Genomic DNA, 72,089 nt, shown 5'->3' on the forward strand with positions numbered 1-72,089 from the left:
AAGCTTCTTTTATTCTATTTTTCATATCATCAAGCGTTGTTGGATGCTTCTCGTATACAAGGTTTTTTATATAGCCCCACTTGAAAAAAATCAATTTTGGAAGAACTGGAGCACCGTCGTATAAAAACCTCAACCGTCAAAAAATGTGGACCAATCATATAATCTGTAACAATATCACCATAAACATTTATAGATCACCTAGTTTGAGTGTTAACAAAGTAGGGATTTCTTGATGCATACTAATGAAATTTAATATGAAAATTATATTATTAATAACTGCGGGTCACAATCTGCAATTAGGAATGTGTTACTAAAAACTTCTTGGCTTAAAATGCTGTTGATATAATAATCTAAAAACTATTAAATTAGTTTCTATATTGTTTTGATTTATGTTTTATGTGAGTTGTTTATTAAATAAAAATAATCTTGTAATTTTATTATACACAAGATACCTATATTTTTTTTGTAGGAATTGTATGATTCTTGTATATTATGGAAATATGATAATTCCTTAATATCACATTTATTGATACATTCATTGCATATTGCTATGGTTTATATTTTGTGTTAGTTATTTATTGAATAAAAATAATTTTGTTTAATTATCATTCAATACCAACTTATTTCTACTAGAAAAATTGAATGTATTCCCGAAAGTTGAAGAAAACTAAAAATATCTCCGAAAGTAATAAGTTTAGATATAGGGAATGCTATATAAAAATGAAAGAGTATAATAAATACAATATTTTTGAAAAATAAAATATAGGGTGATCCATTTAAAAAAATAGAGAAAATCGTAATTTGGTTTTGTAGTTCACCCTGTATACAAACATTCGTCAATGATTTCAATTGGACTTAATTTAAAAACTACAGTATATTACTTATCTTACTACATAAAACAAATTATTGTCTATGAATTACTTCTTTATATACAGGGTGTTAATCTCATAGGGATTTCGAAATAAAAATGATCATAACTTGTTAAATACTCTGTATAGTAATGCAAAACCCTATATTTTATGAACAAGAATTATGAGGGGAATATAAATATGAAAAAATATATAGGGTGTCCCATTTAAAAAATTATATGTTTGATATACCACGCTGTTATTGATCACCCTGTAGAAATAGACATATTTTCCAAGCGTGGAGAATATCATTGCCTACATTTTTTCTAAATAACTTTTTTCGATATTCTATACCGTAATGGAATTATCGACCGATCCCGCACTAAAAACTCACCCTGTATGTTTAGATATTTTAGTTTTCCATCGTTAGCTTCTAATAGGCTCACCGAATGCCAGAACTCTTCAATAACACCTGAAATACTGCTTGCACTGTTACTTGAAATCTGCAAGTTTGTTACACAAGAATCCAGTTTCCAGTTTCATTTCTCTGTAATATTCATCATCTACGTCCTGAATCTTATTTTCGGTAATGACCTCTATTTATTCTGAATCTTATTTTAGGTCTTATTTTCGGATTGGGAAATTGTAACCAAATGTGTGAAAATTAATTTAGAAATGGGGTAAATACTATTAAAAAGCAAATTTTATTTTAGTCATAACAAAATGTTGAAATATACCAAAAATCTACTAAAAAATATTATCTACTAGAATATTTTAAAAAATATCAAAAATCTACCAAAAAAGTAGAAATCTCCTAAATGTGGCAACGCTGTTAAGGAAAATGCTACACTTTTGACACTGGTCACATGACCTCTCTGTCACCCAATAAGAGGGTGCGTTCTAAAATGGTTGGGATAGTCAGCGCGGCCGGGTTTAGTTGGCGATTGGATTTCGAAGTTGTCTTATCGGTCTAGGGTTGGTAATAAGGTATTTTTTTTAGTAATATTGGTAATATTGTTTAATGCACCATTTTGGTTTTACTTGAGATTTTTGGGATGTAAAGAAAATGAAAACACAGAATATAAAAAATGCAGGCATTTTCTGATACCTTTAAAAGCACCATCAATACATTAAATTTATACAGAACATCTTTAACATAAATTTTGACTTTTATATCAAAATTTGATTTTTTTAAATTTGCATATTTTTTGTCAAAAATGTAAAAAAGTAGCGCGTGTGTTTTTTAAAGGTGAAATATCCATATTTGACGGTAATCTGAGCTGCGTTTATAAATTTCAGATCAGGTAATTTTGTTTAAGTCCTTTATGTATTTATATAAATTTAAATACTTAATACGATGTCAAAATAGTCACCTTTTTGGTTTTCGCATTCACCATACAGGTGTTAAAAATATAGGTAAAAAAACATAACTAGTCTGACTCCTTGAGCAACCATTGCACGCGCAGGTTCTTTTTATAGTCGCTTCAGTTGTCTTATGCAACGCTTACGAAACGAGGTTGTTTCATAGGAGGTTGCCTAGGCAACGTCAAGACAACTCAAAAATCGTCCACCAAATTAGTGCAGAATAGGGTCGTCTTCTAGGCAATAACAACGTTGTAACAAAACGTTGCCACGCGGTAGACAACGTTGTTGCGTCGACAAATGGCTACTTGGGTACTTATTTAAAATTTTCTTATCCCCAATAAAAATTGAAAATGAAATGAAAAGGCTGAAAGGGAGTTGTGACTTTGTTGTCAAGTAGGGCACCTATTACTACTGTTCGGGCATATCAGGCAGAAAAAATAGAAAAGAAAGAATGTAGGCTAGACCTCGTTTTTTTTTCCATGAAATGAAAGCCCTAATAATAACTAAACTGTGTACAAGAAGACATTGGGAAAAATACATCTTTAAGTGAAAGCATCAATAGTGCGAACAGGTATATGATTGAATTAACAGTATTTATATTTAAACAATATTGTTCTTTACAGACTAATTGTTGCTTTACGCTATATAGGCATAAGGTTCGCATTAAAAAGGGTAAGCTTTTTCACGAGAATTGCTTATAATTTTTCTAAATTAGCAATGAGTTTAATAGCAAATGGCAGTTTCCACATTGTCCAGAACCTATGGATGGAACACATGTGAACTTTCAACGTCTCAGAAGGGATACTACAGAAATTATAAAGAAACTGACAGTCATTACCTACTTTTTGCTGTATTATATGCAGATGGTCAATTTCTTATTGTAGATATAAGAAGAAATGATCCAAAGATATCAGATTTGAATTTAAGATTTTTTTAATAGCAATGGTGCAGTTAGCAGCATTCGGCTGTGAGTAAGTTTAGAATGTAAATTATTTGACTGCGTTTTTGTTTAAGCCTTTACTTATTCTTATTGTATATTTGAAGGTTTACAATTATTATTACACTGATAATTAATATAATTAGTTTTGTTAATATTATTAGTGACCAAAATAAATAAAAATAAAACAAGTGTTATTTCGACTAACAAACCAGAAACAATCCTATTATCCTATGCCATATCAACAAAGTTATTTCCTAGTGCTAATGGCACAGCTCAAGATGGACTACCAAGATCAAAATCAACAGATGCCAGGTTTATCCACACAAATGAAACCAATTATCCCACAATATTTATCACAACCAAATCCTTAGCTTTCCAACCCAAACCTAGTACATAGTCGGTATATATATATCAAAACCCACAAGTATTTTAACACTTGGACGAATAATAAGCCCCAAACTGTCTCTGAATTGTAGAAGAGAGACAGTAACAAACCAAAAAAAAATCAGAAGTCCTGATGAGAAAAAATCTAGAAAACAAACAAGAGTAACTATTGGCTACAAAAGCTGCTGTACATAAATAACGTGTTTATTATGCACGCTGAAGAAAGCAAAGAAGGAAATGATCAACAAAATAATTTTAATATGTAGAGAAGCCACCACTGATAAACATATACAGTGTCTCACAGCTTAAATGATGCAGTCACTACTCAAGAGGGCTTTTCATCGATTGTCATTTGTTTCAAGCTTCTGTCATATGTTGTACTCGTATAATCTGTGTATAATATTAATATACACGGATTATTCAGCATATGACAGGAGCTCGAAACAAATGACTGAATGAAAAGCAGTATAAAACTAGCTTGTGTCAGTTGCTCAATATGTTTTAGAAAAAAATTACATACTGAAAGTAAGTTAGTATAAGTCTTTTTAAACAGCATAAGCTGTTTTGGGTTTCAAATATACCATACTTAAATAACAATAAACCTTTGAAAAAAAAAAGAATGTGTGTGTACTTTGTACGCACGTAAGAAGTTATACTTCTATTATATGATTTAAACGAAATTAATATCCTTTTTATTTATATTTTATTTAAATATTAAACTACTTTTAATGCTTACCACTTTCCAAAAATAAAAAAAGGATAGGAATGGTCCAGATTTGAACCCAAGACCTCTCGATCTCTCCGAATGCTATACCAATAACACTACGAGGTCTCTGTTTTTGTAGTCTCGGACATAAGACGAAGTGAAGTATAATAAATATAAATGTTTTAATAATACTTATCTTACTCCTGAGGAAGACTAATCCAAAGACACAAAAATTATAATAAATATATTTACTAAAAACACTAATATATTCTTTTCACACCTTTTTGCACTGATATAATTATACATAACTTGATTTAGCAACTAACGCCATACTGTCTGTGTGCGCATGCGCGCAGAACAATGAAAATTCACCCCCAATCGCGCCTAGAGACGTATAACTTCAATAAATTTAATTATTTGGTACTCCCCATAGTAATGGATATACCCAAAGATAAATTTATCCAAAATGGTAAATAAATGTTCATCAACAGTAGAGCACATTATTCAGCATTACCCAGAGGCGTGCGGTCCATGGAAGCGGGGGAAGCGGCGCTTCCCTATACTTTGATATAAGAAAATATATTATTAATTAATATTTAATTATCAACAAATTTTCCCTAATCTAAATAATCTATTATGTAGACAATAGGATCGAAAATATTAAAAATTTATCGCATAAGCGAACTCAAATAATAATATACATACAATTTAACGCATCCTATACCAAGATCCGTGCCTGTATGGAAGCTCTTTTCAAAATCAGCGCAGTTGATCCATTGAAAATGTTGGCCGGCGTAGTCAGGGTTTAATGACCGCACTGACAAGTCATCTTGAGTTCGCGCGAATTTTCTTACAGTGGAAGCGATTTGCTGTTCGCCTTACGCCAGCATTTACTTAGTCAGTCGAAATTCGTAGGTATACGAGGCGACGTTTTTTTAAATTGTAAATTTTGTGCTGTCGTTTATCTTTTTCTGCAATGGAAGGAGCGAGTGGACCGTCCTGTGGATTTATGAATAATATAGAAAACTGTGTTTGTATTTGTATTGTGTGTAGTTTATTAAAAAAAGGATTTTCAAGTCGAAGTTATCAAGAGAAAGTGGACATTATTAAGTCTGGTAGGTCAAAGGAGCCCATTAATTTGGAGACAAAAGTGGAAAAATCGGCAAAGAAATTTACCAGACATTTCCATGTGGGTTTTTATGAAAAATATGAATGGTTAACTGGCTGCAAAATTGTATCAAAATTATTTTGTTGGCCCTGTATTCTTTTTAATACAAGCGAAAAAACACATTGGAACTCGGTCGGCGTTACAGATTTAAATAATTTTCATAAAAGTGTAAAGCAACATGTAAATAGTATAAGTGCCTTTAAGTGCTACAATTAAAGAAAAAACATTCGGGGCATATCGCATTGAACATAGTTTGGACAATCATTTAAAAATAAGCCATAGACTTTACAATGAAAGCGTTAAGAAAAATAGGGATGTGTTAAAACGGTTGATTGATGTAACTTGTTTCTTGGGAGAACATAAATTAAGTTTCAGAGGTCATAATGAAACAAGTGAATCAGCCAATCAAGGAAATTATATAGATCTTGTAAATTTTTTGGCAAAATATGATGAAACCCTAAAAATCATTTTATCAATTCCACAGTTTTCCGAGGTACCTCAAACAGAATCCAAAACGACTTAATTAAATATACCGCTGATGTTGTAGTGGATCATATAAAAAATGAGATAAAAAAGCTTTATTTGTTTCAGATGTAACTAATTTTTGTCAGTTATCCATTGTTGTGCGATATGTGGTTGATGGTATTCCTTGTGGTGCTGCAGTAATGGCTGGTCAGTTAGCAGGTCTTCAAGCTAAAGTAAAGGAACAGTTTAAACATGCAATTTTTGTTCACTGTAACTATGCGCTTAGAACCTGAAAGTAAAAGAATAAAGATTGCTAATGTCGGCGATAGAGAGACCTCCTATCTACGATTATACATCGAAATTTTTGACAATATCATACAACAAATGAATTCTCGATTTCAAAATTTTAACGAATTAAAATTTGTAGAATTATGTAATTTTAATATATCCAATTATAACTCATCAAAATTTCCCACAGAGGCATTTAATTCCCTACGATTAAATTATGGAAATTTTTTTGATGTCCCAGCTTTGTTAAGTGTCGTTTATGAAACAAGTGACATTAGTGAAAAAGAAATTCCCAGGAATCTGTTAAATTTTTTAAACACTACTGGTTTAAATAAGTCCCTGTGTGAAGTGGTCAACTTGTGTGAATTAGTACTAAGTATACCAGCCACAAGTACATCAGTTGAACGCAGTTTTTCAGTGTTAAAACGCATTAAAAGTTTTACACGAAATTCAACCAGCGAAGACAGACTTTCCAAGTTAGCCCTATTATCTATTGAAAAAGAATGCATTAAACAATTGTCAGAAAATCCAAAATTTTACGACGATGTTATAGACAAATTTGCACTGGTTGATAGGAGAATAGACCTCAAATATAAATAAGTGTTAATAGGTGCGTGTTGTGGAAATGCCTCGGAATATAATAACAATTTTAAATGGAACTCTTCTTTTTGAGTTTAAAGAAACCAAGCGCGGAGTCGAGGTCCGAGCAAGCAATACAGATCGATAAGTCTCTAGAAACAGCGGGAATAGAGCGCCTCACGCTGGCCTGCATTGATCGGGGTATGATTTCGTGTGTGAGTCCTTGTACCCAGGACTCCCACGTGATAAGCACTTTGCTGATAGAGAGCTCCTATAGCGCATCAGAGTGCTATCGAGGGGGAAGTGGATAGTCTGGAGCATTGGGGCGGGATGGAGTGACGGCCGCTTCTAGGAGTAAACAGTGGTGTCATGGCAAAATTAGCAGTGCGGGAACGCAGTGTCGGAACGCATTGCTAATTTTTGTTTACAAAACCTAAATTCTCTATTATTTTTAACTTTTGTTAACCAGTGCGGGAACGGCGTTCCCACGCGTTCCCACACCATGACACCACTGGGAGTAAATCCTCCTCTCCCCAATGAATTGTATCACCCGAATGTCTTTCTCAAGGGGCGTGCAAGTCTCTCAGTCTGGGTTAAACACTATTGCTTGCTTGCTTGCTTCGTTTTACAGGTAATTTTTTTATAGTTTTTGTTTTTAATCCATATAAGTTAACAAGTAGTATAATATTAGGTATATACCTACTATTTACCTATTAAGTAGGTACATATTTATCACATAGTATATATTTTGATCTCGACCCCCGTAAGAAAATAATTTTATACTCTTACTGAATCGCTTCCCCTCTCGAAAATGTCACCGCACGCCACTGGCATTACCGAAATGAAAATTAAAATGAAGAACTAAAATTAAAAAAATGAAAGCACGTAGGAGGTGGAGTGATGATGTGGGGCTGTATGTTGTCTGCAGGAGTACGTAACACGCATTTTATTGACGGTAATATGAGCCAATACATGTATTTGGATATGCCAAGACAGCATCTCACTGCTAGTGCTCAAAAATTATATATCAATGATAATTACCAACTTCATCAGGACATCAATTCAAAAGATATGTTATATCGTTTTCGTACTTTAAAATTAGGTATCGATGATAATTAGGGGAAAGGCGGGCAAAAAGGGGTAGCTGCCTAAAACGGGGTACCCCTTTTTTTTCAATATCACTCGGTCCATCTATACGACGTTAATGAAATTATATTATAGACGCCTGTTTACGGCTTCTGTCATAAAGCGGATATAATTAGCTGTTAGTCGATTGTTGTAAACAGTACATGTGCGTTTTTAGTTAACCAAGTTATAATATCGACCGAAAAATAATCCATCGTTAGTATTACTAAACCAATCTATTATTGAAGTTATACTTCTTTAGGCGCGATTGAGATTGAGGGTGAATTTATATTGATCTGCGCGCATGCGCACACCGATAGTATGGTATTAGTCGTTATACGGGCTCTGATTGGGTGTTGAAATGATCTGTCAATAATAAATAATTGTTCAATATGAAGGTAAACAAATGTATAATATATTAGTTTTATTGTTGTGAGGACAGAAACAAAAAAGTTTATAATTGTAGTGACATTTAAATAGTTTTTAAAAGCAACAGGTACGTAATAATTGTAAATGTATCATAGGTACCTACCTATTTGAACCTACCAAAATGCATAGTATGTAATACTTTTATTTACATAATTTGATTACCATCAAAATTTCTATCAATGTTCACCTAATATATTGTTTTCTTACTCTATGTTTTGTTGTATTTTTTCAATTCTAAATCATTTAAATTCAAAATCAAAATAATTTAATTTAATTCAAAAATGTCAAAAGCTTAATCGGTTTAGTTAGTCGATCTTCGCACATATTGACATATTGCCTCCGTGGCGAAGCGTTTAAGGCAAATGAACCCCAATATACCAACCGCGCTGATAGCTGGTTCGAATCCCAATAAAAACTTTTATTTTTTTATTTTTTTTTATACATTTTATGATTGTAAGTATATTTATTATATAATTTTATTTTCAGAAAATACGTATTTAGTTAAAAAAATTTCCGACAATTAATATTCAGAAATCATTTGTGGCATTTTTAATGTATTTGTGTGTTTTATTCTTTTATTATTTTAATTTTTGGCACTGTTTTAATAAAAATGTTTGAGAAGTAGTAAGTATAAATTAGTTTAATATTTAAATAAAATATAAATAAAAAGGATATTAATTTCGTTTAAATCATATAATAGAAGTATAACTTCTTACGTGCGTACAAAGTACACACACATTCTTTTTTAATATCATTACTTCCAACTAACAGTGAAAGTGTTCTAGAGTATTTATTTGCCATTATGTTGAAAAATAAAAACTTGCGATAATTTAAACAGGTCATAATCTCAAAATCTGCTCTTTGGGCAAAATGGGGTAGCAATAGGTAGGGTAAAATAAGGTACCCTTTTAACCATACCTATTGGTAGTCGTTACTCTTTTTACCATACCAAGTAAGATAGCCGACGATCAAACCAAATCACAGAAGAGTAAAAAATCGCAATTGAAAAAAACTAAAAAAGTAGAGTCAGATTCAGAAGGCGAAGGTAATGACACCGACTGGTTCTTCGGAAACTTTTATTCAAGTTCCACAGAAGGATGAATAAGCTGATCCAGTTGCCATAAATGGGCTGAAAATTCATGTGCAAGTGTTGAAGATGAGGATGATGAAGCAGTACTTATATGCGAATTTTGTCAATAGGTTTTCCTTGGTTTCAATTTGGTACCCAATTTTACCCTATACGACGGACATAATGGGGTAATTTACATTAGTGTTTTTCACATAATAAAAAAATCTTTTACTTTTTTTAACTTTAAATTATATTAATAAATAGTTACTACTATGACAATGATATTTGTCTTATTATTAGACCTTAAAAGTTACATATTCTTTTTAAATCCCAAATTAAACCTAAGTACCCCATTTTGCCCGCCTTTCCCCTACCAGTTTTATCAGGACATTGATCCAAAACATCTGTTATATCGTGTTCATACTTGGTTGCTTTATAAGTGCTGAAATGTCATTAAAACACCAGCCCAGTCACCAGATTTGAATGTTATTGAAAATTTCTGACATTAAAAAATAAAGTAAATAGTACCTACCCCAACCGTAACTGATAATGAAGAAGGGCCTATAAAATATTAGCAATCATAGTTCACTGCCTTTTGTTTTATATTCTTATTTAAAATTATTATTAACCTTTCCGGAACCGTGCTATAAAAACTTACGCTGCAGGCCGTGCGGGGCAACTATGTTACCCCACTAAAATACTTCAATAATTCATTTAAATTTTAAATTATTGTTTGGAAAGTTATATAATAAGGCACTAGTAACTGAAATAATTTGTTTTTATTATTAAAAAGATTTACATTTTTTTTTATTTTTACCTGTAATTACAATTTGATTTTATTCCTGATTTTTACAGTCAGGGCATAAAAATGTTTTACTTTCTTCTCGATGTATGGTACAAATTGGTTTTCTGCATGTACTACATGATATTTGAGTCTTTCTATCACGTGCCCTGACACAAAAGCTGCATCTTCGACTTGTAATTGTTGAATGTCTCTGGCAGGGGTTTCTGGCACTGTGTGCCCCGAGGAGTTAATTTCAATTTTAGTATAAAATTTAAATTATATTTGATAATTTTTATAAAAAAACGATTTAGTAATATATTTTCTAAGATTACCTGGAGGGATAAAAAAATAAAAATATTTTGAAAAGTTATAAAGACAAAACCGCATCTGGGGTAACCAAGTAGCCCCGCACGGCCACAGAAAGGTTAATATTCTTATTTAAAAGTTTGCTTTATCATTTTAGCTGACATCAAAATCATATATAAAATAATTCAAGGTTTACTGTTATTTAAGTATGGTATATTTAAAACCCAAAACATAGCTTAAGCTATTTTAAAAGAGGTAACTTACTAAAGTTACTAAAAGTAACTTACTTTCAACTCTCAGTATGTAATTATTTTTTATACCCCAGGCTGTGGGTGAAAAAACGTGATATAATTCAGGAATTTTTGAAACCTGTCAGATGTTGTAAAGGACGATGCCAGTAATAACTTCTACTAAAATGTAACCAAAAATATTGTGCGCTTTTTTTTTTAATTGCGATTTTCATTTGTTAAATTTGCAATTTTTATTGATTTTTAATTTTGTAGCTTAGGAAATTGATTTTAGAGAAAAACTTTTTAATAGAAAGTTGTAGTAAATTAAAAAACCTACAATTTGAACTATGGTAAGTTTAATTTTGTTAATTGGTTATTGCAAAACAGCCTGCGAAAGGTCCAAAATGGCCGTTTTTTACAATTGCATTATTTATTGTACAAATAATTTTTTTTATTTTTTAAAGCTTTAAAATGAAGATCTTTCAATTCCAAACATAAAAAATAATTGTAAGGCCAGATTAACGAATTTGTTGCTTAGATATTATCAATTGTTTATCCCAAGAGGTCAAATGTCGAAGGCTATAACTTTTTGAAAAAAAATCGTAGAAAGTTGGTGAAACATCCAATCTCCTTCTAAAGAGTTATATTTTCATATTCTCATGTAAATAAATGCGTAAAACATTTTTAAACCTCTAATTTTTGGATTTGAAAATAAGGGGGTCAAATTTTGTTATAAACATTTAGAGCTGAAGCGGCCCTGTACATCCTATAAGTTTTTAACTTACATATTATTGTTGCTGAAGATGAAACGAAGATTTATAAAAAAATAAAAAATTTCTACGACCAACTGAAGCCGAGATAATTTTTGGGTTTGAAAATAAGGGGGCAAATTTCGTTATAAACGTTTAGAGCTAAAGCGGCCCTGTATATCCTATGAGTTTTTAACTTACAGATTATTGTTGCTAATGACGAAACGAAGATTTATAAAAAAATTTAAATTTTCTAGAACCAACTGAAGCCGAGATAATTGTTTTTTTTTTCTTAAATCATAGTGCCCTCATTTATAACAATTAAGAAATTATTTTACAGTCATTGACTAAAGAAAGACCTATATTATCTTAAAATAAAAATTATTATAAAATATAATTACATTTAATTATTAAAAATTATTATTTAAATCGGTGCTTTTACAAGCGGCCGAATTTTGCAAATCGCCCGGCTCGCTTCAAATCCGCGCGCTCGGAAAATTTTTACGTAACTTGTATTAAATTTTGACAGAAAACAATTTAATAATATTACCATTATAATATACAGTCTATTTACCACTGTATTTGTTTTTCTTGATAAACTTTTATATGTGAAATCCAAAAAGAATAGTCACTACAAGAAGAAAATGTTTTATATTGTATATTATAGTAAGAAGTAACATTATTATTATTATATTTATATAACAATGAAAAAATTAAAAATATAGTTATATATTTCATATATATGTATCATTTTTGTAATATTATTTCTTCAGAAATGAAATTGCACATATAAAAGTTTATCAAGAAAAACAAATACAGTGGTAAATAGACTGTATATTATAATGGTAATATTATTAAATTGTTTTCTGTCAAAATTTAATACAAGTTACGTAAAAATTTTCCGACCGCGCGGATTTGAAGCAAGCCGGGCGATTTGCAAAATTCGGCCGCTCGCAAAAGCACCGATTTTAAAAATAATTTTTAATAATTAAATGTAATTATATTTTATAATAATTTTTATTTTAAGATAATATAAGTCATTCTTTAGTCAATGACTGTAAAATAATTTCTTAATTGTTATAAATAAAGGCACTACGACTTAAGAAAAAAAAAACAATTATCTCGGCTTCAGTTGGTTGTAGAAAAATTTTTTTTTTATAAATCTTCGTTTTGTCTTCAGCAACAATAATCTGTAAGTTAGAAATAGGCTATTGATTATGTACTATAGAAAGGAACTACAACGTTAACGGGGTTTTATTATTTCATATGGTCAATGAATCTCTATATATGAAAAAACCGCGGAGTGCTACCATTTAAAGGGGTGCGTTTTTGAGAAATGGGTGAATTAGTCCCTGGGCACAGGTTACATAAGGGTGAGTTCTATGCACTTTTGGTACAAACACGTCTACATAAAAATTGTTCCCGGTTAAATTTCCTATCTAAATATAACTTTTTAAAGTCAAACGTACTTTTTTTACAAAAATATATTCAAAAGAAAAAGCACAAAGAAACCCAAAAGAAAAAAATTTTGTTTTATGTCCCATAACTTTTGTCCGCGGGGATATAGGTATAGACATTGCTTCACAGAAAAAAAACTTACATATTTTCTCTTTAAAATGATGTTCGGTAGAGGTCATTAGGATTTACAGTTTTCGAAATATGATTTTTCAAAATTCGCCACTCACAGCAATTTTGGGCAATTTTCCTTGTTATTTCGCAAATATTGTTCTGTAACTTTTTCCTACGTGACTTTAGACATATGCAATGGTACATGTAAGAGGAATAGAAATCAATTACCTTTAAAATGTTCTATTGTATAATGTTATACCACTTCTTTTAAAGAGGTTATCTTTTTCAAGACTTTATACTTTTAACGAGTTTTTATATTTTTTACGATTATTTTTTAAATTTCCCATTATAACTTTTTTTTCTACATTTAGGTATATATTATATAATAAACAAAGAAAGCTCTTTCTGTTTACTTTAAAATGGTGTATTATAAAAAATTATAGGATTATTTTTGAATAAGATAATATGCTTTTTCAAAATGTAATAAGTACTTGCAACGATTTTTGATTATAGGATTATTTTTTTAAATTCCTCATTATAACTTTTTTATGTGATTGTGTGTTATGATTGAATCTTATTTTTTATAGGTAATACTTTGGATCCACTTGACTCGGCCGGGCAAACTTCAAAATATGGATTAATTCCAATATTTATTGTCAAAGCACTTGCACCACAAGCTTTGCTGCTTGAAAAAAAATAGCTTGTAAATGTACCAAAGAGTGTACAAAAACTGCGGTTGTAGGAAGATAGGAATTAGTTGTTCAATATTCTGCAAAGGGTGCATGTGCATGGGTACTAATTGTGGGAACTCTAAGATAACTGAGGTGTCAGAGGAAGATATTGAAGCTAATGCTAACGAAGAGATGGACTTTGATTTTGAAAATTTTTTAAATGTCAACGTTTAAATAATTTTAACTGAAGTGATGTTTTCTAAGACTAATGTTTATGTAATTTTTGTAAAAGAAATAATTTTAAATAATACAGGTACAAAAATATCAAAGATGAATCACTCGGTTTCCATTACATATTATTTAAATATAGATGATACACCATTTTAAAGAACAGAAAGTAAGCCCTCTTTATTGAGCAATATATTATAGTATATTCATGAACAAGAAAAAAAAGTTATAATGAGAAATTTCAAAAATAATCTTAAAAAAATGTAGAGAATAATATTTTTTTATATTGGGTATTATATAATATATACAATATAATATATATAATATATATATAATTATATAATATATAATATATAATATATTATACATATATAATAATATTTTATTTTTATATTATATTATAAAAAATCATTAAAAGTATAAAACTTTGAAAAACCATAATCTCTTTACAAAAAAGTCGTACAACGTTATACAGTAGACCATTTTAAAGGTAATTGATTTCTATTCCTATTACGTGTACCATTGCATATACCTAAAGTTACGTAAAAAAAAATTACAGAACAATATTTGCGAAATAACAAGAAAATTGCCCAAAATTGCTGTGAGTGGCGAACTGTGAAAAATCATATTTCGAAAACTATAAATCCTAATTACTTCTACTAAACAACATTTTAAAGAAGAAATATGTAGGCTTTTTTTCTGTAAAGCAATGTCTATACCTATATCTTCGTGGACAAAAGTTATGTGACAACAAACAAAATTTCTTTCTTTTGGGTTTCTTTGTGCTTTTTCTTTTGAATATATTTTTGTAAAAAAAAGTATCATTGACTTTAAAAAGTGATATTTATATAGAAAATTTAACCAGGAACAATTTTTATGTAGCTATGTTTGTACCAAAAGTGCATAGAACTCACCCTAATATAACCTGTGCCCAGGGACTAATTCACCCATTTCTCAAAAACGCACCCCTATAAATGGTAGCACTCCGCGGTTTTTTTATATATAGATGTCCATTGACCATATGAAATAATAAAACCCCGTTAACGTTGTAGTTCCTTTTAGCTATCTTATTTTGAATATAATCAATAGCCTAAAACTCATAGGATGTACAGCGCCGCTTCAGCTCTAAATGTTTATAACGAAATTTGCCCCCTTATTTTCAAACCCAAAAATTAGAGGTTTAAAAATGTTTTACGCATTTATTTACATCAGAATATGAAAGTATAACTCTTTAGAAGGAAACTAGATGTTTCACCAGCTCTATACGATATTTTTTCAAAAAGTTATAGCCTTCGACATTTGACCTCTTGGGATAAACAATTTATAATATCTAAGCAACAAATTCGTTAATCTGGCTTTACAATTTTTTTTACGTTTGGAATTGAAAGATTTAAAGTGATTAAATAAATTAATTAATGAAATTAATAAATAATAAATTAATTAAATGGAAGATTAAAAATAAATTTAAATTAATAATTAATTAAAAATTAATCATTTTAAAGCTTTAAAAAATAAAAAAAAATTATTTGTACAATAAATAATGCAATTGTAAAAAACGGCCATTTTGGACATTTCGCAGGCTGTTTTGCAATAACCAATTAACAAAATTAAACATACCATAGCTCAAATTGTAGGTTTTTTAATTTACTACAACTTTCTATTAAAAAGTTTTTTTCTAAAATCAATATCCTAAGCTACAAAATTAAAAATCAATAAAAATTGCAAATTTAACAAATGAAAATCGCAATTAAGAAAAAAGCGCACAATATTTTTGGTTACATTTTAGTAGAAGTTATTCCTGGCATCGTCCTTTACAACACCTGATAGGTTTCAAAAATTCCTGAATTATATCCTGAAATCGACCTATTTTTCACCCACAGCCTGGGGTATTAATAAATATTGAGCTACTGACACAAGACACAAGTAGCCACTGCATCATTTCAGAATTTAAGCTGTGAGTCACTCTAGGTGTTGTAGTAATCAGAATCAGTTATTGTTCATAAAATAGGACTTTTCAACGCTTCTCATTTGTATTGTTGATAAAATAGGACTTTTCAACGCTTCTCATTTGTTTGAATATTAATTTATTTACATAAAAATTAAAATTCCATCATGTTTTGTCTAACAGCTGATTGTGATTTGTCACTACATATTTTTCGACCAATCAAAATTTCAGTTTGAGCAAACTGACCTTGAATTAGAGAATTTGAACAAACTCAGGATGTGACGTCACTGTCACTTTTAGTTTGCTCAAACCAGTTTGATCAAATTATTTGATGGTGAGACGCGGCCTTTAGTATAATAAATTCAATCAATATTTTTTTTCTTGTAAAACCTGCATTATCGACAGGAGCGTACTATTCCAGTCCGTCAGGTGCTTAGTTAGATTGTACAAATTTGTATATAGGGGTTATAGGTTTTTTAATTAAATTGGGTTATACATACTTATATGTTTTATTATCCTACCTTTCTAGTAACTATATAAGGTATTAGTTAAGTGCAGCAGTATAAGTCACTCGGCGAAATATTTATTCAATATTTCCTTGGGCCCTCCAATCGTTCTTATTAGGTTTGTTCGTAGAACGATCAGCAACCGTTGCCAACCGTCAGACGCAAGCGTGTTCGTAGTCTACGAACTCGAACTGTTAACTGCGCAGCGCTAACTGTTAACTGCGCATGCGTCTGATGGTTGGCAACGGTTGCTGATCGATTGGATCGTACTACGAACAAACCTATTAATATCTTCTCTGCCAGTTAGTAGTTCTCTTTCTTTGTATTCTTCTATTTTAATTCATTTTCTTTAATATATAATTTCTTTCGGTAGATACTGTCCTAGGGCGTGCAAATTTGGCCTAACCCTATCCTGAATCCCACTTATCAAGTCTCTTAAATTTCCAGCTAGCCTAGCTTCATCATATTTCAGTATCTGGTCAAACTGTCCATTAATCCCACCGTAATTTGTAACATTGGCTATGTTATATTCGTAACAGTAGGTATCTAAAAAGTTTAAGGGATTAATTTTCATTAAAGTTCAATTTTGTAATCTTCTTCTTCTTTGGGTGCCGTCTTCTTAGTGAAGGTTGGCGATGACTTCTGCAAAGTCTTCTCTATTTTGGGCTTTTCTTATTAGACTTTGAAAGTCTAATCCTGTTCATTCTTTGATGTTGCGCAGCCAGGTCATTTGTCGTCTACCCGGACCGCGTCTTCCTTCTATTTTCCCTTCCATAATAAGTTGAAGGAAGTTATACCTGTCGTGTCTAAATATGTGTCCAAGATAAGATGTTTTACGTCTCTTGAGAATTTCTGTGAGTTCACGTTCTCTACTCATACTCCTTAAAACTTCTTCATTTATAACGCGGTCGGTCCATGGAATTTTCAGCATACGACGAAATACCCACTTCTCAAAGCTCTCTAAACGTCGTAACGAGCTGACTGTTAACGTCCAAGCTTCCACGCCGTGCAACAGTACACTATATACATAACACTTTATCATGCGGTATCGTAGGGACAGATCAAGATTGCGGGCAGTGAGTAACTGTCGCATCTTTAAGAAGGTGTTTCTTGCCTGTTCTATTCTACATTTAATCTCTTGTTCTTGGTCTAAGGTTTCATGTATCCAACATCCTAGGTACGTAAACTTTTTCACTTCTTCAACGAGATTGTTGTTGACTAGGATGTTTATAACTGGTGTGTGCTTTTTTTGAAATTACCATTGTTTTAGTTTTTTTTACATTCACCTTGAGACCATATAGTTCTCCTTCTCGCACTACTTTGGTTAACAGAATTTGTAGTTCTTCTTCACTGCCAGCAATCAGTACTGTATCATCGGCGTACCTGATGTTGTTCACAATTTTTCCATTGACTTTTATGCCTTCTTGTGCTTCATCTAGAGCTCGTGCAAAAATTTCCTGTGAGTACAAGTTGAATAATAATGGTGATAATATACAACCTTGTTTAACTCCTCTTTGGATGCTTTTGGTTTCAGTATCACCCATTTCGGTTCTAACAGAGGCGTTTTGATTCCAGTAGAGTTCACGTATTGTATTAATGTCGTTTGGATCCAGGTTCTTTTTTTGCAAGAATCCCATTAGCTGATCATGTTTGACTTTGTCAAAAGCCTTTTCATAGTCTATAAAGCACAAGTACATCTTTTTGTTGATCCCGACACTTTTGCATGAGAACAATGAAACTGAACAAAGCCTCTCGAGTCTCGAGTGCCCATACCGTTTCGAAAGCCAAATTGTTCCGGACCCATATCTTCTTCGCATTTTTTGTAAATTCTGTTATGGATAATTTTTAGAAATAGTTTCAGAATATGGGGCATGAGACTTATTAATCGAAAGTCGTTACATTTTTTTGATTTAGGTATAGGTACAAACGTAGACGTTAACCATTCTTGTGGAATTGTACCAGTCTTGTATATACTATTGAAGAGTCTTGACAATAGTTCTAAATTGTCTTCTTCCAAAAGTTGTATAATTTTACTATGGACGTAGTCAGGTCCAGAGGCTTTTCCGATTTTCATATTTTTTAAGGCGTATTTTATTTCTGATGTTAAGATGGGCAAGTCGTTATTTTCGATGTTTGTTTGTCTATCAATGTTTATTGTTCTATTGTCTGAGAATAGGTTTTGTATCTATGTTCGCCATTCAACGCTTATTTCTTCTATTGTGTCAGGACTATATCATCCGTGCTTGTTATTGTGCCAGTCTGCCGAGCGTTTCTGATCTCACACATTTCTTTAATTTTCTTATGGAGAAGTCTATCATCATGTTTATTCCCACATAACAATGATGTTCGCATCATGTTCTAAGCATATACTACCAACATTCGTCGGAGTATATTCTTTTTAGTATATGTGTAGTACAAGCATAGCATCTACCTTAAAAAACATTATAAATTTAATGTTCTTTGCATATACTTCAAAGTATATTCTCGTACCGAATATACTAAGTATATTCGTGTACGTAGGATCTCGGAATATTCGTAAAAGTTTATTCTTAGAATATACCTTTATCGAATATTCTTAACACATACTTATAAGTACATTCTTAACACATACTTATAAGTAGATACTTTTAAAATATCTTAAAAATAATTTGTATGTATAGGAAGTATAATATTAGCCTTATAGATTATCAACTTCGTTATTTTTTAGAATACATAATTAATAAAATTTATGTATGTAGGTAGTATTGGACGAATTTCATTTCAAAATTGTTGTAGGGTAAAAAAGTTTAAACATTAATTGTATTAACGTTTACATATATACTATTAAAAATTCGTTTTCATAATTGAAATGACTTTACCATTTCGAGTTTATCATGAATCATTAGTATTTTTACATCCTTGGAATTTGAATTTAGGTACATTCAATTCAATAGGCCATTTCGCAGAACCAAAACGTGCCAAACTGCACAACCAAAGCAACCAAAGGCTTTGGCGTTGCCAACCGTCGAGTAAGCTTTTTCCGTCAACTTACCTTAAAAATTCCCACTTTTATAAAAAAAAAACTTCCCTCCTGTTTACAAAATCTGAGAAGATATGTTGAATTATTTTCAAATATTTTGATTTTTTCTTAATATTTTACAATTTGGACTGGAACAATAATTCCCTTTTGAGTTAACTTTTTCCCTTTATCACCTTTTATGTTGAAAATTCCCGCAAAAAGGGAAATTTCTCTCCGTTTGGCAACACTGACCACCGATTTTGTTATTCCACAATACATTCATAACCCCCCCCCTCCACCCTAAACATATTCTGACCATTTCTATTCTTACCTGAATGGATCAGGGATAGGAAAAACCGTAAAATATGAAAAATAATTATACAGGCATTATTTCATTATTTGTATCATCTATGGATCTATGCAGTATGCAGTGTTAAGGATGAAGGCGAATGATGTAGTACTAGGACTAAAGAACATACATAATATGTTTATTTTGTTTGCGGTGCTTCAAAATACATATAATCTATTTTGATAACTCAATATTACTTAAATAGGTAAGTACATATAAGTATTATATAAATTTTAGTTACTTATTATGCATAGTTTAGTTTAGCTAAATATTATATAATGATTTATATAAATAACTAAAATTTATAAATATGTACTTACTTTTTAAGTAATATTGTAGAATGTAGGTACTAACTACATTCTCATTTGCAATTAAAATATGTAAATAGATATTTGGTAGAACCAGTAGAACCTAAGATGAGATTAGGTGATGCTGAAAACATACTTCTAAGCAATATAGCACTTGATAGCACTTTCTTAGAATATTCTTAAAAATATAATATTCTTCCCATACAAAGATGTGCGGTAGTACGTTCTTAGTATATAAATAGAAGGTTTATAGCACTTCGCCTTGGAATATTCTAAAAAGTACCTTCTTGGTATAAACTAAAAAGATGTGCGGTAGTATGTTCTAAGTATACACATAGAAGGTTTATAGCACGTCCTTGGAATGTTCTAAAAAGAACATTCTTGGTATATACTGAAAAGAAGTGCGGTAGTACATTCTAAGTATATACATAGAACGTTTAAGTACTGTAATGTAGTATATACTCAGTATCTGCTCTGCACATTCGCAATGGTAATTACGCACATTCTCAGTATATACTTTTTCTGAAAAGTATGTTCTATGAATCTACTAAGAACATGAAATTGTTATGTGGGTTCTGTAGGTCTTCTATCTCTTCGCAAGTTTCTGCAAGCCACTTTTCTTTTGCTTCCACTATCATTTTTCTTATTAATCTTTGTATTTCTTTATATTTATTCCAGTCTTTGTTCTTGTGTATATTCATAATACTGTTTAGAAGATTAACTCCATACGCAGAGGAAATAATAGGCGACTACCAAAGCGGATTCAGACCGGGAAGGTCGACTATAGACCAGATCTTCGTCCTACGCCAGGTGTTGGAAAAAAAACTGGGAATTCAACCGCGATGTACACCAAATCTTCGTGGATTTCAAGCAAGCTTACGATTCTGTTAGCAGAGAAGCATTGTGGGAGACTATGGTAGAAATGGGAGTACCTGGAAAACTGGTACGATTAGCAAAGGTGAGCACGGAGAACGCTTCCGCACGAATCAGAGTTGGCAGCAACACGTCGGAGGAATTCCTCATTGACACCGGACTTAGACAAGGAGATCCTCTCGCCCTCCTGCTGTTTAACTTCGCACTGGAACATGCAGTAAGGAAAGCTCAGCCACAACTGACAAACGGATTTGCCGCCCAAGGATCAAAAATACTATTAGCCTTTGCGGATGACGTGGACACAATTGCACAATCCACCAGAGATGCAAAAGAAGTTTTCACCCTATTCGAGAACGGAGCCAAGGAAGTTGGTCTTAAGGTCAACGAGGACAAGACCAAGTACATGGTGGTTACGAAGAACCCAAGACCAAGGGTTAGACAAAACGTAACAATTAATGAATACAATTTTGAAGTCGTCAAAGAATTGAAGTACTTGCGAGCGATCATAACATCTGAAAATAACTATGAAAAGGACGTGGCAGCCAGGATTATTGCAGGAAACAGGGCATATTACTCGTTAAGGACCATACTTAAATCAAAAATACTCTCAAGACCAGCAAAAATAAGAGTATATAAGACAATAATTCGTCCCACAATAACGTATGGAAGCGAAACCTGGACTCTGAATCAGCGGGAAACAACAAAATTACTGGTACTTGAAAGAAAGATACTGCGGACTATCTATGGGCCTTGCAGAGAAGAGACAACAGGAGAATGGAGAAGAAGACACAATGATGAACTCCAGACAATATACGGAGATGAAAACATAGTACGCTACATTAAATCAAACAGAATACGATGGGCGGGTCACGTACTAAGATCAAGTGACGAAAGACTTCTAAACGCCACATTCTGGGAAAGGCCCGATGGAAAAAGGTCAGTTGGTCGCCCAAGAAAGAGATGGAAGGACGCAGTAGCCAGCGATCTACGCAAAATGGGAGTACAGCAATGGGAAATAGCTGCTCAGGACCGACAACAATGGAGGGAAATAGTAAACGCGGCCAAGACTCACATAGAGTTGTAGAGCCAAATGATGATGATGATTTGTTCTTGTGTTGTCGTCTCACATTCCCCATTTCTAATATTTCATTAGTTATCCATGGTTTCTTGCCTCTTTGATTTGTGGGTTTAAGGTGGTCTTCAGCTTTTAGAAATACAGTCTTAAGTTCTCTCCATATTTGGTTTAAGTCGTCGGATTCTTCTGATAAATCAGTTTTCTTTTGTCTGTTTTTAAGTTCTCGACATTCGTGGCTAAGTTCTTGTGATATCTTCTGTTTTGTTTCTACGTTCTTGAGTAAGCTCATGTCTGATGTCTGTTCTCTCTTCTTTCTTTTGATGCTTTTTAATGCATTTTTAAATTCAGCGACAAGCAAGGTATGGTCGGAAGGAACATCTGCACCGGGGTTTTGCGCTTTGTATGCTATTTCGGTATCTCTGGTTGATCATGATGTAATCTATTTGGTTTCTGACGCAATTTTTATCATTGTCTTGTGGCGATTTCCATGTGTATAGTTTGCGCGCAGGTAATTTGAACCATGTAGGTATTCATAATAGTAATATTCTGTTCTTGACAAAATTGAAACAGCCTATCGCCTCTTTCATTTCGCTGACCTAATCCATGTTCTCCAATGATATTCTCAGATCTACCTTTTCCCACTTTCGCATTGAGGTCTCCCATTATGTATTATAGTTATTTCGTGCTTTTTTGTAAGCTGCATCAATCCTTGTAGGTCTCCGTAGAACTCTTCTATTTCAGTGTCGGGTTTATCAGTTGTTGGAGCATATACCTGTATGATATTGATGTCGATTGGAATTCCATGTAATTGTAGAAGTAACATACGATCCGAGTGGTAGATCACATTTTTATTGCATTTTTCTATACCTTTGCTTACTATGATACCAACGCCATTCCAGTGCTGTCTTTGATTGTTACCTGAGTAGTATATTGTCTTGTTGTCAAGTTTCATTGTTCCTGAATTAGGCCACCTCATCTCACTGATGCCAAGAATACTAATGTCAAGTCTATTCATTTCTTGGATGGTGTTGTGGATTTTGCCGGCTTCAAACATACTGTTGACATTCCAGGTTCCAATTTGTATTGTTAGTCTATTTTTAATCCACTTTCGGGTGGGTCCTAGCTTTCTTCGCGGGGATTCTTAGCACCCCCTGACCATCTAAGGTCTGCCACGGACTGGGGGCCAATTGTACGATTGTGCTTTACATGGTCATTATTCTAGGGAAATCTGACGATCTTTAATGTAGTGGTTTCCCGTTGCCTTCTACATCCTTATGCCGTTGACCATAATATAGGTTCATCCGCCTTTGGGGCCGATTTCTCAACCCCAGGACAAAAAAGTGCCCTACCACTTACTAACTCATCCGCCCGAAGCCGTTGGTCAGTTAGTGGGGGATTGCTTGTACCGGCAATCATTCGGTAAGTGAGAATGTAGTAGAGAGGAATATAGTGACCCGTCTGCCCTCGGAAACCTAATAGCCATTCGGGGTCGGAAGAACAAGAGTTAGTCAAGAGAGGCTGATAGGAAAGATTAAAGACATTTCACTCAAGGCAAGTTGAAAAAAGAGTGAAATGTGAAGGTCCTTATGACGCGCCAGGTGCGCTTCATAAGCGTATGAGTATTAATACACTTTGTGTTCCCGCTCATACCTCGGGGTGTTGACTACAGACTGTATGGCTCGTCCAGCATGCCATAGCATGAAGGGTAGAGTGCATGTCATTTTTTTTACAATGTAAACACCTCAACTCCATGGACTGACCCCCATGAATTTTGTAATCAATATTTTAAAATTTTGATGGATACAGGATCAGAGATTTTATTAAATAATCAAGATGTCATAAAAAGGTTAAATTTAGAAGATTCATGTTTTGAGATTCCTAAGTTAAGTAGGTGCAAATAATAAAACGATTACTCATGTTAATAAAAGTATTGTTGGTCATATTAAGTTAATCAAGGAAGATTATGTTATTCAACTGATTGTCAATGATAAGATGAAATATGATATTATGATTGGATCGGATATGTTAGACAAGATGGGTATGGTGATAAATTATGAGAAAGGATTGGTACAAGTATAAGATGAGTATGTGAAATTTGAGGAAGAAGTGGACATATAAAAGGATATAATGTGTTATATGAAGATGTTGAAGGTGATGTATGTAAAGGTAGTATGAATATAATTGAGGAAGAAATAATATCTAGGAAAGAGTGGATAGGAGAAGGGAAAAATATTGTTAAAGTTAAAATTGTTAAATATGTTGTAACAAAAATAAGAAAACTTCTGTTGGAGTGAAAGTAAAAAGAAAGATATACTCCAACAGAAGTAAGGAAAAAAAAAGAAGAAAAGAAAAGACTAAGGTAACTAGTTGGGGCCTCTTATGAAAATAAAAATGAAGGGGCTTCAGCGGTTGAGCCGAAGTAGGAAAAATAAAAAATACTACTTTGCAGTTGTCAAGTCCTTTGTACTTAAAGGACGTAAGTATTTGTAATGAAATAATACTCGATGTAAAATACTTTATTTTAAAGAATTATGCACATGGTTTCCATTTTCTATCGCAGTATTAAGTATGTGACCGCTGTCGTTCAGATGACAGTAGTACCAACCTACATTCATGGTTAAGGGAGTTTTACACGAACATAACACCTCCTCCCTTGACCATGAATTACAAAAGTTAACTAGAAGTAAAAGTACTTACAAATTCAGTCTGGTAACAGGTTTCCTTACTCTAGTGGAACGCCTTAAAATGGGTTCCTCAGTTTCAGTTTGAGCCCCAGGTACACTATTCGAACTTTCCATATTGTTTGAAATTTCGGATTCATCAGTAATCACTTCGGTAGGTGGTGGTGAGACACTGTGCTCTGGAATTGATGCCTCCCTCGGAATCAAATTGTGAGTAATGGTATCCGGAATGTAACATGTTGGATTATTTTGAGATGGAGTATATTCCCCAATTTGCCGTATTTGGTCTACATGACGTTTCCATGTTCTACCATCATCTAACTGAATTAAATAATGCAATAACCCTAATCTGAGTACAATAATGCCAAATTGCCATTTAGAATGAAAATAATCCCTCACGGAAACCCTAGTTCCTATATCAAAGTTTCTTAGACTCATATCAGTATAGGTAACTCTATCACTACATGAAGGTTTAAGTAAATCTAATCTATTCCTTATTTGTCTTCCTAACATAAGTTCTGAGGGACTTTTACCTGTAACTGTATGTGGGCTTCTGCGGTATTGCATAAGTAGCTTACATAATTCAAACTCCCTGTCATTTCCCTCACTTCGCATAGCCCTTAAACATTTTTTTTTAGTATTTGGACATATCTCTCTCCCTGTCCATTAGTTGCAGGATGGTAGGGTGCAGTAAATTTTTGTGTAATTCCATTATCTTTCATAAAAGTTCTAAACTCATGAGAGTCAAATTGTCTACCATTGTCTGTAACAAAAACTTTAGGAATACCAAAAGTTGTAAAAATTTTTCGGCAAATTTCAATAGTAGTTTTTGTAGTAGTATTTTTTGTAAAATGAATTTCAGGCCATTTACTGAAGGAATCTACCAATATAAAATAATAACCTCCATTGAAAGGTCCAGCGTAATCAGCATGCACTCGTTCAAAACAAAATTTTGGTGGCTCCCATATATGAGAATTATCTTTAATTGGGTTGTTCTTGTGCTTATTGCACTCTAAACAATTTTTACAAAGTGACTCAATATCCTGGTCTATGTGAGGCCACCAGCAATAACTACGAGCTAAAGATTTCATTCTAACTATTCCAAAATGTGCAGTATGTAATTCTGTCAAAATTTTATTTCTCAATTTAGTAGGTATAACTACTCTTTGTCCTCTCATAATAACATCAGATTGTAATGAAAATTCAGCTTGATTTATATTGAAGCTAAATCGTTTATCAACAGGTTTTCCTGTTTTTAACCCAACAAGTAATTTTTTTAAGGTATGATCATTTTTTGTATGAAAAGCTAGATCTCTAATATTTGTAGGCAAAGTTTCAATTTGATTTATTTCAAAAATATCTGGCTCATCATGTGTGAAATTTTGTTCTGATTTTATAGGTAGACGTGAAAGTGCGTCAGCATTGAGATGAGAATCTGTATTTTTGTAACGAATGTCATAATTCAAACCTTGTAAGAAAATTGCATAATGTTGCATTCTTGTTGCACTTAAAACTGGTAGGCTTTTATCAGGTGCAAAAATTTGAACTAACGGTTTATGATCAGTGAGCAAAGTAAATTTCCTAGCACATAAATAATTGTAAAATTTTTTTTACTCCAAAAATTATGCTGTAAGCTTCTTTGTCTATTTGTGAGTACCTTTGCTGTGTAGTAGTAAGAGTTTGAGAAGCAAACTGTAAGGGTCTCTCTGTACCATCTGAAAAGATATGTGAAAGTACTGCACCTACCCCATAGGGTGATGCATCAGTTGCTAGGACTAATGGTAAATTTGGGTCATAGTGACATAAAACATTTCTAGAACAAATGAGTTTTTTTGCTTTGTCAAACGCAGTTTGACAAGTATTCGACCATTTAAAATTGACATTCTTTTTAAGTAAATTATTTAATGGTTGTAAAATTGTAGAAGTATCTTTTAAAAAACGTCTGTAATAATTAATTAGGCCACAGAAACTCCGAACTTGAGTTCTGTTTGTAGGTATTGGAGCATTTGCAATTGCAGTTACCTTATCTGCACTAGTAGACACACCCGTTTTACTCATCTTATATCCACAGTAGTCAATCTCGTCTTTGAAAAATTCGCTTTTATCCAAATTTATATGTAAATTATGTTCAGATAATTTCTTTAAAACATGTTCAAGTCTTTGTAAATGTAAGGTATTATTTGGAGCTGTAATTCTTATATCATCCTGAAATATTGAAATACCATCTATTCCTTGTAGCATTTGCTCCATTAAACGTTGCCATTTGGCAGGAGCACTAGCAATTCCAAACATTAATCGATTTGGTTGAAATAAACCTTTATGGGTGTTTAATGTAAGTAAATGTTTCATTTCATCTTTTATTGGCAAGTGTAAGTAAGCTTTCGTAATATCTATTTTTGTATATTTGTCCCCACCTGCTAATTGGGAAAGTAGGTCATCTGGTGTAGGTAAAGGGTATTCATCCACTTCAATGCAAGGGTTTAATGTGATTTTAAAATCACCACAAATGCGTATGTCCCCATTTTGTTTAACTACAGGAACAATAGGAGTTGCCCAGTCCGAAAATGCTACTTTCTTTAAGACTCCCTGATTTACTAAGGACTCTAATTCTGCCTCAACTTTAGGGCGTAATGCAAAAGCTACAGGACGGGCCTTACAAAATTTTGCTTTAGTACCAGGTTTTAGATAAATTTCAGCCTCTAACCCTTTTATTTCACCAACTGACTTTTCAAATAAATGTTTATATTTATCTAACAAAGTTGCAATTTCAAAATTTTCATGTAGAATTGTATTTACCTGATGTAAATTGATTTCCAGAGCATGTATCCACTCTCGACCAACCAGTGAGTAGCCATCACCATCCACCACATACAACTTTAGAGTGTGCTTTAATTCCTGGTGCTCAACCTCCACTGAAACTAAACCTAAAACATTCAAATTATTTTTGCAGTATGTAGTTAATTTAACATCCGATTTTTGTAATTGTAATGCAGGAAAATATTTTTCAAATATATTTTTATTTATGATTGTAACAGCAGCGCCAGAATCAATTTCAAAATTTAAAATATTACCATTCACTTTTAAATTTATAAAAAATTTATCTTTGCAATTTCCAGCATTTACTTCTAAGACCTCTTGAGCAGAGTTTACTGAATTTACTTGCCTGTGTGAATTTTGTTGTGCCTTTAAACAAACTTTTTGAATGTGTCCGACGTTTTTACAAAAGTTACAGATTAAATGCTTTTTATTACATTTATCGGCTAAATGCGAGGTGTCTCCGCATCTATAACAAGCCCTATTACGGTTATTTGACATTGTAAAAGTATTATTAGGAGAGCTACTATGATTATTTACTGTATTATTATCATTAAATTTACTAGTGTTTGTATTTTTATGAAAACTTTTTGCTTTCGCATTTAAAACATTTATACTAGCCTGATTGTAATTATTGTTGTGAGAAAATTGATTACTATCCTTTTCTGAAGTTTCCATGCTTGCTGCAATTTCTACGGCTCGGTCCAAGTCCAATCCCTTTGTTTCTAATAGTCTGGCTTGAATCCTCTTTGACTGTAAACCAAAAACAAACTGATTTCGTATAGCACTTTTTAAATATGTGGAAAAGTTGCAGTTTATGGCAAGTTTCTGTAGAGAATGTAGGTATTCTTGTATACTTTCGCCTTCTGCTTGTCTTTTTGATTGAAACCTAAATATTTCAGCAATTTCAAGTGGTGCAGGGTTGTAAAAATTATCCATTAACTTAACTGTATCCTCATATGACTTGTCTTCAGGGACCTCTGGAGCTAGTTTATCGCACAGTGTATCGTATGCTTCCGACCCCATGTAATGTAGTAAATAGGGCAATTTCATTTCCTCTGGAATTTTAAAAACTTTGTATGCTCCTTCCAGCCGTTTTACCCACCTGGACCATTTTGTAGCTGTCTGGTTAAAAGGTTCAACGGAAAACTGGAATGTAGAAACTTGTGTAGACATTACTGGAGCTGTAGCAGGTGCAACTATCGCAGTTGTAGTCGAGGAACTCGTGTTTGTACCGGCTGTAGTTGGAACGTTGTAGTTGATGTAGTGTCTGTAATATTTGTATCCCATCCTCGTCGCCAAATGTCAAGTCCTTTGTACTTAAAGGACGTAAGTATTTGTAATGAAATAATACTCGATGTAAAATACTTTATTTTAAAGAATTATGCACATGGTTTCCATTTTCTATCGCAGTATTAAGTATGTGACCGCTGTCGTTCAGATGACAGTAGTACCAACCTACATTCATGGTTAAGGGAGTTTTACACGAACATAACAGCAGTAGTACTGAAGAAAGGGGAATTAGAAGGGATAATAAGTAGACGTGGGAAGAGACAGAGGCAAACTGAATAGAGTTGGCTAGCTATAGATGCAAGAGAGCAACTTGACACTCAAGGATGGATACGGCTCGTTTGCATGCCTGTCGAAGAACAGTAGCTCTATGTAGATAGTAATAATGACTAAAATATGAAATAATAAAATAAGAATAATGTACTGAAGAGGAATGAAGATGAATAATTTCTAAAGACGAACAAGATAAATAAATCTAACAAATCATGGGCGCCATGAAAATGATCTTCGATCATTCTCCCAGGTATCTTATACTGCTGTCAGATATTAAATATATCAAACCTGTAATAATGAACATAAAGGAATAATAAAAATAAATGATATACAAAATAAATAAACATATTTATTAAAAATAACTACCAGATTTTTAACAATCTCTGAGTTAAGCAAGTTCATATTATGCTGTGACTCTAAAATGACATAAGTTATACAAGAAGATATATATATTTTAAAGATAACAACAATAATGTTATCTGTTACAAACTTAAATATAAGTACCTCTTACTAACATATAGGGTACAAAATTACATAAGTCTTCTACCAAATGGTTATAGTACGCCTGCTACGTACAACTAAAGGAAACCGACGAAGATGAAAATAATACAAATAAATAGGCCCAAGCCTCACTAAGAGAAAATACAATACTGAATAAAGCAAAATTAAATATACAAATGAATAAACGTTATAGAAGTGAAGTTAAGAAAAATACCGACAAAATGACCTAAATTAACCGAGCAAATGCAATGAAATAAAGTAACGACGAAGTAACCGAACAAACGAAATAAAGCGAATAAATACAATATTTGGGAAACAAGCAAGTAATGTTACAAAATAAATTTACCCGAATTACATAAACCAATATCAAAGCAATAATAAAGTATTAAAAACCTAATTTTCTCTAGGCTTATTCCTGTGCACAAGAAGTTACCGTAGATACAAAGTTTGGGAACCAAATAATCTAATATACAAATACATATGTCAAAAAAAAACAGAGGTAACCTAAATCTGGAAAAAAAAACATAGTGTATTTAACAGATAGTCTGAAATATAAAAAAAACCAATAGTTACTAAAACTCCTCACTAAATGTTCCCAAACGAGGTTGCGGTTGCATCCTAGAAAATGAGCATCACTATGATGCACCTCCATGCCCCCCCGTAGGCCCAGGTGGCAGGACGAAAAGGAGCTGGAATGTCCCCCAAAAAGCTTGTTCCCAAAACATACTCCCAGTTTGACTTGGCGGTAGCTGCAATAAGGTCAAGGTGGCTTCCCTAGGTAGTCAAGGTGGGTACGACATCACATGAGGGTTAGTTATCTTCCAAATGGCTAAAAACATATACTTCGTTTGATTTCTCATATAAACCGGTAAACAAAAGTAAAGAGAAGAAGAAATAATCGAGGAAAACTTTTTAGAAGCAATAACATAAAAAAAACAACCATTAAAAATGGAACAAAAACTAATCTCAGGTAACCTTGAACTATTTTGAGTTTGAAAACATGAACAAATAATGGCATTGCATTTGAAATAGGAATATAAAATATGACTTATCTGAAATAACATGAGATTAAGATAGTAATAGCCATCTACATACATTTTATATACCTTAATGAAATGGTATTGAACCAGACAAAGATAGTTACATGACAATTTATAGATATATTGGACATGAAAATTTATAGATATATTGGATGTTCAATCGGTTTAAAACGTACAGAGAAATGGTAATTATTTCCAATATTAATTTGAGGACTTCAAAAATGTTTGGTTATGTAAAACCAAAAACCCCATTAATATAAAGATCGATATAAAGATAATATAAAGATCGAAATAATCTACATCCTTCACCTAAGGGACTGGCTAAGAACATTTAACAATGAACCAACTATTTCATATATTCAAGGTTAACTAAAAAACATTAGTAGAAAAAACGATTTACCGGTTAATTTTTTATTCCTCTTCCACTGATGGTACTCCCATCCTTACTCCAGGAAACCCGTACTCCAGGAAACAAGTGGTGGTAACTTTTTACTATACTTCCAAACTTAGTTGAAATAAAAATTAATTTCGAAGAAATTAACCGCCATTTACGGTACTAACCACCAACACCAACCTGTCAACCTCGCAGCCACCGGCCAAGTGCCTCTCATTCCTCCCACAGTCAGCGAGGAAAACGTCAAACTCTCACGGAACACGAATTAAACGACAAGGAACGGTTCAACAACTATGTTCCGTACAGTGTGACGTCACATGAGAAGTCCTTTACGATAAATTAAAGAATTTAAATGGGAGGTCAAGAGAAAATAATTATTTTTTTAAAAATAATTACAGCGCTAAAAATGATAATATAACGGGTGGACCGTTACAATCCCCTCCTACTCGGGAAAAAAATTTTTTAACCAAAAAAAATTTTTTTTTTTTTTAAACTTCAAAATATTAACAACTAAATTTACAATAGTCTAACAATCCACGTTGATTCGCAAGATTACTTCTAAATATAAACTAATGGTCAAGGAAAAATAAATCAATACATGACTCAAACTCATACTAAAATGTTACTATGTTACTCTCTGCTACCAAATATTAACATATATTGCTCAAAAGTCAAAACAAAACTAAATATTGTACTTAAGTTCATAATAATAACTGAGTGTCGAATTGGGCACTAAAACCAAAATTGAACTATCCATGGACATCAGATTTATAAAGGGTATATCCAAGAACGGAACAACCAGGAAAAGGTGTGAGCCAATTCGAACCATATCAAAAGTAAATGTACCAAAGTGAATAAAAAAAATCAGTAACTAAAATAGGTAAAGAATTGAACACTTTATCCAAAACTGAACTAACAATGGACACCAGATTCATAATAGTATATCCAGAGAAGAACAATCAGGAAGATTTATGGAACAATTCTCACTAATGTCAAATAATACCAATAATAAACATACCAAAGGAATCCAAAACTCAATAACCAAAATAAATGTGGAATCGGACACTTAATCCAAAGTCGAACTATCAGTGGACACCAGATTCATAAAAGGCATATCCAAAGAAGAACGACCAGGCAAATGTATGGACCAATTCACACCAATAGTAAACCACATAACAGATCAGGTCTACGTACACCCACATCCGGTAATACGAACCTATCCAACTAAATACACAAAATAAATGAAGAATCGGACACTTATCCAGAATCGGACTATCAATGGACACCAGATTTATATAGGAGTATATCCAAAGAAGAACGATCAGGCAAATTTATGGACCAATTCTTACTAATACTAAATAAACTAAATTATTGGATCCAATGGTAACTAATACTGAACAAAATAAATAAATTAGGTCTACATACACCCTCATCCGGTAATATGAACCTATCCAAACTAAGTAATCAAAATAAGTCACAAAAAAAAATTACCAACAGACTAAGTAACAGAGATGTAACCAAACTAAATCACAAGTAAGATAAATACCTAAGGTATATTGACTAAAATATAGAAACTACCTGAACTTAATTTGTGCTGGTATTCGCGAACTATAGCATGTTGCTACAACAGATGTATGAGAATAGCCAGACACAGATAAAGTACTAATAATGTAAGAATAAGTAAGAAAGGAAAAAGAATAAATGGTGAACTTACCAATTCTATGGCACCATGATAAGTGATAGGAAAAAAAATTGACGAGAACGAGCACAATTTTAAATAAAACTGCAAATTCATGCGTTCTCACATACGTGGAATTATTCAGGAAATATTCCAGAATCTGAATAGCAACTAATGCCTAAGGAAAGAAGTGGGAATATACTCTGATGAACAACTCATTTGTCTAAACACTCCAAATACTGACTTAACAAACCTACTGCGTATAGGGATAGTCAACAACAAACATACTATGAAGTACGAGATAAAATATAAACTAAATACTTCCCTATCAAATTGTAAATATGTAACTGGAATAATTGGACTAATTAGACAAGAATAGTTAGGACATGCTGCAGGCATTTCCTGACCAGAAATATTATGATAGATAAACATCTGTCTACTCTGCAATGAAAGACATAGATTGCGAAATCGGATAGCAATGGCGCCTTGCTGAACTTCGAACCCACCTATTCACCAACTTTGAGCATCAACAGACTAAGTGGTTTCTAAGAAGAAATATGAAAGACTCAAAAATTCATACATACTTACATCAAAATTCCAAACTAATTCCAGAATCATACTGTGTAGGATAGAAGGATATAAATTATTATAAAGTGTTTAAGATATTGGAGACAAATAATGTTAATAGAGTAACCCAATAACAAATTAAAAACCACATATTTCCAATATGGCAAATTCAATAATAAGATATAAATATGATCAAAAAAAATTAGTAAGTAATCAAATATTCCAAATAATATAACACATAACCTGAAATAAGTAGTGCATAACATACAGTTCCATAATAATATCCATATTAAACAAGAGTACTTGCATGAGCTTACCTGTCCAAATAAGTATATAAATATATAATAATTCAACAACCCTACTAACTTAGGGGGTTAGGTGTGCAAAAACTAAACAAAAATACAAGTGAAGTTTTTATTAATTGGATAATCCTACTGACAGGATCAGCAATTAATAATATTGACTCATAATAATAATTAAAATGCACCATACCTAATAATAAAAAAAATAAACTCATACATAAAGTACTACATAATAATTAAATTAATAAGTAATAAATAAATGTCATCAAAACTAAGCCAAAGATGAAATCAAGCAATTTATGTGGGTACCTGCATTATCATATGATAAAAAAAACAATATTGGACTAAAAGTTATAACCATACTAAAGATTGAGCTAAGCTAAAGACAAACAGAAGAAGAGATTAGCTTGAACAACACTGTTAAGGTAATCTTCTTCTGAAGATTGTTCTATAACTTAATAGAAAAGTAGTATCAATGTTTCCTAACTAATAAAGAATTTATATTTGAATCTCAACCTAAAGTATCTGATTCATATAAGCATTATATTATGGTACCCACACTGATATAATATTATTACCAAAATTTAACAAAACTGGAATATGAGATGGATAGTGGAACTACTTAACTATACAATTTATCATTGTAATGTTTAACACTACCAATTAAAGAAAAATAATTTGGATGACCATCTGTAATCATCCGAACCATGCGAATTCAACGTATCATGTATAGAAGCTAATGTTCTGGACTGATATTGCTTTGTGGTGTGTGCCTGTCTTACCAAACAATCCAAATATCAAAAATAACAAATATAAAATATAATCTAAAGTTTGTAAGACAAAGATACATATGGAGAAAATATTAGCGACACACCAACAAATCAAAATGCCAGCAAAATATATAAATAATCAAATCAATAGCGTAAATAAAATACCTAAATACTGAAAATGATTTCTAGTTATGTATAAAATATAACCATACTAGAAAAAAATGTATGCATATATTCAACGATTAATTGTACGCGCAAACGTACTACCATTGGTAGAAGGAATAAAAATTTAACTAATAGAACATAATGTCAGTTATGTATACTCAATCTAAATACATAAATAAGTTTCCAATAAAAATACAAAATCCAAACTAACATATGAGCTGTACCACTAAAACTAAAAATGAGGTATCGAAATAAACTAATCAAAACCAAAAGCAGCATAAGTCTACCTGTTTAGTATTCGTAAAGTTTTAAAGACCAAAAATAAATCAGAAGTAACATGTATACAAAGATATCAAAAAGTTAATAAAACAGAAAATTCCAATAAAAGAAAATTGAACTAAAAGAACTACTGTCTTAGAACCATAAACGGTTGGCACCACGCATTGGGCAGCCAGTGTAACAAAAATAAGAAAACTTCTGTTGGAGTGAAAGTAAAAAGAAAGATATACTCCAGAAGTAAGGAAAAAAAAGAAGAAAAGAAAAGACTAAGGTAACTAGTTGGGGCCTCTTATGAAAATAAAAATGAAGGGGCTTCAGCGGTTGAGCCGAAGTAGGAAAAATAAAAAATACTACTTTGCAGTAGTACTGAAGAAAGGGGAATTAGAAGGGATAATAAGTAGACGTGGGAAGAGACAGAGGCAAACTGAATAGAGTTGGCTAGCTATAGATGCAAGAGAGCAACTTGACACTCAAGGATGGATACGGCTCGTTTGCATGCCTGTCGAAGAACAGTAGCTCTATGTAGATAGTAATAATGACTAAAATATGAAATAATAAAATAAGAATAATGTACTGAAGAGGAATGAAGATGAATAATTTCTAAAGACGAACAAGATAAATAAATCTAACAAATCATGGGCGCCATGAAAATGATCTTCGATCATTCTCCCAGGTATCTTATACTGCTGTCAGATATTAAATATATCAAACCTGTAATAATGAACATAAAGGAATAATAAAAATAAATGATATACAAAATAAATAAACATATTTATTAAAAATAACTACCAGATTTTTAACAATCTCTGAGTTAAGCAAGTTCATATTATGCTGTGACTCTAAAATGACATAAGTTATACAAGAAGATATATATATTTTAAAGATAACAACAATAATGTTATCTGTTACAAACTTAAATATAAGTACCTCTTACTAACATATAGGGTACAAAATTACATAAGTCTTCTACCAAATGGTTATAGTACGCCTGCTACGTACAACTAAAGGAAACCGACGAAGATGAAAATAATACAAATAAATAGGCCCAAGCCTCACTAAGAGAAAATACAATACTGAATAAAGCAAAATTAAATATACAAATGAATAAACGTTATAGAAGTGAAGTTAAGAAAAATACCGACAAAATGACCTAAATTAACCGAGCAAATGCAATGAAATAAAGTAACGACGAAGTAACCAAACAAACGAAATAAAGCGAATAAATACAATATTTGGGAAACAAGCAAGTAATGTTACAAAATAAATTTACCCGAATTACATAAACCAATATCAAAGCAATAATAAAGTATTAAAAACCTAATTTTCTCTAGGCTTATTCCTGTGCACAAGAAGTTACCGTAGATACAAAGTTTGGGAACCAAATAATCTAATATACAAATACATATGTCAAAAAAAAACAGAGGTAACCTAAATCTGAAAAAAAAAACATAGTGTATTTAACAGATAGTCTGAAATATAAAAAAAACCAATAGTTACTAAAACTCCTCACTAAATGTTCCCAAACGAGGTTGCGGTTGCATCCTAGAAAATGAGCATCACTATGATGCACCTCCATGCCCCCCCGTAGGCCCAGGTGGCAGGACGAAAAGGAGCTGGAATGTCCCCCAAAAAGCTTGTTCCCAAAACATACTCCCAGTTTGACTTGGCGGTAGCTGCAATAAGGTCAAGGTGGCTTCCCTAGGTAGTCAAGGTGGGTACGACATCACATGAGGGTTAGTTTTCTTCCAAATGGCTAAAAACATATACTTCGTTTGATTTCTCGGTAATTATTTAGTGTTGACTCACCGCTCCCACAAGTCTGACAACTGTATATATGGTATCTGCCTTACCTTCTTATCATTTTAAAATTAACAATTATCTGCGCTCGGCTTTAATTTTTGTATTTATCTCATTTAAAAATGTGAAATTTTCACATCAATTTCAAATTATGGCCGCCATTACAGTATGCGCAGATCGCTTACGTATGGATTGATGACAGTTTATTTCTGCAATGTTGCCTAATTTAAAATTTTTTATAATTTCTTGTGCAAAGACGGAAGGTGCTTTATTTTTTTTTAATTTTATTAATAATTAACAAAACACTCTACACTCTAATACCCGAAAGTTAGGTTTGGACCGAAGGGTTAGGTCTTCCTCCTTTGAGAAATTGTACTGTATAATACATAATATATTAATTTTTTAATTTTATTAATAATTAATATTATATTAATTGCAGACATAAACTGCATATTATATCAATTGCAGACATAAACATTGCAGAAATAAACTGTCATCAATCCATACGTAAGCGATCTGCGCATACTGTAATGGCGGCCATAATTTGAAATTGATGTGAAAATTTCACATTTTTAAATGAGATAAATACAAAAATTAAAGCCGAGCGCAGTTAATTGTTAATTTTAAAATGATAAGAAGGTAAGGCAGATACCATATATACAGTTGTCAGACTTGTGGGAGCGGTGAGTCAACACTAAATAATTACCGATTTCTCATATAAACCGGTAAACAAAAGTAAAGAGAAGAAGAAATAATCGAGGAAAACTTTTTAGAAGCAATAACATAAAAAAAACAACCATTAAAAATGGAACAAAAACTAATCTCAGGTAACCTTGAACTATTTTGAGTTTGAAAACATGAACAAATAATGGCATTGCATTTGAAATAGGAATATAAAATATGACTTATCTGAAATAACATGAGATTAAGATAGTAATAGCCATCTACATACATTTTATATACCTTAATGAAATGGTATTGAACCAGACAAAGATAGTTACATGACAATTTATAGATATATTGGACATGAAAATTTATAGATATATTGGATGTTCAATCGGTTTAAAACGTACAGAGAAATGGTAATTATTTCCAATATTAATTTGAGGACTTCAAAAATGTTTGGTTATGTAAAACCAAAAACCCCATTAATATAAAGATCGATATAAAGATAATATAAAGATCGAAATAATCTACATCCTTCACCTAAGGGACTGGCTAAGAACATTTAACAATGAACCAACTATTTCATATATTCAAGGTTAACTAAAAAACATTAGTAGAAAAAACGATTTACCGGTTAATTTTTTATTCCTCTTCCACTGATGGTACTCCCATCCTTACTCCAGGAAACAAGTGGTGGTAACTTTTTACTATACTTCCAAACTTAGTTGAAATAAAAATTAATTTCGAAGAAATTAACCGCCACTTACGGTACTAACCACCAACACCAACCTGTCAACCAAGGTTGCCAGGTCAAAAAATTAAAAATCACCAGACAATTGCTTAAAAAGTTGCCAGATTTTGCTAAAAATCACCAGATTGTTATGAGTATGCGCAGTAACGAAAAATGTGTTGCTGCACATAATATTGCGCATGCGCATACGCGTAACCATTCGAGAACGGTAATGTGAAGGGTTGGAACAATAATTAGAATACAAATGAAACAATTTTTTTTTGTAAAATATAATGTAAAATGTAGGTGTTCATTTTTATAAAAGGTACTGATAATCCCGACAATGTAGATTATTTAAAACTTAACGTTTTATGTCTTAAACTTGGCCTGACAGACGACCCTCGTCGAGCGGGGTGTTATACAAAATTGTTTTGTTGGAAACCTAGTAATTTTTGCTCATGCTAATTAATTCTTAATACAAATTAAAATTGAAAAAATAGTTCCTAAGAACCTTTGGGATTTTAGTTTAGTAGATGATCAAACCAACACAAAACGTGACAAAACTACAAAATATGAAGAACAGTAATCACTTAAAACTCTACAGCTGACACAAGAAAGATAAAACTGCTAAATTGATATGTTAATATTAACTGAACTGGTTTGTTTATAAAACTAAGACATAAATTATTGGAAGTGCATGAACACTTGCAAGAGTAGCGTAAACTTCGGGAAATCCCCGGTTGAGCACCACAGAGGCGGATCATTTTATATTACAAAATTAGACTTTTTGTATTATATGAATATTAGACAATTCTTAATAACGAATAAAAAACATATAATCGTACTTTTTAAATAAAAAAATATAATATAGATAAGGTCAAAAAATCACCAGATATTAACCTTCGGAGTACGGAGATTATTTGACTTACTTAGGCCCGGTCTTTTCACCTCCGAATAAATAGTTAACGGGAAGTTTATCTGACAGATAAAAAAAGTAGCGTCTTTTCACTCTGGAATAAAGTTATCCGGCAGATAAATTGACGTTAAATATCAAATATTTAACTGCCGAATAAAGTACCGAATAAGAAGTTATCTGGAAGATAAACTTTGATTTTCGTATATTTCATGGTTTCTGATTGCCACGAAACTAAAAATATAACCTAAAATCTTGTAGGTCTGATTGAATTTATTGCAAAAGTAAAATTTTGTTCTTTCTAAAAATTCTCAATCACAAATTTTATGTTATTTTGTTTTTATACATACCTACCTACTGTAATTTTTTAAGCCGAGTTATTAGATATTAAATTAAAGATGGGTTATAATTTGAAAAAATTATAATAGTTATGTATTATTGTATACCTACTCAACTATATTCATTTACAAAGGAAAACAAGTTGTAAAAAATAAAATAGTTTTTTATCCCATCTTGCATAAGTATCTATCTTAAAGTTACCCACTAGAATAATCTGTGAAACATGAAATTGGTAAAAGTTTTACCTCTAGTTTTGTTAAAAAATTGTTTAGTTTTCTCATTTTTAAAATAATGATTTCTTTGAATTGCCAAATATTTTATGATTCCAAAATGAAAGGTATTGATATAGTAACTAGAATTAAGTATGCTCCAAAACAGTAGATACCTACCTTGAAAAAAAAGCTGCAGAGTTAAGTATCCAAAACATACTGGGTGTATCATGAAATTCTCAAAATTTTCAATAAATCTATAGAATATAGGAAGACTGATTTTATATTCTGACAATTTCGTAATACTCCCTGGATATGTTTTAAATAGGTACCTTCTTACTAATCGCTACCTACATTCTAATACCACGTATGAAGATTTTTAGGTGAAACAAGTTAGAGGTTGATTCTGAGTATATTCCCAAGTACGAGGAAACATTATTTCTCGTACTTGTGATTAAAATCATTCAGTAAAGTGTGCGCAATATACTCAGAATCAACCTCTAACTCGTTTCACCTAAAAATCCTCATACGTGGTATTGAATGTAGGTAGCGTAATATTTTTTGTGCCAAATATAAATAATTCTGTATTATTGCTGTTTAAATTCAGATCATAGCAATGGGTTGTTACTTGGAGATTCTGATTGTCCACTGATGAGTCCAGAAATACATATCGCCCTTTTTGTATATGGTAGAAAACAAAACAATTAAATTGATTCAATTGTCCTATCTTACACTGAAGCAATATATTTATAACATAGAGAGAGAAATGAAAATGAAGACAATTTTGAAAATGAATTGCTAAGTATAGACCAGGAATAAGCTAAATTATTGAATTTACTGAAGATGTTTGATAACCTTATAAAAATTTTTGTGTTAAGCTTGTCATGCACGGGGATCTATACTAAAATATATCTCATATCACTCACTATAGTAACGAGTGAGGCTGCATACATGGAACTATAATGTATATTATGGTTCCGTTTATGCAGGCTCACTCATTATTATAGTGAGCACTATGAGATGTAATATATCTATTATAGTATACCTCCTGGTCAGTAACATGCTTTATGGGGAAATAGAAGGATCAATAATATACATGTATCATTTTTTTATTCTTTATTTAATTGTCCTTTGTATAATTTAATTTTTAAATTTAATAAATCAATGAATTTTTGTGTCTCTCTTCTGCCCTTTCATTTTCTCTAGCACGCTTGTGTTGTACCTTTTCGTCCTCTTTTTCTATCTGAAGCAATTGAGGTATGTTTAGTATTAGCGTTGTTCTTTCTTGTAATACATTCTCTAGTTTTTTATTGGTAGCTTACTACTGGAACTAGCTTTTTTCTTTAAGAACGCAGGATTGAATCTTCTAGATGTTTGTCATATCTGTAACTAATTTTTTTATTTAGAAAAGTGAAAGGTATCTACTAACAAATATTAAAATTAGGTTTTATTCTTGTTATTGGGATTCTTCAAGTTACCATGTAATGTAAATTATCCAATCTTTAAAAATATTGTGTTTTGATATACTTAGTTGGTTATTTCCCTAGTTTACTATTCAATATACCAGTTGGATGGATTATAAATCTGTAGCGTTTTGATGATGATTGATATGTCCATCTAGCCTAATTTTTCAGGAGAGCATTTTGAAAGTTTGAATCATGTTTTGCCAACCCAAAAACGAAAAGTAATCAACATAAGAAATCAAGTAATATATCAAGTTCTGGCCTACCTAATACAGTAGAACCCCGATTATCTGTGCTCCTCGGGACCGAAGGTGGCACTGATAATTGAAAAGCACGGATAATCTGAACATGTATTTCATATTATGTATAATACGTACGTATACACATACATAATATGTATGTGTATACATAGATATTATTATGTACCTACTATAAAGAGATAACAGAAAAAAATAAATCTTTCATTATGAGTCTCTCTTTCGTCATATAGAGTCAAGTGATTTAGGATGACGCTATTTTGATAAAACCTCAAAAATGCAACTTGAGTAATAGAAAGCCCACCCAGATAATCGGGGTTCTACTAAGTAAGTTAAAAGGGGACATAACTTTTATACAAAAGATATGTGGAACAAAGGGGTTTTTACCTTCATCATACACATACCAAACTCCACCATCTTGAAGAAATTTTACTAAATAGCATATCAAGCAAATAATCTCATTCTGGCTAAAATCGGACATAAAATCAAATTTTTGCCTTACCACTACAGAAATATAGTATTGAATTTAAATAAAAGTTTTCCCCACATTAACAAAATTTTACATCATTGAACAGTTAATAGATATTAATAATATAATATGTTAAAATTATTAATTATGTAAACAAAATTACCACTGCATCTGTTTCATTAGCTAGCTTGTCTTTATTTAAACTTGTCTTTGTCTTCTTTACATAAAAATCAACAGTTTTCCACTAATTTAAAATTTATTTACCTCTTGTTCAAGTTCTCCAGTAAACTTTTTCACCATAATCAATGTTTTCTTTCTAAAACAATATTGTTTGATTAAAATATGGAAATGTATTTCTAAACCTTATGACTATGACTTTATATACTTCTTATTTTAAGTTGTAATTCTTTGATTTACTTACATTTCCTTCTTCCAAAATGGAAATAAAATCGAGAAAATCATCTTGGTCTTGATTATGTGAATCTAATTATGTTAGGTTAAGTTAAAGCTGAAATTATAAAAATAAACACAAAAATCAGGTGTGTTCCGAATCCAAACTTACTTTTAAGCTTATCTACCGGATAACTAACTGGAACATAAATTGACGTGAAAAGACGGGTACATTTTATCTGGCGAATAAATATTTATCCTCCAGATAGCTAACTGCCAGATAAGAGCATATTTATTCGGAGGTGAAAAGACCGGGCCTTAGATTACGAAGATGGGTCAAGCGTGACCCATTCTCATTTTATTTATAAGGATGTTTTAAATAGTCAGTATTATTAAACGGTATCTTTAATTCAACAAAAAACAACAAAAATCCTAAATTATTGTATTTAAATTTTTTAAGATAGTTACTCATGGGCATATTCTAGTTCGCTCCGGCGGCCAGATTTTAATACCTTACAGAAAACGGGCATAGGTAAATTTGCTCCGGCCATATATTTGAATACAGTGGAACCTCGATAAGTCGGATTAATCGAGACTGCGGCCGATCCGAGTTAGCGAAAATCCGAGTTAACCGGAGAATATAGTAAAAATTAATAAAACACGGTATACTTACAGATAAACTCCATTATAATTGCAAAAACATGAAGTACATAAAATATGCACAATATGTACATCTAAATTAAGTACAGTTGTATACAGTATTGTTTATTTCTTGGTAAAAAACTTGGTCAAAGTGAAAAAATGTTTGTTTTGTCTGATGAAAATCGGTTCGGGTTAGCCGGACTTCCGGATATCGGAGGCCGACTTATCGGGGTTCCACTGTACGTATACCCCTAAAAAGAGACGGCTGCGATTTACGTGTACCTACAAACATATTGAAAATATTCTTCGAAATCCGAAGACCGGGTCAGGACTGACCCGGCATCATAGATGTTACGTAGAGGAAAAACTGTAATTTGCATGTTTACGAATTATATAGGAAAAAATAGATTGAAACAAATAAGGAGAACTTACGATCCATCGGATTTGTAAAAAAATTATTTCATAAAATATTAAAAAATAACTGAATTTCGGGTCACGCTTGACCCAGTCTTCGTACTCCGAAGGTTAAGCTTTTTAAAAAAGTTTTCACCATATCACCAAATGGGTTAGAAAATCACCAAATCTGGTGAATTTTAACCAGACCTGGCAACCTTGCTGTCAACCTCGCAGCCACCGGCCAAGTGCCTCTCACAGTGTTGCCAGGTCAAATTTATAAAAGTTACTAGATTTCACTGAAAAAAATCACTAGAATTTCACTAGATCACGCGCATGCGCAATAACATATAATTGTGCGCAGATGGCATAGGGCTTTCCTAAAATTTTCAGGGGATCTCCCTATTTTTGAATGATCCAGGTTAAAACGCAAAAAGACATTACAATCATGCTGAAGTAATTATTCCAAACAAATGTAATAGGCCTGGATCCCGCGTACCTACCAAAAAAAAGTTGATTAATAGCAAGCTGAAAATTTGTTAATAGCTTAATTAACGGTGTCTAGTCGGACAAACTTTGATGTTCGGGAACACTGGAATAGGAGAATTTTTAATTGTATAACAGTTTAAAATTTTGGAACGTCAGAGTAAGAAAACGCTCCATGTATGTTGTCGGACAGAACTTCCAATTATTGATTTGTTACTGTTTCATTAAACTCTCATGCAAAAATCAGACTGCTATTTATCACCAATATAATTCCTGTCATTTGACATGTTCTTCGTGTTTTATTAAAATGCCCAGTTGGTGATAATACCGCAGTCTGATTTTTGCATGAGAGTTTAATGAAATGATAAGAAATCAATTGGAGGTTCTGACCGACAAAATACATGGATCGTTTTCGTATCTAATATGACGTTCCAAATTTTTAACCTGTTCCACAATTAAAACTTCCCCTGTTCCAGTATTCTCATACATCAAAGTTTGTCCGACTAGACACCGTTAAGTTATTAACAAATTTTCAGCTTACTATAGTAATCAACTTTTTTTTGGTACACGAGATCCAAGCCTATAATTCAAAAATTTAATTGATAAATAAAGATCTTGCTAATACTGTGATTTTATCAAGGTCAGCCATTATGATGAAACATTTTATTTTGGGGAATAGCGGGAATCGGTAACTAGGAAATCAAGATCATAATATTTATTAAAAGTTCATTTTTCATCTGGCTGAAATAGATACCACTTGAGTATGGATTAAGTTTACAGTAAAAGAAAGCCGCACAACCATTATTTTTTATTTATGTAATTTTTCTTCTCTTGACACTTGAAACTATTGAGTTGAGGAGAGTGTCATAATCGTGAATTGACTCATCACTTTTAAGCACTGCCATGTTTATGTTAATTTTGGTATGTTATGATTAGGTTGCCATCACAAATTTCCGGGATTTTACTTTCTTTGTAAGTAATTTTTAAGCAATACAGGGAAGTATTAAATGAATTTTAATACAAACGTATTAAAAATACTACTGAAAATATATATTTTTTTGTTACAATGTAGCAAAAATATTCATTATAATGGAAATTTCCAAAAATCACTAGAATTGGGTCTATTTTGAAAAGTTATCACTATTTCACTAGATTGTTAAAAAATCACTAAATCTAGTGAAATTTCACTAGACCTGGTAACACTGGCCTCTCATTCCTCCCACAGTCAGCGAGGAAAACGTCAAACTCTCACGGAACACGAATTAAACGACAAGGAACGGTTCAACAACTATGTTCCGTACAGTGTGACGTCACATGAGAAGTCCTTTACGATAAATTAAAGAATTTAAATGGGAGGTCAAGAGAAAATAATTATTTTTTTAAAAATAATTACAGCGCTAAAAATGATAATATAACGGGTGGACCGTTACAATGTTTACAAAATAGAAGTTAGGAATATTCAAGATTTTAAACCGAAAATATATCCGATACCATATAGATACCGGAATAAGGTGAATAGAGAAGTACAAATGATGTTAGATAATGGTATAATAGAAAAGTGCAATTCGAGATTGGTAAACCCAATTGTCGTAGTGAAAAAGAGCAGTGGAGAATTAATACTTTGTTTAGATGCAAGAAATTTAAATAATGATACCATACCGCAATACGAGGCACCTGCTATAACAGAAACTATTTTCGGGAGAACAACGGGGGCAAAATATTATAGCAAAGTAGATTTGAGACATAGTTTTTGGTTAATTCCTTTAGCCCATGAATCCAGGGATTTTACAGCTTTCATGATTGATGGTGTTCTTTACAGATTTTGTGTTGTTCCTTATGGTTTGCAGAGTTCTTGTAGCGCTTTGGTTCGTGCTCTTCATAGTATTTTAGAAAAATATGACGAATTCATCCTTCACTACATTGACGATATTCTTATACTGTCAAAAGACGAACATTCACACCTAAAATACATTGAGATATTATTAAAAGAATTAGATTCAGCTGGTCTTAAAATTAATATAAAGAAATGTAAATTTTTCCAAGAATGTTGTAAAATGATTAGTTGGCAAAAGGTTAAAATTTTAAATGAAAAATTTAAATTTTCATTTAAGTAAAAATTATAAATTTTTCATTTGGGGCAAGTTTTTATGATTTTACCCAAGTCATATATAACAATTAAAATAATAAATATATTTGATGATTTTACACTGCCCAAGGCATTCAAATATGATAATGATAAATATCTTAATAATAGTGATGTTCAAGACAGATTGTGATTTAGAAGGTTGAATAGAAGAACAGTATTGGAGAGATTTTATGTTATGAAGGCACTTTGTAGTAATTAAATAGATTTAAGATGTAGTCCAGGGTTTTCTCAGGACACTCAAAGATCCAGGTAGCTGACTACTTTTTTAGTTATTGTAGACCTATAGGAAGAAAACCTACCTGTTTCCTGCCTAGAGTTCGCGTCCGGTTTTTAATTATTAACAATTTATTGCAAAAATCGCGATTTTTTTCGATTTTTTGCACCCTATTCAAAAGCTAAACAATTGATATAAAACTACAAAATTTAATTTTTTAGAACATTGAAAAACCTTCAAAATACCGATTTTTGAAAGTTAAATAGTTAGTTTGTTGCTTCACAAATTGCAAAATAAATGAAAATCGATATTTGTTAATAACTTTTACTAAATTTAACTTTCACAGAATTTTAGGGTTTCACCCAAAGTTGGTCATTTTGGTACTTAACAAACCCCCAAAATTTGAGACCGATCCATTAATTAGTTTAAAAGTGATTCAATTTGTTTATCCCAGAGACATTTATTTTGCCATAACATAAGACAGAAAATAATAAACATTGGGCAATTCTGAGTATGCCAAACGAAAGTAGAAGACTGATAATATCAAAATGTATTAAAAAAAGATGAAAAATTAATCAATATAATAAAAAATCCTAACGCCAAATTTTTGAAATTTTGTAGTTTATAAACATTTAGAATAACTTGACAAATATTATCCGTAGGAACAATCTTTTTATATATTCGAAAAGCTAGTATTTTAACACGAATTTTCATATAAAAAAATTTAGCATGGGTTCATTAGGGACAAAGTTCACCATTTGTTTTTTTTTAATTCACAGCTAATTTGTTTATAATAATTAAGGAATTTCACTGATGCCATTTTAATTAATGGGATTTGTATTTTTTGTTAAAACATTTGCATAAACATTGTATCTTCACAGCACCCTCTACGATTTTTCAAAATTGTAGTTCAAACGGTTACTAGGGGGAACCTACGAATCCACCGAGTTAAAATACCGAAAAAGCAATTTCAAACTAATACAATTTTCTGTATCTTCGGATCAACTCAATGGATTTTCATCTTTCTTTTTTAATTTGTATGTAATTTCTACGTACATTACAAATATGCAATTTGTTTATAAATTTATTAATTAATAATCAGTCTAATTTGTTTAAACAATTCTTGAAAAAATACTTTTTACAAAAATCTATTTTTTTAATCATAATAATAATCATAATACTTTATTCCCTGTGGGAGTTTTTTGTCAGTTCTTTTATCAGGCGCGGCCCCCTGCGAATGGGGATGCTTTCTGGGTATTCGTAGCGCCAATACCCAGAGAGTAGCAGGGATACTTGCCGTGGAACAAAAACTGACACCTGGCAGTAGGTATAAAATGCACACCCATTAATATGGAGAATATTGATTTATGTTTAGGATCGCTGCCTGGGGATCGCCAGGGCACGTCTGGAGCCGGCGCTGGACGTGACAGCATGCGGGACGTCGGTGGCAGGGTGTTGAGGAGGCGGGCCCCTGTCATACAATCAGCTACAGCCCAACCACAAGCGAGCCAAACAACAACAAGAGCTCCACCCGCCGAAGGTGCTGCGCTGGAACATCAGCCGGCGCTCACTCAAGCGGGACGACCGAGGCAGAGCATGAAATGGATTGTGTTTATTAACGAAAGCATTTTGCGCTTCTATTATAAGGTGACAAACCTCGGTCAAAAACGATCGGCTACAGACAACAGCTGTATGCCGAATTTTGCAGGGAGTACCCAGATATTCAAGTATCGGAGCAAAGATCAATACCGGGTAATCATAAGAAACAACCTTATCCCAGAAACTAGACGCAATACGATCAAAAGCGAAGTCGAACGGGAGATTAATAACCAAGAGCTAGTTTTAGATCAAGTCCCCAATGAAATCCTTGATGAGCAGATTCCTGAGATTCCCATACCAGAAACTCAACCTGACAATACACAGCAGGAAAACAACGAGTTGCGCGATAGTCTAGCAAACGAAATGGCTCGTGCCGTACAAGAGTTTAATGGAACAAATCCACTTAGCAGACCACCGCTACCACGAATAAACTCTTGTAAGAAACTAGGTGCGCTGTTACAAATTGTGAACACTGAAGTCCTACCCAATTATGTCGTAGAAGCCCACACATTGGAATATCTGCATATCCTAATCTACTGTGCAGCAACAGCAATTGCTAATGTAATGGGCTTTAAGATCAGAACACGACGGGGTACTAATAACGGAAGGACCGGTAACAGAATTGCACCCTGGGAAAAAAGACTTCTCGGAAAAATTGAATTACTGCGTAGGGATATTGGTCAAGTCACAGAATATATAAGAGGTGTAACAAGTAGGAAAGTCATTAAGAGAGCTGAAGAAATAATGCGGAGCACTGCAAGACACTCGAGATACGATCCAAAAAATAACACAGCCCAACAGTGTCTGGATACATTAAAACAAAAACTCTCCGTCTATTCAGGACGATTAAGAAGTATAAAGTTAGTAACAACCGAAAATGTGACAATGCACTTTTTGAGAACTCTGAGAAGGCGTTCTACCGAAAACTCAACTCCACCGTAGAAAGTGTCGACAAGTCTTACCCAAGCCAAGAAGAGATTCATGAGTTTTGGGGAAATCAACTTTAATGCTTAAATCTAATGCTAACTTTCTACACCAGCTGCTCTTAACAAGAATGCTGGCTGGATAGAAGATAAGACGCACAACTGTCACCACTACGTCACAGCTAACTACGAACCATTCACTAATGAAGAGGTCTCAAATATCATCAAAGAGCTTCATAACTGGAAATCTCCTGGACCAGACGGAGTTCAGAACTTCTGGCTTAAGAAGTTTTTTAGTATTCATGAGTGCTTATCAACATTAATTAATCATGTTATTTCTAACCCGCAGGAAATACCATCATTTCTAACTCAGGGAACCACTTACTTAATACAAGGATCAAAATAACACCCAAGATCCAGCCAAGTACTGCCCAATTACTTGTCTTCCAACTTTGTATAAATTGGTCACATCCTGTATAACCCGGCGTATCTACCAACACTGTGCTCTAAATAATATCATAGAGCCTCAATAGAAAGGATGCGCTAAGGGTTCTATGGGTTGTAAAGAACAACTTATCATCGACTCAGTCATTTCTAACCAGGCATTCACCAAAAAAGGAACCTCTTTATTGCCTTTATTGACTACAAAAAGGCCTTTGATTCAGTGCCGCATGAATGGCTTATAGATATATTAAGAATATACAAAGTCGATGATAACATAGTGACTTTTTTCATGCATATAATGACAAGTTGGAAGACTAAAATTTACCTCCAAATACCTGGTGAAAACAATATCGAAACGGAAAATATCGCAATCAACCGGGGTCTGTTTAAAGGAGACTCGCTGAGTCCATTGTGGTTCTGTTTGGCTATGAACCCCCTATCACAGCTATTACACTCCACTGACTCAGGTTTTAGCATTAAAAACAACAATACTGTAGTAGCGAAGATTAATCACGTGTTGTATATGGATGATTTGAAATTAATGGCTTCTACTCGAGACAATCTAGAACAGATGCTAAAAACAGTAGAAACATTCTCTAATGATATAAATATGCACTTTGGACTAGACAAGTGCCGCGTTTTAAATATAGTCAGAGGAAAGATACAGCCCGGTGGATTCGATATTCAAAATGGCCAGAACGTCGAGGCCATGGGTGAAAACGATATATACAAATATCTTGCAGTAAAGTAGGCGCGGAAAATGGGTAGCAGTTACGCTATTAACTAAATAAATCCCAATAAAATTTCATCAAATACCCCTAAATAAATCCCGTGTGCGACGCCGTCGATCGACTTAAGAACGATATCTCTCTGCTCACGCGCGAAAACCTCGGCGGTCGATTTTGTCGATCCGGATCCGAATCGGAACTTCAGTTTTGGTCAGACTCAGGGCGAACACGCTGTGTTTTTTTTTTCTAAGTGGCGTATTTGGACGAGATTTTGGATAAAATGGAGCAGATATATCACTAAAATCAAGGAACATTAAGACCATTTTTTTTGGAATAGCGATGATATCAAAACTCAATTTATCTTTGGTTTCTTTTCACATAAAAGAGGTTTAAGGCCAGCGTGTTTCGTCTTTCCAAGTAAGTAAACTGTTGATATATTTCTCATTATTTTTCGATGTAATGCATCATTGTAGTTAAGTTCATATATAATCCATATTATAATAATGATATTCATTTCCATTTACAAAGGAACAATCAATCAAGGCCACAGGGTTTTAGTGTTAAATTTAAATTCCAAATTGTAGCTCATATTATCCTTTAAATATTTGAAAAGAACATTGAAGGTCAAGTTTTTTCTAGTGTCCAAACCTAAATTCTAATATCTTTTACACCTTATTGTTACGCTTTTTACTTAAGTTTTTTTATCTGTGATTTATAAAAAGTTTTAACGAGTATCTATACAGCCTTCTGTCACGCCCATCTAATGCGCACGTCCCTGTCATGTCTGAATTGAAGTAAACTTCAGAAATTTTGACATGACATATGGATACCTAACCTACCTAATATTTGATGTTTTTGTTTGGGCCTGTTCAATATGTACTGCTACTGTTATTGAAATACATAATAACTAAATTTAATAAACTTTATTGTAGATTCCGCCACTTAGTCACTTAGTTACGTCGTCACATAGCAATTTAGTAACTTAATCACTTTGCATTCCTTTGCATAATTTATGTCACTTGAAGTATGTACCAGTAACTGTTAGCAACTTTGCCATGGTTTACCCATAGAGCTCGCTGTTTTGTTGGAGAAAACCAGTACCTGGGCCCGGATTACGTACACTCGATACGCATCGTATCCGCCATGTTTTACTGTAGCGCCTTATGGGAAAACATGGCGGATACGATGCGTATCGAGTGTACGTAATCCGGGCCCTGATTTCACAACATTTAGGATTTTTCAGTAGGACTTGCCCACCACAGCATCCAACCAGTTTATCGTGCCAAAAGGACTCTCCTATGGACTTCAACTTGCATTCTTAAATAGGAACTGTGGTGAAAGATAAGTTTGTTTACTTTTATTATTTATATATTTTGGGTAATCTATATTTTTTCCAGTGTAAACTGTTTGTATGCATACAATCGAGTGGAACTAGGTACATATTTTCGTGATAGATAGGGTTTTCAGGTCTTTGTTTTGTTCCATATTATAAATAGTAGGTTTTCCAATTAAATAAGTCTTGTTTAATAATAATCATAAATAATTGTAGCTTAAAATTTGATAGGGAATCGGGGGTAAAATTTTGTCGAGTTTTTTTTTTAATAGGGAATATGTCTAGTGGGTTTTTACATTGTATATTAAGAGTCTGACCAGCTCATTTATATAAATCAATTATATAATCATTAGTATTTTTGCTAGATGAGGTACTTAATTTTTGGTAACCGTAGCGTTCTTGTCGTGTACGTATCTCACTACTTAAAGGTTTAAACTCACTAAGGTACTTTTTAAAAAGACCCTTTATTAACTTTTACAAATATACTTCACTTTTAATTGATCGAAAATAACTGAAATTAATTACAATGATATTACTTTTATATAAAATCAAAATGCTGAATATAAAAGGTAAAACTGCTGATTGCGATCGCTGACCTCTGTGGTTATTGCACCATAATTTCTCCATCCCCTTGAGAAGTTTTGTGAGTGATGAACAAAACTGAAGGCGTTGGTTCCGGATCGGCTGCATCCTCTTCTTCTTCGTCTTCTTCCATTTTCTTCTGTTTCCATAACTCTCGTAATTTGTAAACCAGGAGAATGATAAGGGCAATTACCAAGAAATATATTGGTGGTGTCCACAGATGAGAATGGTCCATTGTTGTTAGGGACACGGGTTGGAGTCTTTCTTCTTCGGTTGAGAGTTTATGCAGTTCATCTAACTGGATTCTGTCTAACTTTAGAGGCTTCACTGTTGGATCTTCGTCTTGGAATTTAATTTTAATCTTTGGCAGGGTTAAAGGTTCTTCTTTTACTGCTGCTTTGGAGTTGATGTAAACTTCGTTGTTGGTTCTGAACTCGCATCCTGGGGGTAGTTCTATCAGGAATGTTCCTTCTAGTACTTCAATTTTGGAAGTAGAACAGTGGGTGGAAATTTTAGTAGCTTTTGGAAAAACAGCAATATAGTGGGCTTCAGATAATTTTTGGATAATTGTTGTGCTAATTGTGATCGGCACGTTTTGACATTGAGCGGCGTCGTTGGATAATTTTAGGATTTGATTTATGCAGTCATCGGTTTCTGTATTTTCTTGTGGGAACTTCTCTGGACAGATGAATTTCTTCGGTTCGCTTTTTCTGCATGGTAGGTCCATGTATTGGAAAAATTCCGAATTAGAAACTAAATATGGCCCAGGTGGGATAGTTATTGTATTGTTGATGGTGGGAAGTGAATATAAATGAAAATATGTAAATACTTTGGAATGAAGAATGGGGAAATGTAAGATAAAGACTAGAGAATGGTTGGAATAGTAACCATCTACTTCTACTATCTCGTAGTATTTCATCAGATCTTCTTCTTGGAGGTATGGTAGCTGAGAAGCTGGGTGATGTTCTAGCATCTTCTGGATGGTCCATCTGATTTCGTCTGGTTTTATAAGTCCATTGTGAAGAGTTTTGATTTTTGCAAACGTAATTGCTGTCTGTAAGTCATCTAATATTTGTATGATAGTTTGTAAGGCTAAATTCATCTGGTCTAGAACGTTTCGAACTTGCATGTAGTGGTTGAAATCAAAGACGAATTGGTTTAAATCCGTTCTGATTCTGTTGGTTTCTGCTGCTATTATCTCTTGATTGTGGGTTAGCAACGTTACTGTCTCATTATAGTTGTTCATTATTTTCTTATTAAGGCTTAATTGGTTGTTGATGTTGTTAATAATATTCTGTTGATTAAGTTCAAGTGTCTGAATTGCAGCATCATATCTTACTGCATCTTCTTGATCTAAGTTTCCTGATATGGATTTTATAATACTTCCTAAGCCATTGATAAGACCTCTTTTATTTCTGGTTGCTGGATAGATTGAGTCGAGTTTTTCTTGGGCTGTTTTGAGGAGATATTGCAATGTTTGGTCGAAGTTCTGCAGACTGTCGAAGTACGGTTGGCTGAGTCCATTTTCTATAGCTATGGTTGTAGTTTGATATTGAAATTCTAATGTTTCGATTTCTTGTGCTATTGGTTCTAATTGGAAATAGTGGATAAAATCGTGAGTGCTAGTTTGGATTCTGGCTTCTCCGATCTTAACAGGAAGGATCCCTGGATTGTCTCGAAGGTCCTGGATCTTCACTTCTTGGGCTGTTACTGAGATACATCTGTAAAGTATTTTTGGGGTTAGTTTTCATTGGTGGTTGATGTTTAATGTTCTTCTTGTGCACCGCAGTATCTTGGGTATCAATAGTAACAGGATTGTTATTTTTGACTAGTTTAGATGAAAATCTGGGGAGCAATTTGTTTCGTTTTACTGTTTTTCGAGTGTAGATTTTCGTGCTTGGTTTATATGTTATAGGTGAGTGTCGTTTTTCGTTCAATTTTTCGATATTTTTCTGTTTACTCTCTTGCAATTTCTTATTTATTTCTTTATACATCTCTTTTGTTTTCAATCTGTGCTCCTGTGTGTAATTATTTATAAGTGTTCTGTTAATGTCAATGTCGAATGGATCTTGGGCATCTATGTGACCATTGAGAACGTTGATGGGCTTCTGTTTGGTAGCTGAGTGGATAGAGTTGTTGTATGCCATAATGGCGTAAAGCATCTGGTCTTTTAATGTTAAGTGTTTTCTTTTTTTCTTTTAATATTCGAAGATGCTCTATGATTGTGGAGTGAAAGCGCTCGACCATTCCATTGGATTGCGGGTTATCAGGTGTTGTGTAGTGGATTAGAATCTTTTGAGTATCCACGAATTCTTGAACGAGTCCATTTTTAAATTCGGTTCCACTGTCCGAAATTATCATATGTGGTAGTCCATGATGTGTGATGAATAACAGGAATGCGTTTAAAATGTTGATAGCGTTTGATCCTTCTATTGGGTATGCTTGTCCGTATTTTGAAAATGCGTCGATGGAAAGGATGGTAAGGAATTTTTGTCCTGCTGCTTGGAATGTGTCTACGTGAACAATTTCCAGTGGTTTCGTTGGTGTTGGGGTTAACATAAACTTCGGTTTTTCGGGATTTCTGTCGTATTTGTTTGTTTGACAAGTATCGCAGAGATTAATATATTCTTCTATGTCCTTTTTCAACGTTGGCCAATAATAGTGTTTTCTGATTTGAATTTCTGTTTCGTTAATTCCTCTATGGTTTGTTTTTCCTTGATGATAGTCTTGTACGATGGTTTTCTGTCTCTCTGTACTGTTTATATCTTCTAAGAGGTTGTTGCATTTGACAAGATCAAATGCAGAATTCTTGAATGTTTCACGAAGTATGTTGCAGACAGTCTGGTAGAGTTCATCAGTTTCGAATAGGATGGCGTATTTCTTTTTTGTGTCAACGTAATTTTTGAAGTTGAAAATATCATTTTTCAGGTCGCTTTTGTCGAGTTGGACGTGCATTCTTTTCTTTGTTACGAAGCACTGTTCTGTTATGGGTTTTGCAGGATTGTAGTTTACCAATTTGAATATGATTTGATTGTTGTAACAGTTCTGTTGTAACAGAAAATAATGACTACACTGCAGAAATAAAAGTCAGAATCGAAAAAGCACGTTCTAATTTTATAAAAATGAAAAAGGTCCTATGTAGCAAAGATTTAACATTAGCTCTTAAAGTACGCCTAACAAAATGTTACGTCTACAGTGTTCTATACTATGGAGTGGAATCATGGACGTTAAATGTAGAGACAATGAGACGACTTAACGCCTTTGAAATGTGGACCTATAGAAAAATTATGAGGGTTTCCTGGGTAGATAGAGTTACAAACAATGAAGTACTGAGAAGAATAGGTAAAGAAAAGGAAGTTGAACTTACAATTAAAGAAAAGAAGCTACAGTATCTCGGACATGTGATGCGGGGCGAGAAGTATGGTATCCTACGACTCATAATGCAGGGAAAGATAAATTGCAGAAGAAGCATCGGAAGAAGACGAATTTCATGGTTGAAGAACCTGAGAGAGTGGTTTGGATGCAGCTCGAAACAACTATTTAGAGCTACTGCCTCAAAAATTAAAATAGCTATGATGATTGCCAACCTCCGTAGCGGAGATGGCACCTGAAGAAGAAGAAGAACAGTTCAATGGTCTTTCGCTGATTGGAATTCCGAGTATTGGGTTTTCTTCTGTAGAATGCTGGGTACCATCTGTATTGTTGCCTTGTTGATATAGAGAACTTGGCCGACTTTCAATTTTTTGATTTTGTTCCTGAAGAATTTCATCTATTACTTTCATTTCTTCTGCAGTTAGGCCGGATGTTTGTTTTTCTTTAATAATTTCTTCTAAGTCATCCATAGGAATTACTTCGTCTGGATCGCATACTGAACTTGGGTGGTTGACCATGGATATGTCGTCATCTTCTTTTCTGGATAATAGGCTGATTATTTCTTCCATGCGCTCATCAACGGTGTTCATTTCTTTAGTGTGGATTTCAATACGGGATAATGCATCAGCGTTGGTGTTGAATTTTCCTTTTTTGTATATGACTTCGTAGTCAAATTCTTCAAGTTTTAACCTCCATCTAACAAGTTTTGAGTTCGGATCTTTTAGAGAAAATAGCCATTGAAGTGGTCGATGATCGGAGAGGATTTTGAACTTTCTTCCAAATAAATAAGGTCGAAAATATTTAGTAGCCCATACGATTGCAAGCATTTCCTTTTCAATAGTGGAATATTTGAGCTCTGTTTCGTTCAGTGTTCGTGATGCATATGCGATGGGTTTATCTTGTTCTACAGGACCCTGTGACAGGATAGCACCTATAGCAAAGTTGCTTGCATCTGTGGTGAGGTTGAAAGGCTGCGTAAAATCCGGGTATTGTAAAAGTGGTTCGTTGGTTAGCAGGTTCTTGCAGATTTTGATACAGTTGAGGAATTTTTCAGTGTGTTCTATCTTGGCATCTTTCTTCAAACATGAGGTGAGAGGCTTTGTTATTTTTGCGAAATCCTTGATGAACTTCCTGTAATAGCCAAGTAGTCCGAGAAATCCTCTAATCTCTTTTGCTGTCCTTGGTATGGGATAGTCTATGATGGCTTTAATTTTGCTTGGATTTGGCTTTATTCCTTCAGGAGTTACGACATGACCCAAAAATTCGACTTCTTTTTTCAGAAATTCGCATTTATCTATCTGTATCTTGAACTTTGTTTCTCGTAGTCTCTCGAAGATTTTCTTAAGGTTGACCATGTGTTCCTGGAGTGAGGTTGAGTATACGATAATGTCATCCATGTATACTAAGCAGATGTCTCCTACAAATCCTTTAAGCACGTTGTCCATTATCCTCTGGAATGTAGCTGGTGCATTCTTCAATCCAAAAGGCATTCTGAGATATTCGTAGTGGCCATTTTCAACATTAAATGCTGTTTTCTGTATATCTTCCTCTGCCATTTCTATCTGGTGAAATCCACTGGCTAGATCAAGCGTGGAAAAATATTGACAGCGTCCTAGTTTATCGAGGATGTCCGTGATATTCGGGATTGGGTATCTATCGTCTATAGTCTTCTCATTCAACTTCCTGTAATCGACTACGATTCTCTGGTTTCTTCGCCACGACCCAGATTGGCGACGACCAGGGCGACTGACTTGGTCTGATGATGCCTTGGTCCAGCATTGATGTTATCTGCTTGTTAACTTCTTCTCGATGAACATGTGGATATCGATATGATTTTGTGAAAACTGGGACTTCATCTGTTGTTCTTATATGGTATTTTATTTGATTTGTAAATGTTAAAGTCTCATCAGGATTATGGAATATGTCTGCAAAATTTCTGCATAAACGTCTGATATGCATCTCCTCTTCTGGATTTAGATGATCTGTTCTGATGAGGGGATCAATGTCTATTAGTGTTTCTGTTTCCATAACAATGATGTCCGAAATATACAAATAATATTCATGAAGATCTATTGGATTGCTTTTAACAGGATCGGTGAGTGCTACTTGAATAGGTTCATCGGTGTTGTTGATCATTTCGGTCCAGGCTAGTTGATTGCAGGCTTCGCTGAGAGTTTCTCTTAAAATCGCCCCCTGTATTTCTTGTTTCGGTATAAGTATGGTGCCTTTTGTTTGTTTCACTGGAAGTCGTACTTGTGTGATTGTTCTGGGTTCTAATTGAATTGTATAAAACTGTGTCTTATTGGTTTCATAATAAAAGATAGGGAGATCTGAATGTGCCGTAGTTAGTGTGGATGCTGGGAAATTAAGATGTGCTTGTAGAAGTTTTAAGTTATCAAGGCCTATAAGACCATCAAATGTTTTATGAAATTTAAAAAGGTAAAATTTTAGATTAATATTAGAATTAAATTCAGGGAAGATGGGAATTTCGGCACAATATTCTTGTGAATGGTTTTGAAATATTGAACTGACTACAAACGGTTCGTGCTTGATGAAATTTTTATAAAATTTGGAAGCAATTTCGGGGTTAAAAAATGATTTGGTTGCCCCTGTATCAAGAAGAAGTTTGAGTGGGGGATTTTGGATTTTGATATACGGAAGTTCTTTTTGGTCTGAATAAGAATTGAGTTCGACTACGTTTCTTCGTTTTCCTCTTGGGGTTTTGGAAAATTTACATCTTCTTCCTCCTCGTATTGGGTATTCTGCTAGTCTTCTACGTGGTAGTCCTCCGAATATGTGTCCTGATTTGGGTAGTAATATGCCTGTTCTCCATAGTAGGCATTGGTGTCGTTTTCGTCTTGCTGTTCAATATTAAACAGCTCTTCTACGATGATATTTGGAGCGTATTGTTGCTGTGGCTGTGGTCTAAAATTTCTGAAGCTTTGTCCTCTGTTAAATCCTGTTTGGCGTGTGCTTACAGACATCGGTGTTGACTTGTATTGTTGCGGTGGTTTGCTTGCCCATGGGTTAGGTCTTGGAGGTTGTGTATTTGTTATGGTTTGTTGTTTTTGTGGTTGGAATCGAGCGGGTTGTATTGGCCATCTTGGATTAAATGTAGACTGTTGTGGTCGTGACGGTCCTAGATTATTTCCAAAAAATGGTTGATGTAACTGGGGCCTGGGCATGGGTTGTTGCCATTGTGGTGCTGTTACGAACTGCGGCTGTCTCTGGGGTTGTATGTGAGTAGTTTTATTTGGCAATGAGAAATTGGTTCTTTGTAAGTATCTGATATTGTTCTCTTCTTGGATAAATCGGAGAGCGACAGCGAGGCTTGTAGGCCTCATTGATCGTATGGTTGATCCTATTGGTTCCCTTAATCCTGCTAGGAACGTAGTTAGGGCTTGTTGTTGAAAGAATGTCTTTTTGCTCGCTTTTACAGCTTCATTATCGTTATGGAGTTCGATATGATTTGAAATTGTGTTTAAAAGTGTCATTACTTTTTCATGAAATTGTTGGGAAGACTCATTGGGCCCTTGCTTCAAGTTTACCATATCTCGTGTGAGCGAATTTTCATTGCGTTGGTCGGAAAAATTTTGTATTAGCGTGGTCCTTATTGTGTTCCAGTCTTTACACCCATATACAGAAATGACTTCTCGAGCACGTCCTTTAATTTTATTCATTACGCCTCGAGTCAACATGTGATTTTGAAAGCTTTCGGGATTAGCACGATCCCAGAAATGATCAAGAACCATTGTAGTAACTTCAATGAAGTTATGCAGTTCGTTAGGGTTTCCATAGTAATCAGGTACGACAGATAGATGTTTATTGACATCAAAAACAAGAGCGGGAGCGGGTGCCACGGCCATAATATTTAATTGACTAGCGGGAGCAGGAGTAATAATTATAGACGGTATATCTAAGCTTATTGGAGTATTATTTGAAGAATTATCGTTAGCTTTTAAACTAAATTGAGCAACTGAGTTATTTTGCGAAATAGAAGCAGCACCAGGTTCGACAATCGATTCACTGATAGTTGCAAGAGAATTACTAATTTTAAGCGATGAAATTTGTGAAGCAATTAAATTAGGATTAGAAAAAATATTAAATTTGCTTACAGATAGAAGATTATGCTTTGGTGCATTTCTTCTCGAAGGAACTGGCTTCTTTTCTGCTTTCTTCTTATCGTCTTTCGGCATATAAATGGATTTTTACACTTTGACACTGGTCTTCCGTAGACTTCTGGGGTTGAACGGCTGTGGTTTTCCCTGGAAGTTGGTTCGTAGCGGGTAAACGTTTAAAAACGACGAGGATCACTAAAGGACTCTCCCACTTATCTTACTGCACTGTGCCACTTAAAGGTTTAAACTCACTAAGGTACTTTTTAAAAAGACCCTTTATTAACTTTTACAAATATACTTCACTTTTAATTGATCGAAAATAACTGAAATTAATTACAATGATATTACTTTTATATAAAATCAAAATGCTGAATATAAAAGGTAAAACTGCTGATTGCGATCGCTGACCTCTGGGGTTATTGCACCATAATTCACTAGACGAGTTCAATTTAGGGAATATTACTAACTTTTAGTTGTAAGAACTTTGTGCTATTCACACGGACTTTTGCTTTGGATTTTCTACTAATACATTTACTTAACGCAGTGTGTAGTGGTTAATTGTAAGTTAGTGGCCTTTTGGTCCTGTTTGACCGTTAAACCACCCACTACCACTGTTATTGTGTTTTGATTTATATATTACATTGTCAATATATGTATAATATAGTTATTATTGTTAATATATTTGTTATTAGAAAGGTTGATGTTTTATTTCAGTCTGTATTACCAGTATATAATATAGCAAGACAAGATTAGTATTTAGTATTTTGTATTTCAGGTGGTTGTAACCAGTGTCATAGAGTTCCAGTTGTTCGTTACTTCAAAAATCTCGAACCTGTCCAACTTCTTGGTTCTGAGAGCCGAGTTGTTCGTTCGAGTTGGCGCCCTTTGTTCTTCTTCTTTCTTTGTTGTATCTCGATATTATTTTATCACTAGCATTCTTATCTATTTTTCTTCCACTTTTGTGTTTGCAGGTCTCATTTTCTTCCTAGTTGCTATAATTTCATTATCAAACCTTTCCTTTTTGTATCTCTAATAAAGCCAATATTCAGTGTATAGAAGCTAGCCCGAATACCCACTTGAGATTTAGTGTCTCTCTGCCCATTTAATTTGTTCTTGTGAGCTAAGCCCCTCTTCTTTTTGTCTTAAATCTCTTCTCATTTATTTTCCCACTATTTCGTCAGTTCTTTTCTTCAAAATCTCTATACCCAGAATATAGAGGTTTCAAATTGACCATAAGCAAATGAAAACTGAGATAACTACTGAGTTTATACGAAGGATAAAACAGCTGCTTCGTTCACAGCTTAACAGTAAAAATTTGTTTAAGGCACTAAACACCTACGCATGTTCCGCGCTTAGCTATTCATTTTGGTATTGTTAACTGGACAAAAACAGAAATAGAAAATCTTCAGCGAAAAGTACGAACACATCTCACAAAGGCACAAAAATACCATCCTAAAAGTGCAGTAGAAAGAAAGACATTACCACGAAATCTAGGAGGAAGAGGACTTATGGATATAGGTGAGCAATTAGATAAACAAATTGCTAATTTAAGAACTTATTTTCAGATGCAAGCTGAGACATCTACTCTACATCGCGCTATTTGCGCAGTGGATGACACAACACCGATCAAACTGAGGGACTAGAAATGCGCATAAACCACCTCACTAAAGATGAAAAAATGCGCACCTGGATGGGTAAACCTCTGCACGGGCGACATCCCAATGAGGTCAGCCAAGACAACGTCGACAATACAGCGTCGAACTATTATATATATCGAAAATAATGAAAGTTATATATAAGTAGAGCATAATTATTGAATTATCTCGTTTATTGTTAGTTTTACGACAAAAATGTTCCTATACAAAAATAGAGAGAATTGAATTTTACACAATTTTAGTTTCTTTCATTTTTTTGCTAAAGTTAATATTTAAGGTAGTATGTATGCGATAATGGCGCGAACGTAAGACCTGATTGATTTTGTAGCAATTGTTTTTGTTCATATCTACGCCATTTTCAACTTAAATTATTCCAAATATGATTTCCTACAATTTCTTTTTAACAATTTTTTCATGCGGTTGATATTTTCCGAGTTAAGTGCGAAAATAGTAAAAAGTGGTGGGGGGAGCATAATTACTGAATTGAATCTTTTTTCCGAGCTGCCCCAAATTTTATAATTATATCTTTTAGGGGAGATCAATAGTAGTGTAAATTTAAAATCTCGATTGAATTACGCGGTTGCATTAGCCGCCATGTTGATTTTAAAAGAGAACCGTTGTTGCTTAATATCTCCGCCATTTTCAACTTTTCGACAAAAACGGTAGGAACAAAAATTATTGGAAACGCAATTTTCTACAATTTATTTTCCACGATTTTTTTATATGATCAATATTCTCCGAGTTAAGGAGGAAAATAGTGGAAGCGGAGGGGAAGCATAATTATTGAATTTTCTCATTTATTATTAATTTTACGACATAATTGTACATAAACAAAAATAAAGAGAATTATATTTTATACAATTTTTGAAACTTCCAATGAAACACCAACCAAACTAAGTAGATAAAAGACATACATAAATAATAACTTATATGCATTAAGTTCACTTAATTTTATTAACTAGCGGGTTTTATTGGTTGAATTTGTCTGTTGATAATTAAGTTTCATGTCAGCTAACATATTTTAATATTTCAACATTTTTTTTTAATTTTGGACCCCGTTGGGGAGAATTTTCCCATTCCCCCCTCTTAGACCCGCCACTGGTTCTCTCGAAAAATTGTAGTAAATCATAATTGCAACAATTTCAGTCCTTACACTTTTTGTCGAAAAGTTGAAAATGGGGAAGATATTGAACAAAAACAATTGCTTTAAAATCAATCGGGTCTTACGCTCGCGTCTTTACCGCATACGTACTACCTTAAATATTGATTTTATGAAAAAAATGAAAGAGATCAAAATTGTACAAAATTTAATTCTCTTCATTTTTGTATAGGTTAAAATTTGTTGTAAAGGTAATAATAAACGAGATAATTCAATAAATCAATAATTATGCTTTAACTGTCACGGTTTTTTCCCCATAACTCGAAAAATATGGACAGCACGAAAAAAATTATAATAAACGAAATTATAGAAAATCGCATTTTCAACAATTTAAGTTTCTACATTTTTTGTCGAAAAGTTGAAAATGGCGGAGATATTGAGCAAAAACAGTTTTCGTTTAAAATCAAGATGGCGGCTAACGCAACGGTCAAATTCAGTCGAGATTTTAAGTTTATACTACTATTGACCCCCCCCCTAAAGATTAGAAAAATAAAATTTTGGGGCAGCTCCTAATGCAAGGTCAAATGGTATCCCGACTGGGCTATAAAGAATATAGACATTTAAAAAATAGAAAAGTTAAAGACTACCTATACAATATAAACATACACATAAACATAGAAACAACATACTAAGACATAAATTCCGAGACACTATAAAAATATGACTCATTGAGATAAGTCTTCAATTTATTCTTAAATATTGTGTCATCAGCTGCCTCACTTTTTATTTTGGATGGGAGCTGATTAAAAAAACTTACGCCGCTATATTCAGGGTTTTTTTCAAACATGGAAGTGTAATGTTTAGGAGCCCTAAAGAAATCTTTTTGTCTAGTACGATAATTGTGTACATCTGAATTTGATGTCAATGAATTGATATTAGCTTTTGTGTACAGAATACTTCTGTATATAAAAATTGAGGGTACAGTGAGTATTTGGTATTTTCTAAAATGGTCTCTACACGTATGTCCATATGGTAAATTAAAAATCAAGCGAATTATGAGTTTTTGGGCTATAAAAACTTTCGAGACATTTGTTGCACTGCCCCATAGAACAATATTATATGACAAATGTGAATAGATGATAGCGTAATAAACATTAAGTATCTGTTCCGCTGTGAATAAGTATTTAAGTTGCAAAAGAGCATAGTATCCAGAATTAATTTTCCAACATACATGATTAATATGTGCCTCCCAGCTCATATTACTGTTAAGATGTAGTCCTAAAAACTTTGTATTTTAGTATTTTAGAAAAATTTAAACGCAGGATGAGAGATTACATTATTACCGAGGGCAGAAAGCCCCTTAGAATAAACAAGCAGTTTATATTGAATGAAATATTTGAAATTAAATATCACACTTCTCTTGTATTTTCAGCCCTGTAACTTATTAAAATAAATATTACAGAAGTTTTCAGGGACTTTCGGCCCTCGGTAATAATGTTTTTTATTCTGAGTTTAAATTTTTCAAAAATATTTATTAGTTTTCTCAGGATTCGAAAAAAATGAATACCTACAAAAATTAAAACACATTGAGAATTTTGACATGCGTCAAAATTTTGCATTAACTTAATGTAAAATTCTAAACTGTTGAATTCCAGCTTCCCTAATTATTTTACATCAAAAGACATTAGAAACTATTTGTAGAGGATTGAAATCTGTATTGAAAACAACTGTTAAAATTGGTCTACGAATTAAACATATTCCAAAATTTTGTAAAAATTTCAGTTATTCAGCCCAAAATTAGGCCACACACAATGCAATAATGTTCACATTTTTGAACTGTCAATAGTTTTGTTTTATCATTTTATTGTTTAAAAACAATACAGTTGATAAGATACCCTCAGTTGCGGAGAAAGTATTAATAATAAAGATTTTTTATTCAGTCAATGGTGTGAGCACTGTCAGTTAAATAGTAACGTGTGGCCTAACTTTTACACGCATACCTATTGTGGCAAATGTTCACATTTTTCAAAATTTTGGAATACATTTAAATCGTAGAACAATTTTAACTTTTGATTTTAATACAGATTTTAATTCTCTACAAGTATTCTCTCATGACTTTTGATGTAAAATAATTAGGGAAGCAGGAGTTCAACAATTTAGAATTTTACATTGAGTTTCCTATGGCCCGTTTTACGATTCACCACCCGGTATAAGATAAAATGTGTATTATTTGTCTTATTATTTAATAATAACACAAATAATACACATATATACACAATAACACACATTCAATGATCGAAAATCATTTAAAAATATGGGATTGTGTATTCTTGTGACGTAAAATCAAAAATATAAGTCTCCCCACCACGGTTGGTCAAGACAACCGTAATAAAGTCTAATAACTAGCGCCGGATAAAGGGGCGGGCGAGCTGGGCGACCGCCCGAATTTTGAGGGGCGCAAAATTTTGAAGGATGCCGATATGAAAATAAAATATTTTTTACATTCATTATTTTTTTAAATTTTGAGCATTATTCCTAAGAGATGATTGAATAATAATTTTAATAATAAGATAACTATTGCTAAGTAGCTATAATCAGAATCAATAACTCAAAAAAGATTAATAGACAAAAACAAAAATTCTCTAATCAATGTAATGCAACCTAAGAATTTTTATCACCTATACAATATTAATGTAGACTAAAATGTTTTTTACGAAATAAAAAGTTTGTTCAATTTTTAAAGACATTTTTGTCAAGTACCTATTAGGTATGGATCCCGCGTATGAAAAAAAAGTTGATTAATAGCAAGCTGAAAATTTGTTAATAGCTTAAGGGTGCCTAGTCGGATAAGCTTTGATATATGGGAACACTGGAACAGGGGCAGTTTTAATTGTGGAACAGGTTAAAAATTTGGAACGGTCAGACCACGAAAACGGCACATTTATTTTGTCCGACAGAATAGACTTAAACTCTACGAACAGAGATTAAACTCTCATGCAAAAATCAGACTGCTATTTATCACCTGTCATAATTCCTGCCATTTGACATATTCTACATGTTCCACTCATTAAAACGCCCATTTGGTGATAAATAGCAGTCTGATTTTTGCATGAGAGTTTAATCTCTGTTCGGAGAGTTTAAGTCTGTTCTGTCGGACAAAATACATGTGCCGTTTTCGTGGTCTGACCGTTCCAAATTTTTAACCTCTTCCACAATTAAAACTTCCCCTGTTCCAGTGTTCCCATATATCAAGGTTTGTCCGACTAGACACCCTTAAGCTATTAACAAATTTTCAGCTTGCTATTAATCAACTTTTTTTTTCATACGCAGGATCCAGACCTATACGTATCACTTATAGTAACAATGTACATACATACTTAAAAAAATTGACAAAGATCAAATTTATGAATAGTCAGGGATATTATAATACTGGCGCTTGTATATTATGTCAGGAATGTTATATACGCCTCAATGGTTAAAGTTAAATAATTTTGTCTTTCTGTTCTGTAAATTTTGCGTTAACAAAAGTGACGTGTGTCCGTGGGTGTGTAATAAATATATTGAAATAAAACAAAGATTTGTCAGATATTGAGACTTTGTGGTATTGTGGTATTAATTAGGTAGGCAATTTTTTTTATTTTTATGTTATATAAATTTCGGTAAGTAGGCATTTGAAGTGATTTTTTAAAATTATTATTCCCATCCGTGTTATAAATAAATAGTAGTAAATAAATAAAAAGTAAATAAATTTACCTATTCTTTCATTGAAAATTTCCTTTTCAACAATTTTGACTGCCAATAAACTGGGTATGAATGAATTAGAAATGACAATTTTTTTTTCATATGAATAAAATAGAAACTTATTTCGAATACTTTGTAAGGTTAAGATGTTTTATTTTTTGCATAAAAACGGCGCGTTGCATAAAAAAGGAAAGATAGATTTTTGTATCACAAATTAAACGAGGAATTCCAAAATGACTTTTTATTTGAAATATCTCAGAGGCGTACTTTTTTTTAATCAGACCATTAGTTTCAGTTTATTGCCCGTATTCGCGCCAATGGTAGATATACAATTCTTAATTTGAGCAAATGTCAAATAAATTGGCAATAATTATCTCTTAAAACCTATCAAATTTCATTTGCATATCTCAACCGGTTTTAGAGCACTAAATAAATCGTCAGTTTGTAAGAAAAAATTCATCAGACTGTATCTCGGAAACGAAGCATTTGCGGACATACGTTTATAGAAACTCTCATTATGTTTTCATATAGCCCTTAAACTTTGTCGCACTTATTTAGAAACACCTGCATATTACTAAGGATTTAAGCAGTTTTCACTGTATTATCTTAAATGAACTGCATATTCTATTATCCATTTTGATAGCTACTTTGTTATTCTTGTAGAGTGCTTTTACTGCTCTTATTAATATTCGTGCAACTTCGATGTCTTCCATTGCTTCCCATAGTTTGGTTCTAAATATCGAATCATAGTCCTACTCATTATATGAGATAAGTAATAAAAAATCAATGAATTATTTTTAATTGAATTTAGATGATTGTAAGGCCAACGATATGAAAGTGGCTCTAACATGAATGGAAAAAATAAAGGTGTACAAGCTCGTGTTTGCAAAGAATATCGTCGTGCTTTTTTTATGCCGTATGGATGCCACTCCCTCAATTTAGTCATTGGAGATGCAGCTATCTTGCGCACAATCAACATCTTTTTTTGGTATTGCACAATATTATACACATTTTTTTCTGCTTGTTAATAATGTGCATTTATCTTTATCTTTTATCTCGCTCCTTTGTCGTTTGAACTGTCTTATGCTATGGCATATGTTGGATCAGTTATAAATAATAACTATTGTGCTATTTTTTAAGTAAATATATTTTTACATAGTTCTTTATAGTGAAATTTTAATTTTTTGCCTTTTCTGCTTGTTTTTATATTTGCAGTGATATTTTTTATATATTTTTGTATGAAAGGGCGCCAAATTTTATTTTGCCCGGGGCGCTCAGAACTCTAGAACCGGCCCTGCTAATAACCGTGGCACAGTGGTGAATTTTGCCGAAAACCTGGCCAAAATGCAAAAATTTAAGTTTATATATTCCGAGAAATTTGAATTCCGAGAAATTTTATATGGATCTTGCTCTGTAGGTTTCGGAGGATCATAAACGGCCGTTGAGAGTAGAACAATACAAGCATCACATATTTATATTAGTGTAAAGTTGGGATGAACGAAAGCGGACCGAATAAAATTAAAGTGTGTTATATAATTGATGCATTGTTAGGTTTTCGTTTAAAACTATAGACGTGTATTATTTTGTTATTTTATCGTGGATGCTATTTCTTGAGGTAAGTGGAGTATTTTAATATACTTTTTAGATTCTTTTTCCTAATATAAACTTTATTTACAATATATTTACAAAATGATGGCAAGAATCTTCAATCGTTTTCTGTTTACCAAGTTTTAAAATGGGAAAAGTAAAAAAGTCAGCTTTGGTCAGCAAAGATTTTTTGCTTAATAAATAATTGAATATGTAATAAATATTCCTGAAGAAGTCATCTGCAACAAGTTGCAAACTTAGCGGAATTCTTCATTTAAAAAAACTGTAACATGCTGGAGAATTTCTACATTAAGAGACTTTAATGTTATGGTCAGTTAATAAAGTAAGAACAAAATATGAAGCAGTTGATCCAGAAAACTTACAGTTTTTTTTTACACAAGGACCGTAGTTTTTTGTTATTTTTTTTGCTTTCTTCTTCTTTTTTTTTTAATCTTTAAGTCATTTTACCTTTATGTATAGGTCTATCTTTTTGCTTTCTTATTTTTATATTTTTTAATAATTTTGGTTGAGTGAGTCCAAAAATTTTGCCTTTCTTTACAAATAAAATGCATAAACGATACTTTATATTAAGAAGCCAAAAATAGGTAGGTCAACTCTTAATACATCTTAATTGTTTTGTAAATGGATCCGATTAATTATAATTATTACCTACCAATGTGTGGCTTCTTAACACAAAGTTTAGTTTATGCATTTCATTTTTAAAAAATTAAAATTTTTGGCTCACATGACCAAAATTATTGAAAAATATAAAAGTAAGGAAACAAAAACAGGAATATACATAAGAGTAAAAGGACTTAAAGATTAAGAAAAAGAAGAAAGCAAAAAAATATCAAAAAACGGCGGCTCTTGTGTAAAAGAACCGTAAATTTACTGGATCAGATGCTTCATATTTTGTTCTTACTTTATTAACTGAGGGAGCGTTCAAGTATTACGTAACGCGGTTTTGAAGATCCCCCCCACCTACGTAACGCACCTTAATGGAGCGTTCACGTATTACGTAACGCAATTTTTGAAGATATTTACCCCCATCCCCCCCCCGTAACCATATAACATTAAAGTTTTTTTCATGTACAAATTCTCCAGCATGTTATATTTCTTTAAAATGAAAAATTCCGCTAAGGATGCATTTGGCTGCAGATGATTTTTTGAGGAATATTTATATACATTTTGAACTATTTATTAAATAAAATATCTTTGCTGAGCAAAGTAGACTTTTTTACTTTTCCCTTTTTAAAACTTGGAAAACTTAAAACGATTGAAACTTCTTGCCAATTTGCAAACATGTTGTAAATAAAATCTATTTTACGAAGAAAAAAGTCTAATAAGTATATTAAAATACTCCACTTACCTCCAGACATAGCATCCACTATAAACTAACAAAATAATACACGTCTATAGTTCTAAATGAAAACCAAACAATGCCCCAATATTATTGTATAACACACTTAATTTTTATTTGGTCCACTGTCGTTCAATCACAACTTTACACTAATATAGATATATGATCTCATAGGCGCTCATGTCTATGGGCATGGCCACGGCCCCCCTAGCTTTTCTGTTGCTTTAAACTATAATATGTTGTCACCCAAAGTATACAAAATGTAATATGCAACATATTCACGTCTGGACCCTCCCCTAAAAAATTTTTAGATGGGCGCCCATGCATGATGTGCTTGTATTGTTCTACCCTTAACGGCCGTTTATGCAAGGTTCATATAAAAATCTCAGGGTATAGGTACCTATAAACTTAGATTTTTACATTTTGGCCAGGTTTTCGGCGAAATTCACCACTGTGCGTCGCGCGTCGGTTTAAACGAGGTAAAAATTTAAAAAATTGGCTCCTAGATACGTAAGCCTGTAAACTATTCAATGATCGTAACTGTACATGCAAAAGAGTGTATATTTCAAAAATCTGATATATCAATCATCAAGAAAAAGCGATATATCGCGATTAAATACAAACCCCGCGATATTTCGCAAAATGAACATCAGATCAAAAAACTGCAAAATACACTTTCAAAATGTTTTTGAAAAATCTATCGAATAGTACCAAACACGACCCCCCACTTAGGTGAGGTGGGGGGTTACTTTAAAATCTTAAATGGGACCCCCAAATTTTTATTTCAGATTTCGATTCTTTACGTAAAAATGAACAACTTCTATTCGAGACATTTTTTCGAATTATGGATAGATGGCGCTATATTCGGAAAAAACGATTATTGGAAATGGAAAATTAAATTAAAAAATGGACCGCTAAAATGGAAAATTTTACTTAACTTTTTTTGGTTTTGGGACCTAATAATCACTTTTGGGACCTAATAATCACAACCCAATAGGTCCTAATAACTCTCGAGTGACTGCAATTTTAGCATACTTTGCTCTCCTACCATTTCAAGTTTTCTCGATATAACTTGGAGATGAATTTTCATTGGCATGAAACAGCCTGTTTAATTGTAAATTTTTATGAAATTATGTTAGACTAGACTTCAATCTAAAATTACAAAACAATAGTTAAATCAAAATTAGAATTGATTCTTCTTCTTTAAGTTCCATCTTCTATCGAAAGTTGGAAATCATCATGGCAATGCGGACCCTGTTGACTGCCGCTCTAAATAGCTCTGCACTACTGCATTCGAACCATTCCCGTAAGTTATTAAGCCAGGATGTTCTTCGTCTGCCCACATTTTGCTTTCCTCGGATTTTGCCTTGCATAACAAGTTGTAATAATGAGTATTTTTGCCCTCTCATCACATGTCCCAAGTACTCAAGTTTTCGTCTTTTGATAGTATTATTTCCGGTTGATTTCCTATCCTTCTAGTTACTTCCACGTTCGGCATTCTTTGAATTCATGATATTCGTAGGATTCTTCTGTAACACCAAAATTCAAAGGTGACCAACTTATTCAAATGGACTTGTTTCAACGTCCACGCTTCCAAGCCATAAAAAAGAGTAGAGAACACGTAACATCGAAGCATCCTTAGGCGTAGTTCTAACCTTATATCCCGACAACAAAGAAACTTTTTAAGTTTAATGAATGATGCACGTGCTATTTCAATAAGTGTCTTAATTTCTTTGGTTTGGTCTATATTTGATGTTATCCATGTTCCTAAGCAGGGACGTATTTATAGTTTTTTAATGGGGGGGGGGGGATCCTAATTTCCAAATTAAGTAAAACCGGGGCTTGGTTTTGAAATACCTTTGAAAAAAATAATAAAAACAAATTTCTAAAAAATTTATTAAACTTAAAATACCATTTACAAAATTAAATTCATTCTCTTCCTTCTTTCAGCTAACTTATTTACAATTTCTGAGGTATTTAGACCTATTGTCACATTCCGATGAATACTCATGAGAGCTAATCCTGTAAGCCTCTCGTCTCCCATTCTATTTCTAAGATAAGTTTTTAACCGTTTAACCTCATCTGACCGATCCCGCACGAGCGGTCGCCGAACCCGTAGAGAATGTGGAGAAATCAAATATGGAATGTGTCTGCAGTTGCATTCCATCTTTTTTATATTGTTGATTTTGTATTCACATTCACATTGCGAGTTTTTTGCCAATGATTTTTCTTTTCTATATTTATAGTTGTACTCGCTTACTTAACATCCTTTATATATATATATATATATATATATATATATATATATATATATATATATATATATATATATATATATATATATATATATATATATATATATATAATGATGTTGGATAATCGAGTACAAATATAAAAATAAATAAGCAAAATCATTGGCTAATACACGTAAAGTGAATGTGAATTTAGTTGGAAATATATAAAATGATGAATAGTCATCATTCCATACATTTCTGTGCAACTATATACACCGGTGTTTCGGCCTATTTGGGCCTCGTCAGTATAGTGTAGCAAGTTAAAAAAGTTGTTTGTTAACTTGTAAAAGGATTACTACAGGAGCAAGGTTACCATTTTTGGTCAGATTGTTAGAAGACCCGCAGTCGCAAGGCTACAACTAACATTGCCAAGGAGGTAAGGCTACCTGAGGAAATGAAAAGCCATAACATTATTAAATAAAATGATGTTGGATAATCGAGTACAAATATAAAAATAAATAAGCAAAATCATTGGCTAATACTCGTAAAGTAATAATAACCTTGCTAATAATAACCTTGCTCCTGTAGTAATCCTTTTACAAGTTAACAAACAACTTTTTTAACTTGCTACACTATACTGACGAGGCCCAAATAGACCGAAACACCGGTGTATATAGTTGCACAGAAATGTATGGAATGATGACCCTTCATCATTTTATATATTTCCAACTAAATTCACATTCACTTTACGAGTATTCGCCAATGATTTTGCTTATTTACTTTTATATTTGTACTCGATTATCCAACATCATTTTATTTAATAATGTTATGGCTTTTCATTTCCTCAGGTAGCCTTACCTCCTTGGCAATGTTAGTTGTAGCCTTGCGACTGCGGGTCTTCTAACAATCTGACCAAAAATGGTAACCTTGCTCCTGTAGTAATCTTTTACAAGTTAACAAACAACTTTTTTAACTTGCTACACTATACTGACGAGGCCCAAATAGGCCGAAACACCGGTGTATATAGTTGCACAGAAATGTATGGAATGATGACCCCTCATCATTTTATATATTTCCACCTAAATTCACATTCACTTTACGAGTATTAGCCAATAATTTTGCTTATTTATATATATATATATATATATATATATATATATATATATATATATATATATATATTGTATATTATATATATTATGTATAAATATTGTATATATATACACACTATATATACACTGTATATTTATATATACAGGGTGAGTCACCACTAACGTGACGGAAGATTACAGCGAAATGGTAAAATATTTGAAAAAATTTTTTAATTAGTGGTTTATAAGTTGATAAAATCTACATTTTAAAATTATTTTGAAATATACAGGGTGTCCCAATAAATGGCGGCGTGTCAAAGTTATATTTTTTCTTATGGAACACCCTATATTTTATTGCATTTTTAGTTGTCCGCAAAAAATAAGGTATAGTTTTCCTA

The 72,089-nt window shown here is 32.8% G+C and overlaps 2 long non-coding RNA genes across 3 annotated transcripts; both read right to left on the minus strand.

Annotated features, from left to right (window-relative positions):
• Positions 1-29,404: 29,404 nt before the first annotated feature.
• On the minus strand, positions 29,405-37,964 carry LOC126878896 (uncharacterized). The gene is made up of 3 exons (XR_007695862.1): positions 37,806-37,964; positions 30,957-36,464; positions 29,405-30,345 (listed from the first exon to the last, which is right to left on the minus strand). It is a non-coding gene; the product is annotated as an uncharacterized LOC126878896 (long non-coding RNA).
• A 2,500-nt stretch (positions 37,965-40,464) lies between these two features.
• Positions 40,465-42,574, minus strand: LOC126878898 (uncharacterized). 2 transcript variants are annotated; one of them, XR_007695863.1, is made up of 3 exons: positions 41,976-42,574; positions 41,718-41,870; positions 40,465-40,754 (listed from the first exon to the last, which is right to left on the minus strand). It is a non-coding gene; the product is annotated as an uncharacterized LOC126878898 (long non-coding RNA). The 2 variants fall into 2 exon arrangements; XR_007695864.1 differs by having other exon boundaries at positions 41,819-41,870; positions 41,976-42,571.
• Between the last annotated feature and the right edge of the window lie 29,515 nt (positions 42,575-72,089).

The sequence above is a fragment of the Diabrotica virgifera genome, chromosome 1 (genome assembly GCF_917563875.1).
Source record: "Diabrotica virgifera virgifera chromosome 1, PGI_DIABVI_V3a".
Taxonomy (NCBI): domain Eukaryota; kingdom Metazoa; phylum Arthropoda; class Insecta; order Coleoptera; family Chrysomelidae; genus Diabrotica; species Diabrotica virgifera.